This window comes from Ischnura elegans, chromosome 4 (assembly GCF_921293095.1).
Source record: "Ischnura elegans chromosome 4, ioIscEleg1.1, whole genome shotgun sequence".
Taxonomy (NCBI): domain Eukaryota; kingdom Metazoa; phylum Arthropoda; class Insecta; order Odonata; family Coenagrionidae; genus Ischnura; species Ischnura elegans.
Window position 1 is genome coordinate 96271573 of NC_060249.1, and position 72089 is coordinate 96343661.

A 72089-nucleotide genomic window follows, 5' to 3' on the forward strand; every position below is an offset into this window, starting at 1 on the left:
GTATATGTAATCTAAGGAAATCAAACATCAAAATTGTGAGACGATTGTTTGTTTCCTTCCTTCAGAGGAAACCAGGCAACCGATTGAGGAAATGCCAATGAAAAATTTGCCATCAGGGAATATGAAAGATGAAGCAAAAATTAAGTTTTCCCCACAGGTCTCTCTGTTGATTAAAATGTACTATTTTGTTTGCTATTCCTCATGGGATAATATCTGATAATGAAGGCTCGGTGGAAATCAAGTGCCCCTATTATTATATATGTGAGCGTGATGCGCCCGCTCCCAGCGGGCTTCCCCCGCTCTTTTCAATGCAGGTCCACAGAGGGATAGGCATGTTTCTAATTTAAAATGTAGTAAAAAAAAGGCAGGGTTATATGTTCAAATTCAATTCGAATGTTCATGTACAAATTTAATTGGAATATTCATGTACAAATTTAGGTCAGAGGACCTCTCAAAACACAACATTGGAAGTAATTACACTATCCTCTGTTAAATGCACATGATGACTCATACTTACGTATCAGAGGGAGACTTGAATGTGGAATCAGCCGCATTTTGATAAAAGTTATTTAAAGAAAGCGAGATATTGTTGCAAATGAACAAATGTATCAGTTTGTGCGCCGTTAACATCAGGAATATTTACCGTTTTTTTTAAGTATTTAAAAACTAATTTTAGGAAACATTAGCAATATTTAGGAAGTAAGATATGCCGTCGCATGTTCTCTGATAAATTCTGTGCATTTTGGTACCTAATTTGTAGAGTTTGGTTGCGTATAAGTTGAGAAAAATGTATCTATACAGTAGAAATAATATAGAAGATATTCCTAGGGAAGGAGTTTAAAGTATAAGTTACCTTCATGAAAGTTAAAGAAGGAAATAAGCTACGCAGAAGAAGCAGAGATATCTACGAAGTGTAGAAACAGATAGAAATATTAAATAAAAAATACATATTGTGATTTTATGTTGTGGTATCCTCTAGGTTTTTCAATTAATAGAAAGCCGAGGGAAAATCACTTTTTGTGCAATATAAATGGTGGAAAAGTTAAAGGAATTTTACGTGAACTTCATATTTCCCAAAATATGCCAGAATGCATCAGATTAAAATAAATAAATGTACCGGAGTGGATGTTTTTTAATTTGCACCTACACTTTCCTCTCAAATATTTATCCTTGTATATCGCAGAGTGGCCCACAGCAGCCTCCTGCTCCTGCCACTGATTTTTCCCCGATAATCACAAATATGGCATAGCTGTGTACTGATGGTGTAAAAATGTGTCCTACACTCTGTAGGAAACATTTTTTTCATCTCCAATTTTATAAATTAATTAAAATTGTAACAAAATTAAATATGACTTTCTCTCCATGAGCGCTTACAATATGCTATACATTGAAATAATTATTAGCAAACAGTGGTGTGAACCACATTGTTTTGCAAGTCACATGCGGGTCAAATGTTTCTAGACATGGCCATAGAAATAGGTCTCCAACAGGTTAATGAGATCGCAATATACAAAATTGCTAATACCTCCTCTAAATGCCTCTACCAATTATGAACCGAGTCGAAATTTTTCTCCTAGAAAAGATAAAATGCTGAGGCACGACTTACATTTTCTCTGGGTATCTTCAAATGAGTGAGATAAAAAAATTAGGATACCGTAACTCTTCCGCTGACTGAGATTTTAGTGCTGATGACTTCACTTCAAACTTAAGACAAATCATTGCTAAACGTCGGTGGCAAATTGAGATGTAAAAGAAACTTGTAGTACTGGAGGATAACGATCGTAAGCTAAAAGGCTGTTCTGTTGATTCTGGCAATGCTGTAGTAGCGGAGAAGGTAGCCCTATCCGTTCTATGGTATGAAATCACTGCAAAAGTCTGCACACAATCCACATGTGAGATCGAGAATCTGTTCTGCTGCCAACACACACAGAAAGCTACTAACTATTTCAATAACATAGGCAAATCCATAGACAATATACTAGCATACAACATAAAAATATAGTGGGAAATAGGCAAATGCAATTATCAAAAACTGGAAGTTGCCACCATTCTTATATTCATCACGTACAACTTAAAATAACAGAGCTCGTTATGATGGAAACAACTATTTATTCACTGATTTAAACCCTTAAATTAGCCCACACAAGTGACACAGGTGACTTTTCTCACTACTATTCGTTGAAATAATAGAATAATAATACAATAACAAACTTCACGCACAGTTTTGATCTTGATAGCTCTATCGTGAAATGTCATATTTATGGTGAACAACGGAGGATAACACGCCACTGAGGATTTTTACACTACTGTTAGACATTTATTGATAGCGTAACAGCACTTTTTACAATTCAATCACGATGGAACACTGAAAACTCTTGGCCGATATTTTTCAACCTAGTCAAACTTTGTGCATTACAACCACTGGTACTGTGCTTATTAGCAGTAGCTTAACAGGAGATGTCACGTTGAAAATAACACTATTTTGGCACAAAGATGTTCCTAGATGCCTCCAATCAGCAAGCAAAAGCTGCATTGACTGGAATTCACCTCATAATAAAAGCACAGGCAGTCCTAAACGACGAATTCTCCGGTACCAGTAATGAAATGGATGAATTTATTGTATATTATAGCATAGCAGAAATTAATAAACATCAAAATTGTTCTAATTAAATACTTATGATGAATAATATGCCATCGATAACATCAACTTACAATTAACGTATCCCCCTTCCAACGGCTGTGGCTCAGACTGCTACAACGATGCTACTTTGGTATTATAAAATATTTGGTTTCACTGCTCCACTTTTATATTTTATGTCCTTACTCAGATATTAACATTATAAAAAACACACAATATGAGGGCTTCCGAGCCTATTGTCGGATATTTATCTTTAAATAGAAAACAATCAACACGTCTCACAAACAAAGTTCTCACAATGGCAGGCAACTATTACAAACAATCACAACAATTGATTTGTGTGATGTTTAGGCACCTATGATGTCATCGAGGCTTCGTCGGAGGTGGCTTGGGGTGGGAGGAAGTTTATGGCAGGCTATGAAATTTGTTATATTTATTGCTGAATATCTCACGAAGGAGAACTGATTTACAAGCTATTTTCTTTGATGACTTCAGAAAATAATTTTCTGTCAGTCTGTGAAATAAAAAAAATTCATGTAAGTTCCTCATTCAGATATTCTCCAGGTGTCTGGATAAAAAAATAGTTTCATATTCTCAATGATAATGATTACTCAGCAGACACTTGGGAGTCGATTTAGGGATAAATTAGGGTTACCTTACTTGGGGATTATTAATACAGAAAGTCACTTAATAACATGGTATGATTATTCCTTTTCAGGCCGTGAACGATCCTACTACGGGGTTCCAGATCCATTAATCACTATTTGTGTCGGGAACATGGTTCCGTAACTTCAGTTAAGGTGGCATTCGCTGTTTTATAACTTCTACTGCGTTGGAATACCGTCCAAATCTATTACTGCTGCCAAGTGGAAGATTTCGCTTGAACTGCGGACATACAGCCGCCTGCAACTTCTGTAGTGGTGGAATCAGCTGTTTGCTTCAATTCTCCAGCAAAGAAATGCCATCCGGACCAACGCTCAAATTTACCACAGAGGAGAAGTTGAAAATTTCGCTTGGACGTCCTGCCGTGGCCTCCTGTGCCTTCCATAATGATGGCGTCAGCTGTTTGGTTCAATTCTCCATCGAGAGAATATTTTCTGAACTGCAGCTTAAAAATTTACTGCTTCCAGCATGTGGAAGATTTCATCTCAACTTCGGGCATCGCGCGGAGGCCTCAACATATTTCGGTGAGTAACGACTTTCTTTGTATTTAAGTGACTTCAGTGATCTCATTCGTGCATGTCAATGTGTGGTCAATTGCTTTGGTCAGTGCAGGTCGATAGTCAGGCTTTATACAGATGTTAGGTTGAAGTTCAGAAACAATCGATGAACATTTCTGTTGCTAGAAATTTCGTGACCTTCAGTTATGGATAAATCATGGACAACCTAATTTACAGATATTTTCCAGGTATTCCGATTAACGAATTACTTCGTATTCCCAATGATCACGAAAACATAGCAGACCCACTTAATTCAATACGAGGATACATTGGGTTTACCTCTTTTTTAAAGTTAGTTAAATGTTTTCTCTTACTCCCTTACTTGCATTTACAATGACTGCTGCTAGAAAATTAAAGTGTGCGAGGACAGGATGCTGTCCCTGGGTCGTCATGTTGCTGAGGTTGGCATTGTAAAGCAATTGTAACTGTGAAGCAATTGTAGCATTGCTATAAAACTTTTTCTCATTTGCTAATGTTTCCCTTTACTAAATTTATCGTTCCTATTGAAATAAAGAAAAGTTGACCAACAACATTGACTGCAATATTTCATGAGCATGGAGAGGGTGCTAGTGTTTGTACTGGACCTGTTTGCAGCAGCACAGTGAGGGGGTGGGGGGTTTAGGGGGATAAACCCCCCAGAGCTCAGAGAAAGTTTCTTTAACTTAATTGGATTGATGTTACTAACAGGATAGTGTAAGGATTAATTAAATATCCCTCGGAAAGCAGTAAAACTCACCATTTTGAACCGTTCCTCTTAAAATTCCATAATTTATTAATCTTGCACCTACTGCTTATCCTGGGGGGTATTCCATACCCCCACACACCTCGGAATTATTTATATGTAAACCTTCCCCAGCCTTAATTCTTAGCTGCGCTCCTTGGCACTCAGTGTGACCCACTGTTGATTTTGACAGGGCAAGGGATGGGAGAAAGATTAAATGAAGCAAGTTATAAATTTCATACGAGTACACTACATAAATTCACATATAAAATTAGCATGAAACTTAAACATAAATATGGGCAAGTACTGGTAGGTCAATAATGAGAATTTCTTAAGTATGGTAATGGCAGACAGTAGATTACTCATATTTTTACGGCCATTAGAGCAAGATCCCAGGACCTGTTGAATGTGTAGCCTGGTGAAATCCATTGTGATACAGACAGCAAAGCATATCAAAAGGCATATTTTTCGTGGTGTTAAAGTGAATTGCTAAATGTTTTATCTTGTGTGTTTTGTCATCAGTCAAAATAATAGGGAAGCTGATGATATTGTCAGACATGAGCTGATTTATTGTTAAGTTGTCTTCATTCTATTCTGTATAAATCTGTGTGCAGCTGGTAAGGAAAATGTTTTCATTCGGTGCTATTTTGTTCGTGAATCGCATGGATGAAGTGGACAGCTGAAGCCCTTTTGTGCATCTGTTTTACTTTCTCCTTAATTTATCACCCTGATGGTGTTGGCTACTACAGCCTCTGGATATAATTAATAACCATCGGACGTCTGGTAGGTCAATAATGAGAATTTCTCAAGTACCACTTGTCCTTCAAAGATTGTCTTCATCAGGCCATCATGTCTCAAGATGTGGCCTATAAGGTTGTTCAATCTTAAGGTTTTCATGATGCTTCTCCTCTCTCCTACTCTTCTGAGGACTTCTTCATTACTAACTCGGTCGATCCATTTGATCTTCAACATTCTTCTGTAGCCCCACATTTCGAAGGCCTCTATCCTTGCTTTCTCCGCTTCAGTCATTGTCCATGCCTCACTTGCATATGTGAGCATACTCCAAATGTAGGTTCTTATAAATTGTTTCTTTACTTCCATATATAGGTTTCCCGCTGTAAGCAGGTCTCTCTTTTGGTGGAATGCTCTCTTCGCCTGGGATATTCTGCTGATAATTTCTTTCTTACTTCTCCCGTCACTAGTTATCTTGCTTCCCAAATAACAGAATTCATCCACTTCTATCAGTTTTTGCCTCCCTATTTTAATGTTGGTCTTGACTTCTTCTCTTCTGCTGCATACTAAGATCTAGGTTTTCTTCGTGCTTATTTTCAGTTGATATCTACTCATTACCCATGTTAACCAGAATATTTTTCAAATCCTTCTGTTTCTGCTATAACGGCTATGTCATCGGCAAATCTTAGCATGCTAATTTTTTCTCCATGGATATTCACTCCCAATTACTTTTCTTTGATTTCATTAACGGCTTTTTCAATGTAAACGTTGAAAATTATGGGTGACAATGTACAGCCTTGTCACACTCCTTTCTTAATTCTTGCTTCTTCACAGCTGGGCCCTGATTTTATCACGGCTACTTGGTTTTTGTATAAACTATGGATGATTCTTCTGTCATTATAAAGAACCCCAATTTCCTTTAGGATTCCAGGCATTGTGCTCCAATCCACGTTGTCAAATGCTTTCTCTAAGTCCACAAATGCAACGAACGTTGGCTTGTTCTTTTCCATTCTCTTCTCTATGAGCAGTCTTAGGGCCAATATTGCTTCCCTTGTGCCTTTGTTTTTTCTGAATCCAAATTGGTCCTCATCCAAGTTCTTCTCTGCTTTTCATTCTATTCTTCTATAGATGATCCTTGTCAGTATCTTTGATGCATGTGTAGTAAGGCTTATGGTCCTAAAATCTTCGCACTTCTCCGCTAGTTTCTTCTTAGGAATAGGGATTATAATGTTCCTCTCGAAATCCTTTGGTATCTAACCTGTCTTATACATTTCACTAATGATTTTGTATAGCTGGTTCAACGTCATGTTGATTCAACCTCAAGTAATTAGTCTTTGCGCACTTTCCCTTCATCCGCCATTTTCTCTCGCTTAACACTGGCGGCATGAATTCTTCTCAACGCTTTTCTCTCGACTAACAATTTTCACTCCTGGTCAGTTTGAGGTTGATAAGAATGCTGGGGCCATAACCTGTTGGCTGATTGGAAGTTTAACTTGATGTGGGCAATGAATGCACAATGTGCAGGAACGAATAACTTTTATAAGCGACACATGCACTGCACTAAGTGCGACTGCGAGACTAATACACTTGAAAAAATGAGCAGTGCCTTCTCACACCTGCCAACCTTGCTGGCTGATAGCCAACACAAGAATGAAACAGCAACATTTTCATGGTGTTGTATTTCTTCCCTTGCATCCTGAATAGTTTTTCCTGTGTGACTATTTTGCCGTTCTCTCAATGTGTCTCCTTCTGAGATTTTATTCATCAGGCCATCATAATGTGGTAATCATAGTGGTCTGTTCTTTTCCTTAGGGTTTTTTGAAGACTTCTTCTCTCGCACTCATCTTATTACTTCCTCATTACTTCTTTGGTTGATCCATTTGATCTTGATTCTTGGAGAGCACCAAATTTTTACAGCTTTCACATTTCACTTCTCAGCAGCTCTTATCGTGCTTAACCCGTTGAGTGCTAACTGATTTTCTAGGCACTATGCCTAAAGTGCCAAGGCATTTTTGCTGATTGTGCAGTAGGTTAGGGAAAAAAAACTAAGTCTCAAAAACAAGTAAATATTTATGTTCAAAAAATTTAAGAAATCTTTATTATATGTGGTTTCACCTTTTTATTATATTATTTGACAAATTTTTGGTAATAAGAGGTAATTTTTATAATTTGAAGAATATAGTTAATGTTAAAATAGAAGGAATATTGACAATTGTATGATTGGGTAATTATCAGCATCTAAGAGTGACATTGCATGAGGAGTGTGATAGTGCTCCCCGACACTACGGGTTAATGCTGTGTTGGAATATCTTGTATTCTTAGACCCTTATTCTTTAACACATCTCTATTTGCAGAGTCATATTCAGTTGTTTAGATGAAGACACTCCCATGTTATATTTTTCTGTATCACTTTCTTCTTCGATAACATTTGGGCTAAGTTTTCTTCAGTTGTAAAAGTCCTTCTGGTACTCATTCCATTTCTTCCCTTTCTTTGTTTTCAATCAAAAAAATTCCATAATTCTACTTTACACTGCTAGCTCTTGTGCACAATTCCTTGAAATGGTTTCAGACAGTTCTAATGACTGATTCTACTTTCCTTTTTTGGAGGATAAATTGCCGATCTTTTCCTTGGCATTTATTCATACTTGCTTGTTTTCCTTATTCTCTTGCGGCAAGCCTGTCCTTGGTAATTTTTTGCATCCTTCTACTTTCTAATGTATTCGATGAAGAACTGAGGTTTAGAATGCATGCGAATGTATCACTTCAACGATCCTTGGCTTTTTCATAATAAATTTTCTTCTCCTTCAAACCTATATGGCAGCCTTCTGAAACCCACTTTTGATATTATTCTATCTCATTTCCTCGATTTCTTAGTTTTAATATTATCATATCCTGCCATCTATTACTTTCTGAAAGTTAATATTTTTAGCTCTTTGTTTCTCAAATATGAGTTCTTCAGATTTCATTTATTTCTTGAATATCAGACTGCATTTATTCATCATTAGATAGTGATAACTAATGATATATGCCTCCCAGGGTAGCATTATGTCTTTCATCTGGTCCCTATACCTCTGCTTCCCTAAAATAGTTATTGTGGATTCTTTTGCTTCCTAGCATTTTCATGTGCATCTTATTTGCATGCGATTCTTAAACTGTTGGCAACCAAAGCTGTGGGATGGGTGCCTTTCTCCTCTTTGTTGGATTTCCTTTGTTCTTTTCAGAATTATTTTCCTGTTACTTTTCCATCCTGGCCTTAGCCGATGAAGAAATTCCTGTAAGGAGGATTTCTTACCTCCTTACCTGTTTGATTGCTTCAGTGATGTCTTCATTTATTAAACTTCTCTATCCTTATCTGATGTAGATACATAAATCTGTACCACTATGGAATTTATCGGTTAAGTCTCTAACTTCACCATATCTATACTTTCATTATACTGAAGGAATCTTTTCACATGCATTCCAGTGCTTTAACCCTTTCGCTGCTACAAGCGGGAATACCCGCAAAAAACATTATGGTTATTGCCTGCGACATGCGGGGATATTCCACGACTTTCAAAAAACTTTTCCTTTCAACACGACACGCGGGTAAATATCTACGTTTTCGAAAAACCCTCCCTTCGGTCGTAGGTGCTGTCATCTGCTCGAAATTCTAGCGGAACTACGTCCATTCGTGCGGTGACATTCAGCGACGTCAAATGAATGATTCAATTCATTTTTTTCTGGATAATAGGCAAAATAATGGAACCGATGAAAAATCTATTGAAGCAGCAAAAGGGTTAAGCACTTGGGCATTATTCTTCAGAGATCCTGCGTGGGTCCTTGAGCATCCACTCCTCAAGTCTCACTCCTTAGGCCAATTAAATTTGCTGATTCCTTCCCTTCCTCAGCCAATGACAGCATTCCTGTCACCTAAATAGATTATTTCTTTCCTCCTGAACTGTTTGATTACTTCAGTGATATCTTAGTGTCTTAAACTTATTTCTCAGTTAGTTGTACTGGAGGAATCTTTTCAATTATTCCAGTGCTTTTAGCAGTATCCCAACTCAAGCTCGATATTATTCTAGCTCATCATATCCCACCTTCATATTATTCTAGCTCATTACATCCCACCTTGATATTATTCTAGCTCATGTCCCACCTTGATATTATTCTAGCTCATCATCGTGATTCCTGTCCAACATAATCCTATCTTGAAGTCTACCTACTTCTGAAAGACATTGATTATTTTTAGCTCCTTATATTTCTCAAATATCAGTTCTTCACAAATTTCATTGATTTCTTCAATTTCAGATGGCATTTATTCATCACTAGATTGTGGTTACTGTTGATCTCTGCTCATCGCCCCTGGGGTAGCATTTTTACTCAATCTGGTTTAACCTCTGCATCACTAAAATACTCAAGATGGAATCTTAATCTGCTCCCTGGCATTTTTATGTGCATCTTCTTTGCATGCAATTCTTTTACTTAGTGTTGGCTACCACAGCTTCAAATTTAAAGGATTCCAGGTGCCTTTCTTCTCTTCGTTGGATTTCCTGAACCACATTTTCCTATTATTTTTAACAAATTTGCTTTAGCCGATGACATCATTAAAATCACGTAATCAATTAATTCTTTCCTCCTTTCTTATGAAATCACTGAAGTGATATCTTCAAGTCTTAGACTTCTTACTCCTGTTGCAGGCATGACACGCGTATCACTATGGAATTGTTAGGTCAACTTTACCATAGCTATCCTTTCATTGTACTGAAGGAATCTTTTCAAATTCCTTTTCTCAATGATTTCCAATGATGCATGGTTAACTGGATCACCTAATTGTTTTAAATTGAAAAAAGTCAAATTCACTGATTTGAAGAATCCTGATTCACTTTATGGTATGCAGTGGAATTAGTATCATGCTTATAGTTTCCTTCTTTTTCCTAAAAGGAACGTGTTGGCCATGCAGGAATACTGTCTAACTGATGATAGTTCCATCATCCAATAACTCCATTATGAGAAGTGCAGTCTGGTGAACAATGTAATGGTACGTAATGTTTTTATTTTCTTAAGAGATGTATAGTTATTACAACTGTAGTTCCTAAATGTTTGCCTGATCACAAAGCAAGCAGAAAAGTCATGTATTAACCCTAAACATTATTATTCACTGCTGTGAACCTGAACATATTATAAAAAATGGCTACTTCACTTAATAGATCAAAATTTCAAAATGGAGCTAATTATAATTAAGCACTTACTTAAAATAAATAATTTTAAACAAAGTGATCATAAGCCTGCAAAAAGACAATTATGTTATAAAATGACATTAATAGAAAAGATAACTTAGTGATAAAGTATTTTTCAAGCTTAGAAATGTCATACTATCTATTTCAGGTACGTATACCCCCTCAAAACAATTCAACATATACATAGAAGTTTACATCAGAAATTATTGATAGATCATCGTTCGATGAATTCTTAGGTGCTCTTCCTATGAAAAAGCAGTCGCCTGTGGGAGGTGAAATGAGGCTGCCTGGGTCACTAGATTTTAGGGTCGTAAATATAATGTATCGCTAGCAATATAGTGGCTCCTCCTGCAAAAAGGCCGTCGCCTGTGGGAGGTGAAATGAGACTGCCTGGGTCACTAATTAATACAGTCGTAAATATAATGTATCGCTAGCACAATAGTGGCTCCTCCTGCGAAAAGGCCGTCGCCTGTGGCAGGTGAAACGTGGCTGCCTGGGTCACTAGATTTTAGGGTCGTAAATATAATGTATCGCTAGCACAATAGTGGCTTCTCCTGCAAAAAGGCCGTCGCCTGTGGGAGGTGAAATGTGACAGCCTGGGTCACTAATTAATAGGCTCGTAAAAATAATGTATCGCTAGCACAATAGTGGCTCCTCCTGCGAAAAGGCCGTCGCCTGTGGGAGGTGAAATGTGACTGCCTGGGTCACTAGATTTTAGGGTCGTAAATATAAGGTATCGCTAGCAATATAGTGGCTCCTTCTGCGAAAAGGCCGTCGCCTGTGGGAGGTGAAATGTGGCTGCCTGGGTCACTAGATTTTATGGTCGTAAATATAATGTATCGCTAGCACAATAGTGGCTCCTCCTGCGAAAAGGCCGTCGCCTGTAGGAGGTGAAACGTGGCTGCTTGGGTCACTAGATTTTAGGTTCGTGTATATAATGTATCGCTAGCACAATAGTGGCTCCTCCTGCGAAAAGGCCGTCGCCTGTAGGTGAAACGTGGCTGCCTGGGTCACTAGATTTTAGGTTCGTATATATAATGTATCGCTAGCACAATAGTGGCTCCTCCTGCGAGAAGGCCGTCGCCTGTAGGTGAAACGTGGCTGCCTGGGTCACTAGATTTTAGGTTCGTATATATAATGTATCGCTAGCACAATAGTGGCTCCTCCTGCAAAAAGGCCGTCGCCTGTGGGAGGTGAAACGTGGCTGCCTGGGTCACTAGATTTTAGGGTCGTAAATATAATGTATCGCTAGCACAATAGTGGCTCCTCCTGCGAAAAGGCCGTCGCCTGTGGGAGGTGAAATGTGGCTGCCTGGGTCACTAGTTTTTAGGGTCGTAAATATAAAGTATCGCTAGAAATTTAGTGGCTCCTCCTGCAAAAAGGCAGTCGCCTGTGGGAGGTGAAATGTGGCTGCCTGGGTCGCTAGATTTTAGGGTCGTAAATATAATGTATCGCTAGCACAATAGTGGCTTCTCCTGCGAAAAGGCCGTCGCCTGTGGGAGGTGAAATGTGACTGCCCGGGTCACTAATTAATAGGGTCGTAAATATAATGTATCGCTAGCAATATAGTGGCTCCTTCTACGAAAAGGCCGTCGCCTGTGGGAGGTGAAATGTGGCTGCCTGGGTCACTAGATTTTAGGGTCGTAAATATAATGTATATTAGCACAATAGTGGCTCCTCCTGCGAAAAGGCCGTCGCCTGTAGGAGGTGAAATGTGGCTGCCTGGGTCACTAGGTTTTAGGGTCGTAAATATAATGTATCGCTAGCACAATAGTGGCTTCTCCTGCGAAAAGGCTGCTATCACGATAGTTGCTCCTCCTGCGGAAAGGCCGTCGCCTGTGGGAGGTGAAATTTGGCTGCCTGGGTCACTAGAATTTAAGTTCGTAAATATAATATATCGCTAGCACAATAGTGGCTCCTCCTGCGAAAAGGCTGCTATCACGATAGTTGCTCTTCCTGCGGAAAGGCCGTCGCCTGTGGGAGGTGAAATGTGGCTGCCTGGGTCACTAGTTAATTTTAGGAAGGAGTTTTCCTTACATATTCACTTAAACTTACACTGCCCTTGTCGCGGCTCCAGCGACATTTTCGGTTGCGAGGGAGACCTGGGATCGGGTAATCATGGCGCTGAGGAAAATAAAGGCCGGGATAGGAATGTTAAAACACCCGGGGGGGGGTGTGTTTATTGCGTTCAGAAAGTTACAGGGGGTGCCGGTAAGGTCGGGCGAGGTCCGCGGCTGCTGCTTCCGCGTGGCTGGGTCCGGCTCTGTCCGGAACTGCCTCTCTGGGGATCTGCGTGGATCCGCAACAGCTCTGGCGGAGTTCCGGCGTTGGCGGCGGGTCCAGGCGCTACGGCGGGGTCATGGGCCTCGTCCTCCGTCTGCTTCCGCGGGTGATGACCTCAGGCGGGCGGCGGTGTCCGGGGAGAGGACCCTCTGGGACAGCGTGCGCGCTCCTCGCGGAGGGTGCGAGTGCGGCGCCGGTCCACCCGCAGTTTACGGGGCATCCGGCAGAGTGCGGCGCCGGTCCACCCGCAGTTTACGGGGCATCCGGCCGATTGAGGGCCTGTGGTAGGAACTATGAGGATATGCTCGCTCTTAGTCCTAGCTTCGGCCTCCTCAACCCCGACTGCCTTCCATGGTCCGGGCAGCGTCTTTTATATCCAACCCTGGCCTCCCTCCGTCCAATGAGGGTGCTCCGCTTGGTCACGAGGTGACGCGTTCGCTGTGCAGGTGTGCGGTCGGGGTGTGAGGGCAGGTGCGCAATTAAAAGCGGGAGTGGGGAAATCACGTGGTGTGAGGGGAAGGCAGCGGGCTGGAGTGGGGAAGGTGAGGAGATGAGGGGAGCGTTCCGGTGGAGTGGGGAGGGTCACGTGGTGACGCGTTCTTCACCGGGGGCGCGTGTTTCAAGTGGGTTTTGCCCATGTTCCAATGCAGCACAACAATCCACCCCTCCCCTGATGGCGCAAAACCCGCGAGAAGAAACACTGTGGGGGCATTGTGGCCGTATGTTGTCGGTCCATAGAATATCCTTGGTTGGCACTGTGCACTTGGCATCGCTGCCGGGGAAAGGTTTCTTCCTGGGTGGATGTGGTGGGCTCTGTGGGGATCGTGGGGATGCTGCTAGGAGGTCTTCGGTATGGACCTTTGGCGTCGCCCATGGGGAATGCTCCCGTCCATGTTGAACGAGGCCTGTAGTCACTAATGGGCTGACTTTTCCTTCTGCAGTGCGTGGGTAAGGATCCATGAGGTCTTCAGCGACATCCTCCAATGACTTCTGTGGGTTGTGGACGTGGAGTGAGCTTGTAGTCCCTCGCTGTCCTCCTTTCTTGCAGGCCCGATTCAAGCAGCTCTGTACGTGTTTGCGGACGTCGGAGAGTGCTGCTCGCCAATGATACTTTTGAGTTAGGGCAGTGTAGGTCGCCTTGATTCCAGAGTGTCCTTCAAATGGCGTATCGTGGTAGCGTTGGAGAACTTCCTTTCGCAAAGCTAGCGGGACCCATAGCCTCCAAGGTCCTTTTTGGCCCGGCCGGGACCACAGATGATCGATGTCGTCCTTGTATTTCTTAAGGAATCGTTTCTGTGTTTTTGTCCTTGAGGGTGTCTGCTGGGCATTCAGTAGTTTCTCCCTGATGTCTGCGATCTCTGGATCATCTTGTTGCGCATGCTGGACTCTTTCGTATAAATCCGCGTGCTGTGTCACGACACGGATAGATGGTGGGACCATCCTGTCCATATCCGGAGTCAGAGCGTCTTTTGATTGTTGCGTCCAGGCTGCAGTGACTCGGCCCGTAGTGCCGAAGGAGATTATACCTTGTGAGTAGTCTATGACGGCGTCGGCGCCTCGAAGCCAGGGGTGTCCCAGGATGAGATCCTCCTCCATGTCCCGTATAATGTGCAACGTTACTGGTAGATGCAATTTTTGGACGGTGACTATGGTCTGCAGGTCCCCCGTTGTTAGGAACGTATCTCCCTTTACCGTTCGTAGTGTTGTGGGTTCTCCTTGGACTAGTTTCTGGAAGGCCACTGGCAGGCAACGTTCAGCTATTAGGTTCACTCCGGCTCCTGAATCGATGAGGGCGTGGAGTACTTCGCCGCCAAGTTCCACCTGGATTCGGGGGGTGTTTATAGCTGCTCCATCCGGTTGTGTGGCCCCTATTGACGGGTGGGTGGGCCGGAAGAGATTTTCTGAATTTCCGCCTGGTTTGCTGGGACAGTCTCGGTGCAGGTGGCATCCTGGACAGTGCGTGCATTTTGGTGGTCTAGAAGGTTGTATGTAGGTGACATCTTCGGCCTGGTCGGCTTCAATGGCGCTGGCTAGCCGTATGAGCTCTTCAGTGCTCTGCGGTGGGCAGGCTCGGAACATCTGCTTGATCCTTGGGAGGAGTTGTTCCGTCAAGGTGGGTAAGAAAGTTTCCTTATCTCCATCTGGGAACAGCCTCCGAAACAACTGGATCTTTCGAAGGATAAACATCTCTGCGCTTTCCTTCGGTGTCTGCATGCTTCCAAATAATTTCGCCTGTATCTGGGCCCTCCGTGCTGCTGTGTCAAATCTTCCCTTCAGCCTTTGCTTGAATTCGTGCCATGTGAAAGCGAATTCCCGGTACGGTGTCCACCACCTTTTTGCTTCCTCTTGGAGTTGTTGCTCCGCTCTGCTGACCCACCATGGTGTAGGTATCTGGTCCTCGTGGAACATTGTCTCCATGCCTCGCAGGAACGTCTCCGGATCTTCTGCTTCTCCTCCGAAGAACTCCGGGTACGGGGGATGGTAGGCTGGCTGCGGCACAGCCCGAGGTGTGCTGTTCTGCGGTTGGCGTTGACTGCATCTTCCGCATATAAACTGCAACCCTTCAATGTCCCTGGCTTCGTCCCTCCAGCCAAGGCAGAGGTGATGAAACCATCGTTGGCAGCTGGCACAGGAAATCAGGTGCTCCCCTACTCTGGTGCATGATGAAGCCTCGCATTGATCCCTTGTGCGGGTGCGAGATGGGTTGGGCGCCACCGAGTTTTGTTGAAGCTCTCTCGGAAGAGCTATGGTAGGTGTAGCGGGCGCTCCATCGATGGGTTGTACATCCATGGTGGAGGCGTTGATTTGCCAGGCGTTGTCAGTCGGAGAATCCTGTGGGTCCCGGCTGCTATCCACGCTGCCGGTCGATGTCCCCGTAAGTTGGGCGCCAATTGTCGCGGCTCCAGCGACATTTTCGGTTGCGAGGGAGACCTGGGATCGGGTAATCATGGCGCTGAGGAAAATAAAGGCCGGGATAGGAATGTTAAAACACCCGGGGGTGTGTGTTTATTGCGTTCAGAAAGTTACAGGGGGTGCCGGTAAGGTCGGGCGAGGTCCGCGGCTGCTGCTTCCGCGTGGCTGGGTCCGGCTCTGTCCGGAACTGCCTCTCTGGGGATCTGCGTGGATCCGCAACAGCTCTGGCGGAGTTCCGGCGTTGGCGGCGGGTCCAGGCGCTACGGCGGGGTCATGGGCCTCGTCCTCCGTCTGCTTCCGCGGGTGATGACCTCAGGCGGGCGGCGGTGTCCGGGGAGAGGACCCTCTGGGACAGCGTGCGCGCTCCTCGCGGAGGGTGCGAGTGCGGCGCCGGTCCACCCGCAGTTTACGGGGCATCCGGCAGAGTGCGGCGCCGGTCCACCCGCAGTTTACGGGGCATCCGGCCGATTGAGGGCCTGTGGTAGGAACTATGAGGATATGCTCGCTCTTAGTCCTAGCTTCGGCCTCCTCAACCCCGACTGCCTTCCATGGTCAGGGCAGCGTCTTTTATATCCAACCCTGGCCTCCCTCCGTCCAATGAGGGTGCTCCGCTTGGTCACGAGGTGACGCGTTCGCTGTGCAGGTGTGCGGTCGGGGTGTGAGGGCAGGTGCGCAATTAAAAGCGGGAGTGGGGAAATCACGTGGTGTGAGGGGAAGGCAGCGGGCTGGAGTGGGGAAGGTGAGGAGATGAGGGGAGCGTTCCGGTGGAGTGGGGAGGGTCACGTGGTGACGCGTTCTTCACCGGGGGCGCGTGTTTCAAGTGGGTTTTGCCCATGTTCCAATGCAGCACAACACCCTTCCCTACGTTCCTGTGACGTCTTCTGTGCTTTTCCTGATGCTGCAACAGCTTGCATGTCATCACTGAAGAATTGTGAAGTTTTGTCCGCATGGTCTATTTTGTAATGCCCCTGTGTATGTGTGTATGGTCGTGTTTTGGGGCTACTTGTGTAAAGTGATATATCGTGTGCTTCGTGGGATCGTCGATGGAAAGCAGAAGCTCCTCCGCCGTGGGACATTGCAGTGTTGTGGTAGGGAGTCTTCTCCTCTCCCTGCATGATCTAGGTGCTGGCACACTGGCAAATCTCGTAGGCCAGTGTTGCAGTCATCTTAGGGTCCTTAAGTTGGAATCAAGGGGGAAAGTAGGAATTTTTAAGGTGGCAAATGGTGTTCTGGTGTGGTTGTGCACTGAATCTCATGTGTTAGGCATTCATTTTAAGGTTAGGTCAAATTTGGGAGTTGGTGCATGCTTCTCCATTACGCCACTGTCAATCTGTCCCATTCCACTTGCTTTTGGCTTTAGTGGGCGATAGAGAAATTGTACTTAAAGGAACATCTGTTTTATGGAGGGAGAATGATATGTTGCAATACTTTGGCACCTTCCCAAGGTTACCCAAAATCTATCCTTAATAACATAAACTTTAACTTTGATGTCCCCATGTTCAATAGTGTGGTAGGTTGAATGAGCTTGGATCTTGTGTAGAGATCCTGATTATGATTACCAATATATCATCAAGGAATTCCTTTTCTTCGGTGTCCAGTGGGAATTGAAAGAGTCCTTACACACTTAAAAATGGGCTTTAGGTAGGGCTTTGGGACTCCTCTTTTCGTGCTGGCTCTGAAGTTTAGGTTCCTAATATAAATTCCCTTAGGGCAAATAGGCATTTAGTGTACCCACTGCGGTCATTAACTCTCTGAATAAAACTGTTTCATTTGATGTGTTGCTTCTACAATTTGACTTATTATAAACTTTAATTTAGCTCTTAAAGGACTATAAGTTAGTTGTAAAATTTTTTGGTGATTTACATAATGACATTTCATTGCCTGCTGCTAATAATATTACTTTTCAGGCCCTCGTTTCCCTTAATTTTTTTAATCTCTCACAAAATTCTGTTTAAATTTTTTGATTATGAATAAATTTTGTAGAAATGAATTGCTTCTCTTAAATTTGCTCTTCTTCCAAGAGAAACATAAGATTTTTCTTTCTTTTTGGTCATTATTGGAATTTTCTTTGCAGTTTTAATAAATATAAGTAAATTTTTCTTGTAAAGAAATGATGTAAATATAGTTATAACAATTTTATCATTATTTTCACATAAAATTGTTACTAAAATTAAATGTCATTTTGTTCTTTAAAATGAGGCAATTCTTAATAAATCCCCATTTGCTTGATTTGTGTTGCACAATTTGAGTAAAGATTACTAATACAGTTTCTTTTCTCTTGCTTTCATCCTTTGGAGTGATATTGGCCCATAACCTTGCATGGTTTTGTGGTCCCATCGTGGGAAAGTTGCGTCATCACTCTGTATCCGAGGTTGTCATCACTGGAAATATTGTGCCTTACTTCAGTTGATTTTAAAATATGGACTTTCTCATATATTTCTTAAGTAGTTTTTTTGTGCCTATAACTGTTCTATTTCCATGTCAATAAGTCTTTATAAGAATAACCAGATTCATTTTAAAAGAATTATACTAATTCCGACTAAGACTCCTGGTCAATGTTCACACAGCACTGTGATATTTAGTTTCAGGAAGTGCATTTCTGCCAGACTGCTTGGTGTGTACCTTAGGTTGTGATTTATTAATCTTTGGATGGTCATACATTTATAACTTTGAAAACTGCAATGATGTAATTGATTTATATGTCCTATCTTGTCTCAAAATTATTCAGTCCATATGAAGGAAATATTGTGTAAATTTTGATGTAGTCAGTTATTGTTTTGTGCCCTCTTTAAGGGTTATAATGCCCTCAGCATTCCTAGAAATCACTCCAATGTTGTAGATGCCTGCTATTTAATATCATTTTTCTGTTTGCTTTTTCTTAGGCACGGGTAAATGAGCCATATACATTTCAAGCTAACAATTGTATTTTGTTTGGACTCTTCTTAGGGTATAGATCTTATTGAAATACATTCGTGTTACTTGTTTATTTTTTGTTATTTTTTTACAATTGTTTGCAATTATTGCTCTGGATGCTCCAACTTAAAAATAAATGTTCATAGTTATGTGAAAATAAATGCTATTTCTCCCTCTTGAAAATTGTATTTCTTGTGCAAAATAAATTATTCTCTGAATAGTATTATTTAGTTTTCATTTTAGATGTAAGTAAATGTACCTGGCTGAACATTGAAGGGGTTAACTCTGGTTCCTGCAATAAGTAAGGTCATATATTCATGAATGCATGCATGCTGTGCCCCTCCCCCTAAAAGTGAGGTAAACACAAAAAGTAAAGTACTATTTACGTCTGGAATACGTCAGTGACACGTTTAAAAGTGGCAATGGGTTACTTTGTGGTAACTGTAAGAATTTTTAATTTCACCAAGATGTATAATTGTTTATATCCACTTATTTACTTGTTTCTGTCTTCCATTTTGCAACAGGAATAAGATTAACATGTGCCACTGCTTCGGTTTTGTGGTTAAACAATTGAAGTAGAGCTGCAATTATTTGTGGTCGAACTTTTACAATGACAGATAGCTGCTCTGACTTACCTGCAGTATATGTCCACATTCTCCCCTATGGTCATATGCTGGAAAAGTGCCTAATCTGAGCATCACTAAAGAAGTGGTCAATATTGACCTGGCAAACTCTAAATGGGCATTCATCATGCAAATTGTCCCTAACCGAATACACAGCCTTTAAAATTGTAAATTTATTACTTCTCTGATAATCAACTTGGTCAGGTCTTATGTTTACAACATTTTAATGGAAATCTCTGCCATTGTGCATGGGGTGTTAACGGCAGATCAGATTGTCATCAATGGTTATGTTACAGATGTATTTCAGCAGTTCTAGTAAACAATGGTCATCGTAACCAACCAGTTTAGATTTCAATACTCAAGGAGCAAATTTTGTGTTGGTATGAGGTTGTTTGTGGAAGCAGAAACTTGCATATACATTGAATTAAGAACTTTGAGAAGACAGTATTTTTTGCGAATTGCTAAATGGTCTAATCCCAATCTAAAAGTGTATTTTTCAGTCTAAGTAGCAATCATTTATAATTTTGCTTATATTTTTGTGAATCACTATCTTCCTCATTTTCTCCTTTATTTTATACTTCTACTTTATTTCACATATTCCATCAAAAATAAACTTAACCTACATTTGATTACTGAAAAATTAGAAAAATTACAAAAGAAGGAAAGACTAATGGAAGAGAATCTTGACAAGGGAGAATGCATGTTGAGAGTTGATGAATAATATAATTGTAAATATCTGTTAACAATGTGTTGTCCTGACCCAGGACTTTAATAATTGACCAGTTGAGAGATGAAATGCTTTTCTGTGGGGAGTTAATAAGCAGAAAGATATGGATTTTAATTAATTTGGGAAGGTTCAGCAGAAGACGGTTCTAAAGTGAGATGAAATCGAAAATATATGGCCAAAAATCACTAGTCTAGAGTAATGATAAATTAATGAGAATCTTTGAGATTAGTGTATTTTAAAGATGAAATGAAACTCATTTAGCATAATGCCGTCCACAATATTGTTTAGGAGGCCAATAACAATTGAAAATTGGGAAAAGTATCGCGGGAAGCATAGTTCCCAGGAACAAGTTTAAATTTACGGAAAGATACGGAAACATCTGGGTTTAGGGAGAATTTCTTGTCGTTAACAACATTAAAGCTGTCAAATTGATGCGTATAAGGTGAGTGATGATTAAAAATTATTAACAGGTCTTTAAACTTGAAATTTTGGTCATTGAAGCGTAATGATAGAAAAAATACCATTGACAAATATTTTAAATGCTTGCCACTATGATTCCTACTTGAATCAGAAAATGAAGACGACTCCTAGTTCAAGTTCCTAGCTCCTCCTAGGTGAAAAATCTTTCACCAGAAGATTTTTCACCTCGTCTGGTTATCTTTTTAATTTAAGAGGAACCTCCACAGAACAAGAAATAGAAGGATCTGATGTAAGCAGAAGTCTATTTGAAAAGGTCATGGAGTGTAGCATAGAGTAAGTATATTGTTTCTTATACTTACTGTATTGTTGTGGCAATCTAGACACTTTTCTTGGTATGTTTTCCTCGATATCTTATTTCCTAGTGGGAGGCTTCCAATGCCTCTTTGGAAAGCTGTCCAATAGGAAGAATGACATGTTTCACTATTCCTGCTCCATGCAGTAAAACTTTGAGAACAGTTAGTGGCATGTGGTACCATGGAAAAAGGTTAACATTTATTTTAGCTGTTTTTAGGCAATAATTTGAGAAAATCGAAACATTAACTTGAAGTCCTATGGATACAGCTCTCAAAATTCCTGAGAAGCGGGTAATTAATTAGGTCTTCCAGAATTCCTTGAAAAGGATTTTACACCCTATTAGGATTGCCAATAATAATTATTTTACCAACTTGAAGACATTTGAGAGATTTTTTTTAACACGCAGAAAGCTTAATTGGCTGTTTAAACTAAATTTTATTCAACATAAATCTACTAATCACTCTGGATCACTCATTTCACTGAAAATGTTGGTTAAAAAACATTTTTGAATCAAGGCCGCAAGCAAAGTTTTTAATTTCTCGTCTCTTTCAAAAATACGTTTCTTGTGTAAAAAGTCTATTACGAATGATTTCATCTGCTTCATTCTACCCCTATATTTGGCAAGAACATATTATGTAAACCTTGGTGAGTCAGATTCGTTGTATCTATAACTTGGCAATAGGGTAGTTTCCTTCATCAAAGAAAACGAAAGGCATTGATTGCGATTCGTTACCCACCATTAGTGTATTCATAATATACAAATTATTTCGTTTTAGAAATACCGGTTTAGACGAAAGGCAATGGTCCATTTTTATCCTTATTTGAAAAGGGCCAGATTGGCGCCCATGCGATGCCACTCTACGTGACGTCACAGGGACCTAGTTTCTATACGAGAAGATAGGAGTTAAACATCGTCTGAGGTTACCATTGCATGCATGAGGCGCAGAGCTCAGGGAAACATGTCTTAATAATCACTTATTAAAACTGGCTAAGGTACTTATTAAAACTGGCGTACTCCAGGAGTAATACTCTTTCGATGTAGGCAATTAAAAATTATAGGAAACCACCCTGCTACACTGTGAATTTCCTTCAGCACAAACAGGCGCGCCGACTTACAAAAAGTATTGGGGGGGCCCTAACCGGGGATCTTGCCCTGGGAAATTTTATAAGTTGTGAGTTTTAAGTTTTTTAAGCATTTTAGAAGAGTCATATGATCAACATTAGAACACTGATAACTCGAATCTCGATATCTGAACACTCCGGGGAAAATCCGGGGACACATTATTTCCTCACACCCATAACGAATTTTTGAGGGGGCTCGGGCCCCTTCAGGCCCCATGGAGTCGGCGCCACTGTATAATATAACTTAATTAATTTCTTGAATTATTGGGGGGGCTCCGCCCCCCCAAACGAATTATTGAGGGGGCTCGAGCCCCCTCAGGCCCCATGGAGTCGGCGCCTATGAGCACAAACTTCGGCGAGGAACACTGAAGGGAGACTGGTGATGAGAATTCGGCTGGGAATGAGCGAGCCAATCGCTAAGACGGCATATTTTGGGAAAAACATATTTGTGAAATGGAAAAATTTTCACATGTTCAAACTAAAAGAACAAATCTGGGTGCATAAAGGGGTAGCCTCTGAGGACAAAGGGCTTTGGGTGGGGGGGGGGGGACTTGCGCAACACCAAAGCTCCCTTACAAAGCAAATAGGGTAGTTTCCTTCATCGAAGAAAACGAAAGGCATTGATTGCGATTCGTTACCCACCATTAGTGTATTCATAATATACAAATTATTTGGTTTTAGAAATCCCAGTGCAGACGAATGGCAATGGTCAATTTTAACCGCATTTGAAAAAAGCTAGATTGGCGCCCATGCGATGCCACTCCACGTGACGTCACGGGGACCTAGTTTCTATTCGAGTAAATAGGAGTTTTACATCGTCTGAGATGACCAATGCACGCATGAGACACAGAGCTCAGGGAAACATCTGGTAATAATCGCCCATTAAAACTGCCTAAGGTCGGAAAGTTTCCTTCGTTTGATAGGGTAATAATAATCCTTATTTAAGCCAAGCGCTACCCGCTAGCAGGGTACTCTGATACCTACTAGCAGCCTGAATCGAAGCGGCGCATATAACCTCGCCCCAAGGTCACCTCACACGGCGACAGCGGGAACCAGAATGACGTTACGCGGGCTTTTCCCAGCATTCACACTTAGCCGTAGCGTATTCGCTCGCTTAAAAATTTTCACTTTTCATTTAATCGCTAAAAATAGATATCGTCATTTAAAAATCTAAAAGCGTGAAATACGTACTCCAGGAGTTATAATCTTTCGATTAAGGCAATAAAAATATAAAAGGAAACCACCCTATTTTGGACTACGTGCTTGCGTCTAACTATAGTATCTGCTGCGCCTATCATTGGTCTCCTACGGCGTCAGTAACCCGGCAACAATCGGTTAACGTTGTGACTACGTTGGTTTCCGCGGTGTTCAGGTTCCAATTTCTCCATGTTTCCGGTGCAACGGCGTGGGTTTGTTGGTGATGACAACAGTTTCGCTGGCCCTACTGCCAGCGTCTTCAGGTCGAAGATGATGCCGGTCCACGACTGTCACTAATTGTCCGCGCCGATGGCGCGTTAATTCTGCTGTATCGGTGAGAACAAACTCACCACAACCAGCCAGTTGACAAAATAAATTAATAAATTGGCGCATTTGTATCGTTATGAGTGTAAATGTTTGTACTGTGAAAACGGAAAGAATAAAAACAATGCAAAGTTTTGATTTATGGAATTATTCTCATTTTTTTAAGCTTTCTTTTGCAACAAGACAGCAGAAGAATTTACATTTTTATTTCAATTGAATTATTGTTTTTCTCTTTTTTTCCATTTGTTTTCAATTGAGTATTAATTTAATTCTATAAAATATTGCATTCCTGTGCAGGGACCATAAATTAAATTAAACCTGCGATTGGAAGGAGGTAAGACATAGAAAAGGCACATAGACGTGATAATTTTAAGGCAGTGTGAATTGTAATTTTTGGATAGATGTCTGTAAAGTTTTAATTTAGCCTTGTAGCCTGGACAAATTATTGGGAATGGATGATTAGCAGTTGAGTAAGTAAAAATATTTTTTCTCGGCTATTGTATTTAACGATGACAAGTGTGAATTTATTCCTAAGAACCATGAAAGGAGATCTTGGTTATCGGAAGTTGAAGGAGTAGAGGAATTATTTTGGGTAGGCAGGGAAGGAAAGGATTCTGGGTTAATGGCTTGGGCAAATGATTTTGTAAGGGGGGAGGGTTGGTAGGATTTTGAAAAACTGCTGCACGTCTTGCGGTCATTGCTGCTTTAGCCTCCTTATGCTTAATGCAGCCTCGGTAATTTGCAGGATGGGCTTCTTTACACAAAGCACATTTAGCCGGTAGTTCTTTCGGTTTGACACACTCGTTACTGAGATGGTCCTCACCGCAGCGAACGCATCTCGGAAGAAGAGAGCAGTGGTTTTTGGTATGTCCAATACCTTGACAGCGGTGGCATTGGACCGGGACCGCAGGTTTTACAAAATTTGTTATTGTTACTTTTAGACCGAGAACTGATTTGATGTTGAAAAATGCAGGAATGTCTATTTCAGAATTAGTAGTAATATGACAGACTTTTGTGGGATATTGTGGAACAGAATTAATACCGGAATCGCGTTGACTGGCTGAAAGCCTAGTGGAAAAGATGCGTTTGACGGAAAGAACCGGAAAACCTTGGGACTGAAGGTCCGCTAGAATTGCTGAATCTGTCATTGAGGTAACGGTCCCGCGAAGCGCAAAGTCGCGTCGGCGGTTTTCCGGGAGTTGATACGTGGTATATGGAATTTTTGATTAAGCTAGCTCGGATTTAGTCTTAATGAAATCATCGACAGATTGACGTTTTAAAATTGCTGATGAAACACTAGTTGCATGAGGCACTGGCGGAGAGGAACAGGCTTTAACAAGTCGCTGATGAATTAAAGGCCACTTTGTGGTGTCGGCCAGGCGTATTGGCGGGATTTTTGGCTTTTTTACCTGGACGTTAGATGACGGAACTGAATTTTCATTAGAATTAGTAACAGTAGGAGAATGAGTTGTGTCTGAAGGACCAAGAGAAATATTCTGATTGGTAGAAAGAATTGAGTACTGATTATTTAGTGGAATTAACACGGGCGCAAGGGGTTTAGGTTTATTTGCCTTACGGCGGGGTGACACCACAGTAAATTTGTCCAGGCTATCACAATCGCCATGCGCACTCAAACACTGGATGGATGTGGGGGTTGCACTCATCGAAATGGATGGCTGGACAGCGGAAGGGCAGGAGGCGGCAGCAGGCGGCTGCTCGCAGTCCGCAGGGTTGGACCCTGGGATGGAACAGGCATCGGAGGAAGGCAGCTGCTGGCTGGCTGGATAACTGGTCTTTTAGGGTCCGTTGGAGGCGCTGGGCTGGGCAGGTTGGCGGCTACTGAAGGCGGCTAAGCCTGGGATGAGAGTCCAGTGGCCCGGGATGGCGTAAGGAGCTCCTCAGATGCCTCAGGTGACAGCTTGTCAAGGTCCCTAACACTGAACCAACCCCAGGCACATCTAACATGCAATACAACCACCATAAACATCACGTACTAATAGCCTGCGATTCCCGCTTCCAGGCGCTAATGAAAGAGAGAGGCGACGAACTTACAGCGTTCGTTCTTGAATACAGCCTTATAAGCCCTGACGCAGAAAAACCTGCACCTGAACAAAAATGGACCAATGTTCCTGCCAAACGACTTGCAGTTCGCCCACCAAGCCCTCCACAACCCGCGACGCCAGTGGTTCGCAACAGGTTTACTGCAATCTACCCAACGGAGACAGAACACATTACAACGGCAGAAATGCAAACTGACGAGATCGAAGATAACGAACAGGAACCCAAAACCCGCATCCCGTCCATCTTCCTCACGGAAACATCTAACTGGCCACAAAAACAACGCCAAATCAAAGCCGTGTGCGATTTTCCCCCAATCTGCACGCTCGTCAAGAAGGACATTCGAATAAAATGTCAAAACATTGCTGACTTCCGGGCTGTCACACGTCTATTAAAAGAGAAGTCATGGGCCCACTACATCTATCAACTGAAGACAGACAAGCAGATACACTATGTCATACGTGGAATCCCCTATGACACGTCAATTGCGGAAATAGCTGAAGCTCTGGAAGACGTTGGCTTTAGCACCGAAAACATCACACGACTACGAACCATAAGGCTGAACGAAGAGGAAAAATCCATTCGACAGCAAGCCAAGGAATCCGATCCACCAATCGAACTTCCAACGGTCACACCCAAACCACTCCCCATCAACCAAGTAAAACAGCAGAACCCTGGTTTAGGTGAAGAGTTCCTCAAGTTAAACAGCCTATTTGATCTTGGTGTTAAAATTGAGGAATACAGACCATCGCCTGGACCACCGCAGTGTACCTCCTGCCAAAAATTTGGGCACACCTTCAGAACATGTGGGCTTAAACCTAGATGTCACATATGCGCCGGTGACCACCACTATTCAAAATACCCCAAGCCAAAAGATACGCCAGCAAAGTGCGTCAACTGTTCCGGCAACCATCCGGCTAACTATAGAGGATGTCTCGCCTATAAAGAATTACAACAATCAATGAACGAAAAAAGGCAGCGCCTTCTTAATCCAACACTAGCCCCACCAGTAGTTCCCAACCACTCTCAATTCCCCCAACTACGTAACCCATGGAACCGTAACCAAACTCACGCAGCTTCTCCTAAAGCCCAACCAACTGCCAACCCACACCAACCTCCTATAAATTTGTTAAATCAACAAATTCCGTCAACTTTCAACTCTCACCAACCTCTTGTAATTCCGCCCAAACAACAAATTCCTTCCAATTCCGCCAGCAACGTACAAATCCCCCCACAACCTTCCTCAGCCCCCTTCGGCTGGAAATCCGCCATCAAAACCTGGTTCCTGGGTCTAATTAAAAAAGTTCTAGCCCCCCCAGAGGGTAAGTCCAAACTGGACATACTCCTTGAGGAGCTTATATCAGGCGCTCTCATCCTCAATGGCCTCTAAAGCCAGACATCAAATAACCGTCCTGCAATGGAACGCCGATTCCATCAGCAATAAAAAGATCGAACTACAACGACTAGTTGACGCACATCACCCCGAAATAGTGCTAATACAGGAAACCTGGCTAAAACCCAACAAGACAATTTACATACCTAACTACCGCTGCATTCGCCGCGACCGAGAGACACTGGGCGGCGGAGTCCTTATGGTAATCAAAAAATCTATTAAATTTGAATAGCTGAAAGATCCCTCCTCACCTAACATTGAACTATTGGGAGCTGCAATACATACTTCACTGGGCCCCCTCGAAGTGTGGTCGGCATATAGCAAGCCAAACTGTAAGTGGGAAGCCGCTGACACCCAGACAATTCTCCAAATAGCCCAAAAGCCCTGCATCATCGGCGGGGACCTGAACAGTAAGCACACGGACTGGGGCTGCCGTTCCACCAACCTTCATGGAAAACACATCAAGAAAATAGCATCCTCCCACGCAGTTCAAGTTTCTGCTCCTGATTCTCCAACCCATTTCCCACCATTCCCAATGCTTCCAGACATTCTAGACCTAGTCCTCTCCGCCAACCTCCCTACCAACATCACCCCGAGCACCATCGACAACGCAGCATCAGATCATTGCCCACTGAAGTTCACCATACCACTAACTCATCAGTCTCAGCCTCCGCCAAATCCACGGATCAACTGGACCAAGTTTACTGAGCTTACGGCCAGCATCTCACTCCCGGATCCTCGCAACATGAAAACCGCAGCACAACTGGATCAGTTGGTGGAAGACTTTTCCTGCTTTCTCCAGAACTCCCTCAAATTAGCCTCCATACCGCCAAAATTGGATACTCTAGCAGGGTAGATACTCCTTACGGGACCAATACAAGACATCATCCGGAGACGAAACGCTGCCAGAAGACTTTGGAAACGCACATACCTTCCAGCAGATCATAACCTGTACAGAGCGCTCAAAAACCGCGCCACTTTCTTGCTCCGTGAATATAATTCCAAAAAATGGGATTCCATGATAGAGTCCTTGTCCCACAAGGACCACTCCGTATGGCAACTAACACGGAATCTGAGAGGGAAGCGCTCGCAATCAAAACCACTCACTCACCAAGGAATCACCGCTGTGTCAGATGCCTCCAAAGCGAACCTTTTCGCAGAACATCTAGCCACAACTTTCCAAAAACATCTACCATCCAATTTGGAAAACGAAGCTACTGCAACGATCACATCCCTGCAAAAAATTCCAACACCACCATTCCTTGTTATAACCCCAGCTGAAATCCAAGGAATAGTCTCCAAACTAAAACTGCGCTCTGCAGCGGGACCAGATTCAATCTCAAACCGGGCCATCAAGAATCTTCATAGCAATACAAGAACATATCTACGCCACCTAATGAATGCCTTCTTCCTACTCTCACACTTCCCCATGCCTTGGCGCAGTGCAAAAATCATCCTTCTTCCAAAACCCCGCAAACCTCATCATGACCTCAACAACTACCGCCCTATAAGTCTTCTCAACTGTCTCGGAAAAATTCTGGAACGTTGTATTCTGAACCGGCTTTCCGCGGAGATCGGTGAAGGAAACCTGCTTCGTCCAGAGCAAGCAGGCTTCAGAGCCCAACATGCTACAATCCACCAAATTACGAGAATTGTAGAGTTCATCACTTTCGGCTTCAACATAAATAAGCAATCCCACGGGGTGTTCTTGGACCTACACAAAGCTTTCGATAGAGTCTGGCATGCCGGCCTAATTCTCAAAATCTCCAACCTTCCCATTTCAACGTACATAGAAAAAATATTAATTTCCTTCCTTTCAAACCGATCCTTATGCGTTTCCGTCAACTCTGCTTCCTCACCTTCCAAACCGATCACCTCCGGAGTACCCCAAGTTATCTCTCCAATACTATTTAATCTATTCATCAACGACCTGCCCTGTAACCCCAAAACCGAAATCTTCTTCTATGCTGATGATACGGCAATCATATCCCGCTCCTTCAACCCTAACATAGCTACCAGAAATGTCCAAGAACACCTCAACTCCGTCAAAACGTGGATGGATACTTGGAAACTTTCCATAAATGCCAGTAAGTGCAATGCCATCACATTTACCAGGAGATCTAAATACAAGAACACCACCCCATCCCATCATGGCCAGGAGATCATTCCGGATGCCAAGGAAGTGAAATTTCTTGGAGTCATGCTCGACTCCTAATTGTCCTGGAACGCCCACATCAAATATGCTACCAAGAAGACACAAGCTGCAATATCGGCACTCAAACCGCTGCTTAACAGAAGAAGCAAGTTACACATCAGAACCAAAAGAACGCTGTACCTCTCAATGATAAGGCCTCTAATAACGTACGGTTACCCTGCCTGGGCATATACAGATTACACCAATCTAAAGAAACTATGCTCCACACAAAACAAACTAATACGACGTATGATCAATGCTCCATGGTTCGTAAGAAATGAAATAATCCAACAGGACCTAAAACTCCCTCCACTAGAACAACACCTCACAAACATTAAAGACAAATTTGAAAAATTACTCACAAACATCAACAATACACTACCTCACGACATCTGGAATTATGAAACCAACCCACACTTCAAATATCGCAGACCAAAACACCCGATTCGCCTGGCCCCACTAACACACAATGAAGGACACAGAACCTAAGCGAAGAAGAACACTTTTACACCCAGACACTAAACACATAGCTAAACAAACCAAAGCAATAATACGTCCTATCTAAAATCCCGCTAAGAAGACACATTCAAGACCAACATGCGTTTAGCAGCCACGGCTGAATATCGCAGCATATGCGCACCAGCGCAGTTCAAACGTCCTGCGTCCTGGACCGGCATCATCTTCGACCTGAAGACGCTGGCAGCAGTGCCAGCGAAACTATTGTCATCACCAACAAACTTACGCGGTTGCACCGGAAACATGGAGAAATTGGATTAGGGTGAGGTTTGAAAGGAACATGGTGAAAGTAAGCGAAAAAGTAACTAAACCGTCTGTATGTCAACACATGTCATTGTCAGAATGGAAAGAGGGAATTAATGTGAGGACATGACTGCCATTTTAATCTACTTCCAATCTTTTCTCTCCACGCATGAAATCTCACCTTTCATTCGGCAGGTTATGAAACGTAATCCTACTCAGAGACCCTTAGTTTTTAGGTCCGGTGACTGTTGAAATCTACGGAGTAGCCAAAATAAATCCGAAGCTAAGAGTTAGAAATTATGCTCTTCTCTCAATTTTATCCCCAATATCTTTTTTTCATCTGTCTATCTGTCTCCCAGTGGAAGAAAACAGTTAGTGTATTCGTTTCCTGATGTTTTCAGAATAATTCTCACTTTGTGGATCTGTGACTTTTGGGCGAGACTTAGTTTTTAAACATTTTTCATGTACAATATATTGAGGTATAATATTGTAGCCGTTCCAAATTGAACGGGCTACAAAATTCACCTGAATGAGGGGCAAGATAAGCATTATGTGTGAATCAGCCAAGGACTTTGGTTATGATCGTTATGACCACGTGTGAGAGTGCTTTCCCAACCATTTCCTCTATTTCCCTCCCCCCTTAAATCTCCCACAGTTTAGACGTGTCTCCCCATCCCCCGCGGTGACACTGAAGGCCGATATACACGGTGAATGATCATGCTGAATGATCATTCGAATGGAGTCATTTGCACTGGTTTCATTCACGGGATCATGCAAGCAAAAATAGAGCATATTCTAATTTTCAATGAATGATCATGCGCATGACGGTTCATTCACGAATTTTTCCGTTGCACACGGCGAATGAATGATTTCATTCTCATGATCGTCGAAGAAACCCGGTGATGTACTACCCACCCGACTCCTTCACAACCGTCCTCCAGTGAAGGTTTCGCCGGGATCAAATAGGGCTTATCCCAATTGCATTCCACAATCCCCCTCCCCCAATCGCCCACGTGCTCCGAGGTAGGCGCTGTCACGATCCCCGAGAATTGGCTTGATAGACAGCCGTCCGTCGACATGTCGCACAGGAGAGAGGAGGAAATAGTTGCGACCCAGTGGAAGTCCCGAATTTCGCATCCCCACGGTCGGCAAGCTAGCGGCAGAAGTGGAGGACGCGATGCACGGAGGAGACTACATAATGCTGTGTCAACCCACCTTCCTGGCCATCATCTCAAGCTGCCGTCATCGACATCACTGACATCGCCACCATTCTTCAAGTAACGTAAAGCACTGTCCAAGTTCTTCCGGCGAAATTCCCAAGCCCCAATCCCGGAAGAAATTCCCCGAGGGGTTGCCAGTTAAGTCTCACCATCACCGAAATCGCCCCATCAGTACAGAGTGCAATGGCGCAAAGTTGCCGGTCGTCTCCGCCAAAGACCTCCTTCTCTGGGAAGATACATATCACGAGAAACAAGCTCTCTGTTCAATAATCACCTTTTGCACTTCTGGCGCTTACTAACAACAAGCGGAGGGAACACTTGATGGGCGTACGTAGAAATTGGTTAAAATGTATTCACAACGAAACTGTTTGAGTTGCCGTTTCATTCAATGTATCATTTATAATTATAATTTAAACGGCAAAAAACCAAAGTCTTAATATCTCGGCATTGATTTAGAGACAACATTTAGATGCACGTCCATCTTGAAATTATTTCATATTTTAAGAGTTTACCAGTACAACGAATGAAATTTTATAATATTTATGCTATTTTTATAAATTAAAAGGAGCTGTAAGCTTAAAAAATTTTAACTTCGCACAAATGATTGTTATAACTAATGAAGAGTATAAGCTTCATTTAAACTAATTTAATAATTATTGTCTGTATTTTCAAATTTATTTAACCAATCACTCTGACATGAGAACAAAACTTGAAAATTGCATTAGTATTTTCAATGCATTGAAAGGAATACACAATAAGTTCTGAATTATTATCAGTAACTTCAGTTGTTTCTATACAAAACCTTTCCATAGGGAAGTGCACTAATTTTTTTTAATTGCTGAATTTGAAAGTTTAGCCTAAAAAAGAAACATTAGTATAGTCACTTTTATTTTCTGCTTCTGGGGTATGCACTTTAAAACGTTTTGAAAGTCGGAAAATTTCATGTTGCGCTGAAACACAGTGCCTCCATCTTGATTGAGATGTGACGTCACAAGGCAGTAGTCACCAGTGGAGTATCGCTGTATTCCGTCGCCTTCTTTAGCGCGGCGAGAGTTTCCGGGAATCGGTGGAGTTTGCTTCCTAAAAATGTCGTCTAGTACCGAAAACATGAATTCAAAATAGAATTATAAATGATTTTTTGTTCCAAATTTCATCTCGACGTCGAAACAAAAGCCTGGAGAAGATATTCATTCCCGTGCCTTAAGCACAAGCTATACGGAATAAATGGTTCAAGGCTGCTCCTGACTCTTACCTATTGATGATATTCTGTTTTGAAGATCATTTGAAGGTATTGTAAGATCAAATTGATATTTATATTATAATAATTTACTTAATAGGTACCTCAGTCACATCAGAAAGTGTGTTGAGTCAAAATATAGCATCTTCCGCGTAGACCTACGTAATTTATTAACTGAAAGTAGTTTGGTTAAAGAATTATGGCGCCACTGTTATTTTACACGACCGGGCAAAATGCGTACTTTGCCCATGATATGTGCATATATGATAACAAACGATTTTTGTTAAAGTTAATCTTTATTTGTTGAAATTAGTACATTTATAGGTGATACAGATATAAAGGTACACGGCAGGTCGCGCGGCGTAATTTGTACTCCACTGGTGACGGGTTCATCTTGCTGATCCAAAAAATTAGCTACAATACCTCGAACTTTGAAAACTCGCAATATAGGCAGTCAAAGTACATTGTAAGAATACATGAGACCATTATAGCCCAGAATGTACGTACAATGTCGAAATCCTTTGTTTTCAAAGATTGACGTATTTTATACGCCAGCGCGCCCGGTCCAGGGTTATCAACTTTTATTTCATCCTATTTGTTAGTTGAAATTATATTTCAGAATGGTTCTTTTAGCACTGCTACTGAGGTAAACTGGTAGGTACTGAGTACAAGGTACTGAGGTATGCACTGAGTAAGTAAACTCCCTTTGGAGTGATGTGAATTACAAGTGTTCGAGATATATGGCATTTCATATTCGCTTTGTGTTCTTATTAATTATGCCTGTACGCATATTGTTGCTTGCCGCGAGCCTTTAATGGTATGTGCTCTTGCAAGAGTGGTTTTCATTTTTAATGTGGAAGTTGGTCAGTATAAGCAAAGAAAAAATTAACATTTTAGCGCATACCAACCCTTGTAGTCATCGTATCTCTGCGTTTGTAATGACACTGCTAAAATACCTAAACGCCATAATGATGATAAAAAAATTGTCTCATGTCAATGATTGCTGCAATTATAATTAATGATAAACTTGATGCCGTATGATCACAATGAAGACAACAAAAAATAATGCCATGACCCAGTCCACGGTCCTTCGGGTGAGATCTATCCTTTGAATCGTGCACTCTACCACTACCCCAACCGACCCAATGATAACATTTTGGATTTATATATATAACTTGTAAAAAGTAACGCATGAAAATTAATTAATTACAGCCTAACTAACGCCCTAATTGAGAAAGATGCAGCAAGGTACGCGGTCTCCCCTTGTAAGCCCTAACGCCTCGCATTTCTATGGAACGTTGAACCTGTCCTCCTTATTCAGTAACCATAAATACATCAAAGTTTGGTATACCATTTATAAATCGTTGGAATTTTCCTTCTCCCAACCAAGATTATCTTTTCTTGAACCCATCCTGGACAGCGAACCATTGCAACACCCAGCCAGCTCGGGTATAAGGCTAACATCCCATGATTCTAGTTGCGAAGGACGAACGTTCCGGCCGGCGTGAATACATACGCAACAAATAAGTCTTGCAGTAAACCTCTGAAATAGGTTTATTAGCTTGACTCGGTTCTTACAAAAAAAGTTTTGGCATGATAAACGGCATTGTGTCAAAATATACCCAGCGAAAAATAAATGCCATCATGCATTTATTAAAGATTCAATGTGCTATTCGTACCACTCTTTCCAAACTTGAAGTTGACACGTAAATGAATATTAATATATTACGCAATGATGAAGTCATTTACTCAAAAGAGAAGCAGCCACATATATATCCTGAAGATATTTTATGACAGCAAAAAACGGGTACCCTCAAATTCTGTAATGTTTCTATGCAATAATAGTGGTAGAACTAAAAGGTGTAGAAGCTGCCTTCTGCTACTGCCTTGTGACGTCACGGCCAATATTCAACATGGACACCCGTTTTCGCGGCCTTTGAATTTTTCCATATTTCAGACGGTCATCTCGAATGAAGTATTCACTATTAGGATTTAAACTGTGGTTTTACGACATTATGTTATTCTGAACTCTAATTTAAAAAATGTGTTTGGTGCATTTGAAACACTAGTGCACTTCCCTATTATGGAAAATAAAAGAATCACATTTTACTCGCGAATAAAACTTCCAGTGTTATTCTTTCCTGTCGTAGTTCTGATATTTATCTTCTGAATCTACTAATGCGGGCTAATGACACCGCTTAGTAGCATGCTATGTGGCCACTAGAGCTTTCCCTAAGGAGATACTAGAGAGAAGGAGAGATTGAGAAAGAGCAAGGGGATGTAACGTAATTAGTCGAATGCCCAGAGTGAAAGTAATGACATATCTTCCTCACGTGGTTGTCACCTAGGGATACAGTTTCCATTCATTGGCTCCACCCTCGGTGATCCTGGACCAGGAGCTCTTTTGTACCCACACTCTTTGTATCTATGTTCATGCTCTCTTAACTCGTCATTGCGCTCATATTTTTCACCTATGCTTCTGAATATCCACTCAGGGAAAATAAGATTTCATTGAAAGGCCACATATCCCTTTTGGTTCGGAATAATACCCACGGACCAGGGGATAGACGTGTTGTTCTCTGGTGAATACGATTGTTTCGAGGAGTTTTAATTGGGGTGCGACTGAAATGAATGCTCGATGCAAGTCTAGACGGGCGTGGACGCAAGGGAATTCTTCTATAAAGCATCTCATTTTCATCCGTTGAGTGTACCTGAAAAATGGATATATATCAGGTGTGTGGGATCATGAAATAATTGTTGATAAAGTTGTTGTCTTTTGTAAGTATAGCGCGTGTTAGTGTTGGAGAATCGGATAAAAATGTTATGCTCACAATTTTCACCAGTCATGAACTAGCATCCCAGACAAGGAATAAAATATCACCCCCGACTTCGAAGTAAGTTTCTTTTTTTTCTGTGGGCGTTAAAATGTGTGTTAGCTCATGCCGTCCATGGTGCTTTACTCACAGAGCCCTTGAACTCACTTTCATAGAGCTCATCAGAAATTCTTATTCCTAATTTATAGGTTAAGTAACTCTAATAGCTTTATTTCTGTGAGGAAAGGAAAAAGGAAACAGAAGGGAAGCTGTAAGAGTTACTTCTTTGGTAGGATGGAACGCGCGGATCAGTTTGTCTTATATTCGATGATCATAAACAAATCATAATCATTTTGAATTTGATTTGTTATGCGAATGGATTCAGTGTAAGAGAAAAAACTCGTACAATATCTAACTCCTAAAATCTTGTTGGTATTCGTGACAAGTAGAGCAATCCTGAAAATTATAAGAAAGCGAAATATTGATGTTGTTATCTGGAATCGGGAAATTCAAACGCATTTAAATGAAAATGAAACCTATAATTAACTCTTCTCAAGTTCCTAGAATTCTAGTTTTCCATTTAGACCAATTTAAACAAACTGATAACAGTTTTATCCGGTCATGAAGGTATGTGTTTTATTGCGCAATACATTTCATCATATAATAAGAATTAGGCATGATGTGGTTTTTTCCAATGGTGGAATGATAATGTAAAAACTAATATGTGGTATTATACTTTTACCGCATGAGATTATTGCTCGATGTATCTTTTTTTATGGCTGCTAATCTGCACTCAAATTCACACGAAATATCCAAATGCTGGTTAATTCTATATAGTTTTTATATAGGTTTTATTATAGATATTCCGGAAAGAGCAAATTAAATGCTCGGCTATTATGTACCATTCATTCTTTTCTTAGAATATTTGCCTCTGATTTAAAAGTATTGAATTACATTTGTAAAGGAAAGTTCTTGGAATTTCCATAAACGAAATTTAAAAAACGTAATAAAATTCAGTGACCGTCAGTATGAAATCTTTACCATTTTCCATTAATGTAAGTCCTTATATTTTGATTGCGTTTATTTTTATTAACATGCAAATCTGAAAAATCATCACGCAATTAAAGCTTTTGATAGGTAACTTATTCTGTTAAATTACTGTGGTAGGCTCCTTGCTCGCGCACCGATTTTTGACGGCCTGTAAAATATCAGCCGTTCACATTCCAGTAATGAACAATGGGAGGGCTTGCACACTGACCTACCACGCACCGGCACCGGTAAAATGCCAGTTAGCTGCCGGCCATTTGCCACCGGCGCCGCCGCAACAACCAAGCAACTTATCGTTTGACTGATAAAAATCCGGCGTGTGTGCAAGCAGCGCTTCACCGGTAAAATATCGGCCGTCCAAAATCGGGGTGTGTGCAAGGGGCCGTAGACTTGGGAGATAATTTTGAGTCAGTGAAGAAAAAAAAACAGGGCTAAAACAATTACGTGACCTCAAATGTAATTCAGACACGGGGAAAATAATGTCATATTTTTACTCCACCAGCTGTGATAATATTAGAAACAATTTAAATCAGTGAAGTTATTTTCTATGCGTTTGTTTCGAGAACCATTGAACAAATGTTCATATTTGTTAATCCTCTTGTACCTTTATTCATTCCCGAAAAAAAACGAAGTCAAGCATAGTCTTTTCTTGGAAAATAATAGCCGTTAACTTTACTTATCGGTCGTAACAACTTCCAATATTCTCCCGCACCATTTGTTAGAAGATCCGAAGATTCATGATCATTTTTAGTCTAAACTGGCTGGTGTTATCAAAATAGGTCTAGGCTGATACAACCGTAGTTACTCCATAAAATTTCGTCCTCTAATTGTGCATATGTGTCTAATGTTATATGAGAGGTTTTTCCATATAATAATCACTCGATTTTTTTATATCAAAGAAAAATTTCTTAAGGCTTTGGGTAACAAAAATTTTCCCTTGTTACGCATTCACTCCTATGTATTATTGTTGTATGAAAATTTATTACAACGATAGAAATAAATAAGTTGAAAAACTTCCAGTTTACCCCTGAACTTTATGCTCAGAAATTCTAAAATTATCTAAAATGCTCTACGGTTACATTCTCACGAACTGGAGGAAAATAATTTATAATGTCAATTCTTGTTTAAGTCTTCAGTTAAGAAAATCAAGGTTAAGTTTTGTTGTGTATTTAGATCTACATGATATCACCTTCTTGGAGGATGAGACTTGCTGGGGTAAGTCTCCTCCAAAAGCGCGTGGCGGAAGGTGTTAGGATACCATCCATTAACCTATTAGAGTAAGCAAAATAAAATTAGGTAACGTTTTGTGATAGTCGCTGTGCCATGCATTCGGATTGCGGCCTAAAAAGTGTAAAGTTGCTCCTCATTTTCCATTTTTCATCCAAGAACTTTGCCTTAACACGCTTTATGAGTCCCACCTTCTTTAGAGTTCTGTCACAAATATTTATTTTATGCTTTCTTCACGATAGGTTTGAAGTGGTCGCAAATCCCAGATATTTGACTACATCTGAGGCTTTCATATTTATTCTATTCATAATATGTATATACATCAAATAGTTGGACGTCCAGAGCAAGGAGTGTGCTGCCGTGAATTTTATGAATTTTAGTCCGAATCCTTACTGTTGGCTCCACGCACGAACGTTGTGTAGGTCTTAACGATATTCCAATTGAAGTTAGTTTAAGTCAGAGTTCTCAGCCATTCCGCGATAGAAAAAGTCGATAGAAATAGTCTTTAGAAAATTTTAATCATATTTAGTAATTTAACTGATGAATTCAGGCTTAACTTTGTGAAACCTTCCCATTATGGAAAATAAAAAAATAAATTTGTTTGGTTCACTGATATATTTGAAATAGCACGGATTTCATAACATGGTTACGTCGTCAGGTTGTATCGAATACCTGACGATATAACACGAAACTCGTGCTTTTTCAAATATAACTTACAAAGTTTATTTTTCCATTTTCCATATTTAATAAATATACAGTTATTATTATCGTCGAATTTTGAAGAACTGTAATGGTTAGCGCTAAAAGAATTGAGAATTATCTCATAAGGTCAAACTCCGCAAAAAATGGATCCTTTCATTGATGGAATCCACCCCGACGGCTACCTGTGTCCTGGCTTTAACGGCCGTGACACCGAATTATACCAATGGCCGGCGCGGTCTGGGTGAAGTTACAGACGGACGGCAAACTTTCGAGAGATAACTTTCGGACGGATGGGGTACATTAAAACGGGCTTTTGTGTCCACTCGTCGGAGGAGTTCTACAAGGTCGTCTATTTATTGCAAATGGGGCGGAGACAATGCAGGAATCCACTGAGAGCAGTGGCGTAGCGAGGGAGGTTTTGGGGGATAAACCCCCCCCCCCATATCTCAGAGAAATTTTTTAGTTAAATCCAATTTACTTAATTGGATTAATGTAAATTAGACATGTGTAAGGATTAATAAAATATCCCTCAGAAAGCCGTAAAAATCACCATTTTGAACCATTTATCTTAAAACTTTTCTAGGGGAGTGCGCCCGCACCTCCCTCTTAACCTGGCGGGTATTCCATACCCCCCAGACCCTCCAGGATTAGTTGCGCTTAAAACCCCACCTACCCTTAATTCCTAGCTGCGTCCCTGTCTGAGAGAAGGTAGAGTAGAGAATAGAGAGAAATGGCATGTGAAGAAGTAGGAATACAATGGAAGGGCGGGCGAGAATCTAACATGCTTATGGTCATCCTATTTCGGAGCCAGATTTTCATGGGAATCACAAGCCATTGAACTTATACTTGCATTCATTGATTGAACAGTTTATGAGAGGCCTACTTTTACAATTGGATTTGAAGACGGAAGCTGTAATCTCTATAAGATTTTCTTGTAATACATAAAAGTATTCATTTAAGTTTCAATAGCCGAAAGAAAATGTTTTAACTCGTTTAATTTTCGTTTTGAATATGTTATTGGACTTATCTTAACCCAAATTTAAATTATGATCACTACATTCCTACAATATTCAGGATAGTCTAATTTGCTAATGACTAACGACAGAATTTTGAGTAGATTTGGTCGGTAATACAAAATATTATGAGCTAACATAAAAACCCCTCAACCTTTCTTTTGATGTGGGTGTGATATAAAATCCCTATTGTTTTAGACAACGTAAAAAAATACTGTTAGACTTATACCGTGTTTGCAGTCACTTTGAAATATTTAAGGTATATTTTAGTTTTGATACGAAATGAATTGCAGGCGATTGAGAAGTGAAGAAAGCTACGGTAATAATTATGTTGATGTGTTTTCAAGTGGCCCAGTATTATGAGGAAGCGAGTAATCGCAAGAAGTTCCTCACAAAGGCTGCGATATATGAAGACGGAAGTGGAAACAAAGACGTTCACGCTTACGGCATATTCAAGAGCGCTATTTTTTGCGAGACTTTCTTCTAGTGACGCGCTCCTTTGCTCGTGACACGCGCGTATTCTCCCCGCGTGTGGTCGGGTAGAGAGAGAGAGAGGCACGTTCAACGCAGAGGCGGGACGCCCTTGCCAGACGTCGCGACGCCTGCTCTACTCCTTTTCATTATTGCACCGCTGAGTTTGAAGCGTCGCCGTCTGCTTTGTTGCTTCTCGTGCCGTCCCTCTTGAGACGTTTAGACGAGGGAGGATGGAAGTGCACTGTCGTCTTCACAATTGAGCGACAATCCGCCGCGGATGGGGTTGTTTGTGAGTGCGGTATTAATGGTGTCTGACAAACGACGCGTCCGATCAAGGGAAGACCCGACGGGTACTCATCCGATGTTAGTCTTCGCGTCAAAAAGCCAATTATCATTCCTCTTTGTTAGTTTAGAGAGTGTAACGCCATCTTTTTTATCCCTATGGTTTGGAAATGAATATGTTGACGATACAAACCAAGCCTAAGTGAGCGTTTATATATTATTCACTCCAGTGTCAAAGATTAAAAAGTTAGATAAACCATAGCATAAAAATGTTTAAATGTCAATGCTCATCTACGGAAAAATCTGTAGAATATTTTTGAATAGTCAATTCGTTCATTTCTCTAGAAACGTTAAAACGCCATTTATCATTCCTCTTCCTTTGTTTTGAGTGTGTAGCGTCATCTTTTTTGTCTCTTTGCATTGGAAATGAATAGGTATCTTCCCGGTGCAAGCCAAGTTTAAATGAGAATTTATTTATCATTCACAACAATGTCAAAAATAAAATACGTAGTAATAGCTAGATGTATCGTTATATAAAAATGTTTAAATGTAAATAAAGAAACTTTTGTTAATAATAATAGGATTTGTACTGTTAGTACAAATCCTATTATTATTACAAATCCTATATTTGTACTGTTAGTACAAATCCTATTATAATTGGAAATACTTAAGCTGATGTGAAATTTGCTTTCGTGCGAGGAAAATGATCATAATAAATTTGTGGTAACGATCAAAATAAATATTTATATATGTACCACTGGCAGAACAAATTAAATTCCAAAGGGTTTAAAGAGGTGTGGGTTGTGGGATGGGTTAATTTATATTCATACCCACATAACCATTGGTGACTGAATTGAAACATATTTTTCCATAAATGCATTTCATTCCCCCGTTGTATACCTATATTAAATTTTCCTTTTTTAGTAGTTCACATATTCATTGTTCTTATCACTTCCCTTTTACTTTTTCATTTGAAAATACTTTAGTCTAGGAGTTTCTTGTTGAGTTCCTTCAATTACTCATCGAGAGTGAAAAATTTGCTTCCAACATGAAAAAAATGATCCTTTCATTTCTTTTTAATTCAATAACTTTCCTCGTAATTTTCATGCAACGTCCTTCAATTTTACCTTTGATCACATGGTACGAATGTCATTGTACTCTCGCTGAAATTGTGAGTGCAAAATGGTTATGAAAACGTGATACAGGTGAAATTATATTTTATTTGAGTAACCAATTTAGATTGAATAATTTCAGTGCTGTACACAAAGAACAATTGTCTCAACATTTCTTCAACGTACTCCATTCCGAGCCCAGGGGGCCGCTTATCTGTCGCCTTGTTATCCCATGTTTAACGTGCCGACTTGCCTTACGATCCCATCCGGTTCCGGTGTGGCCTATTCCATATACTTCCATGGTCAGAATAGGGCCTTGAATCTCTTCTGGCCCCGTCCATCCTCATTCACTCCACAGTTTACTGGCTCAGGTACCACTCGCGAAAGATGTCCTCCTCGTAGAAGTCACCGCTAGCCAGCAAGCTTCGTTCAAAGGATTCGTAACCGCCGTCAAATAGTGGCTGAAGGTGGGACTCCGAACCCTTTCCGCTGCCATCCTGGAAGACGGGTATAGGCTCTTCATCGTCTCCTCCATCGTTTTCTACGTCCGTCAGGTAGCCTCCCTCCGAGAGTCCGCTGGACGTGTCCAACCAAATCTCCTCCTCTCCCTCCAAAACTCCCTCCATCACTGTCTCTGCCAGAATTGTCTAATCCTCTGTCTCTTCCTCCTCCTGGCATCAGTAGCAGTTAACGCAGCCCGTATCTCACTGTTAGTAATGATGTAATAACAACACGTCCAGTGCTAAGCAGTTAGAAAGGCCAAATGAAGAAACCTATGCAGTGGTCCCCACGGTGTGTCCATTTTCTCCATTTCCAGTGTCTAGAATGCCATAAATGTATGGATTAAAATGAGATCAACGTATGAGATAACGAGCCCCACAGGATTATCTTAATTTACATAGGTACCATACAAAATGCAGGAGAAATATTAGCTAATAAACGTTGCTAAAACATAATTTAAAATGTTGCAATACCTCTTATATCAATGGAAAAGGTACTTGGTAACCTATCTGTCTGGAAATTGTAAAACTTTCAAAGTTTTATCGACAATTTTGGGGAATCCTTCCATTTCACCTTGGACTTCGACTCATTTTGAGTATAAAAAATGGGAAATAGTATTCCTCAATGTGATATTTTAGTGAGTTAATAATTAGATTTAAAAAGAAATAACTCTAATCAATTCACTCACTTGATTAGTGTTCAAGGAGGGAAGCTGCTGATCATAGCGCATGAAAAATCTATGAATGAGTCCATCGACGAATGATATATATATATATATATATATTCTATTATTCAACCAGTTTACTGAATGTTTAACGAAAAATATTACGCATAGCTATTTATCGCTCACATTAATATTAAATGATATTATGGACTGACAGAAATGGTATCTTTTGTGGGTAATTACGCGCGATTTGAAAGAAGAAAGAGAGAAAATATAAATTATCAAATATGTTAATATAGCAAAAATGTATGACAAAATTAATTAAAAATATATCAAATGCACTTACGAATTACTATTTCCATGTCAACGCACGTAAGATGAAGCTAATTCCGCCTTCTGAAACATTCACTTCCAAAAATAGTCTATGAACGTATAACCTTTGGAAAGTAGAATGAGGAAATAAAGTTATACATACCGTACATATATTATTTTATCGTTATTAACCAAATAAACTAAATAATTAGCTAATTTATCTACGAACTACTAAATTTATACTTACTAATTAAGTGATAAAGCCCTATCACTTTTTGAAGCTTTCAGAATAGTCCGAATAGTCCATACATCGGATGCATCCAGTTTACAAAACGAAAACAAATTTACATAGCAACGCGAGATAAGTTGTATCGCAACTCGTTCCCCATGTTAAATGAATGGGAAACCTTTTCCACCCTTTTTCGCCCTTCTTTTGGTTCTTTTCAATCGATTCGGGATCGGGTTTCCCCTTCCTGTACGAGAAGGCTCACCCCCAAACTCGGAGCTAGCCAAGGGCAACTGCAGGCAGGGGTGGGCTTTATCGTCCATTATGATGGCGATATGCGAAATCCTCATAGTGAATGGAAATTGCAACTTTTCTTTATATGTTTGTATACATATTCAGGCTGTCACATCAATATATTTACGATTATATAATCTGGTCTGTGATACCCATGCTAGGAGGTTAAGGGGGCCATCATCACTAGCAAACAGAACTGTAATTGTTTCAATTATGTCAGTCATAATGAATCCTGCTAATCTTTCCACTTAAGCTTCCAAGTTGAATCACTTGACCATTTTTTCATCCTAAATAAGGAGTAGCACCAACAATATCTCGAGTGAATGTTAATAAATGACTGTTGGAGGTAAGCTTTTCAGGAAACACCTCCATCGATAGCGATGTCTACTGCTCTTCCATCTTTGGATATAAGCCTATTCCCGTGAAAACTTAATTTAACTAATTAGAATCTAAAATTCTCAGAGGGCAATTTAAAAACCCGGTTCGGCTGTCAATGGAACGATTCTAGTAAATATTAAGAGAAAGCGAACATTATGGGAGAAGGGGAGGCGAAAATGAGTGCTTTATCCAGAGAATGATCTAATGAGCCATAATTTCGAAGATTTATGAAAAGATTTTGCTAGAGATATCCCTCAGAATGATAGAAAAATAACTGCGTGGAGGACCTTTGCCTTTCATAAGGCGCAATTTCAAAGAGTTTAATGTGCCAGTCTGGAAGGTAGTCCGCCCAACTAACACGAATGAGTTGATGGTATCGTGTTGCACAGGAATTTTCAAGCGATGGCCGAGTGACAGAGGTATTTCCGATAAATAACTTCATAGAAAAAGGAAAAGGTAAAACGGAATAATGTCAATTTAATCAATTAGATTCATCTGTGTGTAGTTTTGAAGCCACATGCTGACAAATCTGTAAAATTAGCTACACCTCTTCGTTACTGCAGCCAAAATTTCCCGTCCTTCCTTTTCACAATGGCTTTGGGATAAAAATGAAAATTAATTAATCAAGAATGGTGAAGTTCCTTGTGACAGTAGTAGTGTTTTTAATTGCGAATTTTAGTAGTATTCTACACCATTTCATCCTAATTTAGCGCTCATAAGTAGAACGGGTAATTTGACAAATGATGATCAGATAAACGTTTTACTCACATTTTCGTTGAGAATAGTGAAGAAAATATATTATCTTACAATAAATACCACATTAATTGGTTTCTCAAAGGTTTAATTTAATTAAAGTTCATTTAGCTTCTCCTTCGGCTAAATTTTTCATAAGCTGTATTAGCAATGTACTCTTAATACACCGCACTATATCTCCGTTATTCCCTCACCTCTTTTAAGAAATATTAATTAAAATTATTAATATGCTGCTGGTTACCTTAATCCCACTAGGAATTCTCAGATACGTCGGTGGAGTTATAAATATTCCCCAAGGTTATATTTCTCCCGACGTGACGATGCCCCGGAAAATGTTTACAATATTCCGTAACGTAGTATTCTGTGAACATTCTAACAAGAATGTCAACAAAATGCAACAATAGCGCTGCTCCTGCTCAGATAACCGAGATATCGCCACGTATGGGAAACTTTTATTTTCTTAATTTATTATGAATTGTATTTCACTGATAAATAATTCCCGTATAAATTGAATGATCGCTTTATTGCATAGCAAAATACCTATCAGGTTTTTTTGTTTCTCTCTCCTGAAATGCTGGGGTAAAAGTTTTACGCGAACAAAAATGCTGACAACGATGTACTCTTTCTACTTTGAAATTTCATCTTTCTACCTTGAAATTTTATGTTAACAGCGTAATTTTTGAGCAAGTCATCGAAAAATGAACTATCTAGGGAGAGTGATACGTCCTCTTAAATATTTGATATCGATTTTCGACTCATCCCTGGAAATGACGGCGACAATCCATGCGAACAACAATTTATAGGAGGCCCTTAGCCTTCAATCACAAAATATGGTCGGCCTTCACACGGGGACCTACGAGAAATAGAAGATCCAATGCAAGCAACTGTATTCAACTAATAATTCCGAAAGGCTCCACTGGCGTAGACCGATAAGAGGGTGGGCGCTACCGTATTTTGCGACCTCTTGCCGGCCGCCACTCCTCACGCCGTGGCCTTGACAACCCTACAAACACAAAAAGGATCAAATCTGTATTTTAGGGAGATTTCATAATACATCAAATCTATATTTCCAAATCCTTTTTAAATACGGATTAAATCTGTTTCCGAAGTTTCTGCGCCACTAGCGGCGCTAGCGTCGGTGACGTAATTTTGCGTGTCGTGTCGTTTGTGAGTGTCGTCATGTTTGTTGATTTCAATGCCTTTGTTTTTATTGATCTGCTTTCTCCCTGAACTAGTACTTTAAAAAATTATTTTATATTGACTGCAAAGCCTTTCACTTTATCCACCTGCCACTTTTCTATGTAGTATATTGTGTTTATCTTTCCTCCCTTTCTGGCTGCGGCAGGCCAGTGCAAGGGACAGGAGGAGGAAAATGATGCTCAACATCAATTAGATTCATAGTAATTTGGAATTCATGTATAATGATAATAAAAAATAACTGTGATTTTTTAATAAAGCATCAATTACTCTATCTCATGTTTTTTAATCCATATTATTAGCCTTTTTCCTCAAGTCAGTGTATTATTGCGAAGTGGTTACTTAATGTATTTTTCCACCTAAAAATCTATGACATTGATAAGGGCACATTAAAAGCTAGTTGAATTAATAAATTATTAATATCATTGTAATTTTAAATGCTTGGAATTTGTTTGTGATATAAATAGATATTTGTACCTTTTTAATAGAATATCAATTATTTTGAGTCATGTTTTCTCATTCCAAATAAACAATCTTTTTCCTTCAAGTCAGTTTATTATTGCATTGTGGTTAGTTAATTTTTAAAGATTTTGCTTATTGGGTGCTTGATAATATAATTCTTGTTAGAGTTAAGGGGTGAATAGGTAGAGATCTTATTGTGGTGGTCAGAGGGTTTTCCCATCAGGGAAGCTTTCTTAATATATTTCATTAATTGTAACGCAAAGGTTCCTTGATAAAAGTTCAAATGAAAAGCAGTACTATAATGTATCCCTGGAAAATCTAGATACTGAAATCTGTATTTAATCCCTGAAAAATCTGTAGCGTGGGGCGAGATATTTCATGTATTAAATCTAGATATAATATGAGAAAAAGAGGACATAGCAACACCTTTGCAACAGATTAAATCTAGATATTATTGAGATTTCGTGGATTTCAAAATACGAGTTTTATTCAGATTTAATCCTTTCTGTGTTTGTAGGGAAGCGTCTTGAAATCGCGGGTACTTTCCCCGTTATACTACTACCATGGTTTCTCTCCATGGGCGGCATGCCATCTAACGTGATTTTCCCGCGATGCACGCTGATGATGCACCCAGTTGGACGTATATTATCTCTTCCACTCCCTTTTGTAATGCCTTCAGTTCATATCCAAGTATTTTCTGGGGCGAAGTGTATGAGCTTCACACATCAATCCGTCAGTTGTGTTTCTATTTACTTGCATAGGATATCGACCGGAGGAGGCCTCTAATTATCCGCTGGTCCTCGACTATCTGGGAGAGTGGGAAACGCTGTGGTGATGTAAAATCAAGGTAAGCTTTTCTGCAATAGGGAACTTGCATATATTTCAGATATAATCAATAGCCCCAAAATTATATAAAAATATATGTTTGCATACCTCGGTGAAAGTTTTTTTATTATTTTATGACGTGGTTTGCGATATTTAATGCATCAAAGTTCACGAAAATTTTCAAATTCAAGTGAGAAGCGAAAACGCCCGATGATTGGCTGGTAGAAAAGTGACGTCATAGTTCAGTACGAGGCACGGCGGCACGGCCATAGTATAGGTTGCATAATTGAATACATGCGACGGCGTGGTTATGATTCATTTATTGAAGTGCAGACGTATCGGAGTTGTTCATTGTGACTTCAGGGCTATTATTTGATCTATTTCTCCTCCATTGAAAGCAATAGATTGCGTAAAGATGAAGGAATATGGTTATTCTGAGGCTGATCCTAGCAAGCTTCCTGTTACTGATTCCATCATGATAACAGGGTATTTTAGTGAAACTGTAGACTTCGTCGGCTCGGAAAGTCGATGCCGAGAAATGGAAAGGTAGCTGATGTGCATCTGTAATGTTTTATAGTTCATAATAAAGTGAGACTTGCGTATAATATTGGCGAAAGCGTATACTCATGTGAAATGTGAATTCTTTTGGCAGTCCGGTAGAGTCTTATGGTGAACTTAGGCGGATCCAGGGGGGGGGGCACGGGGGCACGTGCCCCCCCCCAGACCCTTAAAAATATGATAGATTTTTAATACGGTCCCATTATAATTTCGTTCGTTTTGTATAACAAGGTATCCTTGTGCCCCCCCCTGAACAAAATCCTGGATACGGCCTTGCTTGTGCCCCTCCCAGAAAGAAATCCTGGATCCGCCCCTGAACTTATTTCCACCTCGAAGCTGTCGATGATACTTTCAACTTAAAAATACCTTGCCTGGAGGGCGACAGGAAGCTCTGAGGAAGCCAGACTATCAATGTTTCAATTAAGTAGCGATAATATAGACGAACTTCCAACACAATCTACCATCTTGTGACTAAAAACCCCGAAGCCACTTCCTATTCTGCAGAAAGAATCGGTCAATCGCACTTCGATCAATATAATAAACACAACGTCTTCAGGTGTTAATAAGTTACTTTTGAAATGAAATACTTCCTAAATTAGCATTAAAATGTGCATGTTTTCCAAACAGAGTCTTTAATACATTTTGGGAGCTTTTCTCACGATATATCTGAAACCTACTCTGAAGGCGAGCTCATCGTCATTGCGATCGGTTGTCACTTAAAAATTCCGTATCGGAAATCCTAGAGGGATGACTTTCGACGATGACCGTGATCACCTGCACTCTCACTATCACTGGAACCCGTGGTGAAAATATCATCCCAATCCAATTTCTATTTGGTTTTAACTGGGGAAAGAGCAACATAAAACTGCGCATTCTTTGGGCAACTTTGGGTTTGACTTTCCCTCAAACACACCATTTCCCCTGTGGTGCACATCAGTCCTATCTTTATACGATGGCCTGACAACCTTTAAATGGATCCTTGGTTTATCGTGACAACCAACTAAATGGAAATTGCTGATCCACACATGTCCATTCTTATCTCCATAGTTTCCAAATCAAAGGCAGCGGAACATTCCTCTTGTGACTCAACTTTTTTTTTGAAAAGCAAGCAACGGCGTAGAATAAAATCAAAGAATGCTGCGATTCATTTTTTGTGACCACCTCTGGATTCCATTCTTTTTCCATCTACAACTTCCTTTATCTTTCGGGGTAAACCATGGGACAAGATAATGTTAAAATATTTTCATTAATTTATAACAAAATATAAGTTCGAAAAATACCCAAAAGCCATTTTATTAATCCGCACTGATGAGTGTAAATAAATGTGGAAGATGAATGCTGTAAACGTAGTAGTTTTCCTTAGGTTGAGTTGCAAAGTTCATGAAGTTGACAAAACGGCTAATTTTTCGGTGCGCGGAGTCATTTATTGCACTGACCGTGTCTACATTTTTCAATTTTTTTGTAATAAAATAAATCAGAATTTAGGATAAAATTTCCTTTAAAATGACGTATAGTTCATTATTATAGCATGTAGTGAAGCCAGGATATAAATTTGCAAAGTACAGCGGCACATCATTTTGACGCCGACAGTAGAAGAAAACGCTGTCTTCTTGGCTGGCACTCGAATGCATGAGGATCAACGTTGCTCTATATTTTCATATTTCCTCCCTTGATTTTAAACATCATGGAATTTTCTATGTCCTTCCGTAACTGAAATTTGACAAGTGCCTTAATAATTTGAGTCCATCGTAACGATCGTAACCATCGAGAAACACCTATCTCGATTTTTGTTCGGAAGTTGAGTTTTTATTCTACGGCGGCCGAATTATCGAATAATCTATGTTTCAAGTTATTCAGTCAATGAAATATGGAAATATTATTAATATTAAAGTTATCTTCGCTCAAATAGCACACGGGTTTATCATTCCGTTTATCATACTCTTATTTTTCCGAAACGCTCATCCCGACAGACGGCATGCATCGAGGCTTTTCTTCTAATTTCCTCCGTGGGAATGCAGACGAAATTATTTTCTGGGGTGTTATTGCACAGAGGAACAATGCACCACTTGTATGTTTTCCTTATTTCACCCATGTTCTCCTTTAAACGCAACGTGGCTCTTCCAAACCTGCAGTTACTGGGCTTGGATCTTGGACTCGTACTGAACTATGACGTCACAGCCAAAGATTAGTGGGGGCGGTATTTTTTAGCCCGCGAAACTCGGGCGACTTTTGGGAGTCATTTTCTAGGGTATAAACTGAATTTTAAGCGGAAAAAAGTATATTGCTGTACTAAGTGTTTACTGTAGTATATCAGCATACTGTTTATAAAAAGTATGCAATTTCCCTATAGTGAAATAACTTACAGTTATTAGTGGGTGAGGTTTCATTGCTTCCGCAAATATTTGAGGCAGAGGTCTGTTTTCCGAGCTCATTAGAATTTTGTTCAGTTTCATGTGTTCATATTACCTTTTTTTATTACCATAAATAAGCTGCAATCTATGGGCGTTTTCGAATTTATTTTAACATTTTCCTTTCTTCTTTTGTGCACTAAATTATTTACCCATTTGAAACTCGACCTGCAAATTTGTTAGTTCACTCTTGTTTTACGGTGGGTTACCTGGAGTTTTATGTTGTGCCTCAGCCTTTTCATTATTTGTTTTCTATTCCATGCTCTAGAGGTCGTCTAACTTTCCCGTGACGGCAGCAAATTTTCTACAAATTTTATCATGTCCATTCTGTAATTACATAGTTTCAAACCTATTTTCCTCCAGCATAAAACTCAGTATTAATATTTAGGTCTCAGTATTGTTTATTAACGTCAGGTAATATTGCACAATCTTTTTCTTAATCTTATCTGGATTTCAGCTTGACAATGTTTATCACTCTTGGAAAATTTTTTTGCTTTTATATAGATCGTATATACATCTTTAATCTCGAGAGTGGATTCGAGTTTTCCCGGAACCTCAAACTTTTTCTCTTAAACGCTATTGAAAGATTTACTTTAAATTCTTGGATAAAATGAACGTTTATCTTTTCTGAACTTATTTCAAACGATCAATCTAATGGAAAATATAATCTTCTCTTACCTCTGCTGGTTTTGAATCGAACTTGGACATCTTTTGAGCGTTGCCATAGCTCTTATTTTAATTCAGCATACGGTAATGTTTGTCATTATTTTTGCTGCGTGTGAAGCTAAATGATGTCGATAGGAGAAACTCATTGAGTAGCTGACCACCGTACCCGTGAAATGCTGCATTTTCTGCTGTCTGCCTATCACACATCGTATTAATAATCGGTAGACGTTGCCTCTCGGGCTCTGGGTAGCTCAAGGCAACCGGAACTGTTCAAGACATGGTTGGAGAGGGACAGAGGAGCGTCAAAACTCCCGACGATGCTGTGGTTTCGAGTAGGAGTTAATGGGAACTCTTCCCTCGCATTACACTCCGGAGTCCACTTTGTCGGGTAGGGCAGATGCCTAGTGGTCGGTGGACTGATTACCACAAGCAGCTGGACGCACAAATAGGATGAAAACCTTGGAATTTCTCAGAGGGCTGGACATGTTGTTTGGTCTCCTCCGCCCTCCGTTTTAAGCCAAATCTTGCCATTCCTGCCGGTTGTGTTTTAAACGGGGATGTAATTGAGTTTGCCAGGGTGTGAGACTGGACGGTGACGTTGAATAATGGGCTGGCTGGAACGGACTGTGGGCAATGATTTGTTATTCGTGAGAAGACTTCTCCTATGTCTCCTGTCGAAAATACACTGTTATTTTTGGTCTACATAAATACGTATAATGTGGTACCACTACCGCCTCATAATGGGGGTTCGTTGTGTAATCAAATAATGCCACATATATAAGAACGTTTCAAATTTATTTTTTAAATTTTGAATTAGTTTTCCACGTCTCTTGTTGTGATTTTAATAATTACAGTATTACTCATTAAGCTCAATGCCATGGTTTCATTAAATAAAATTATATAGGGGCTAAATGTTTTCATTTTACTTGAAGCGCTAAACTCGTATTTTTTCACCAAAAATTTAATCGAAGCTTATTATCAGATGTGTTAGTTGCGCTCACGATCCATTAAAAGATTCATCACCTATGATAATTGTTCGCGAACATTATAAAATATAATCTAAGGGAGGCGAAGGAAGTAAGAATTGTCTAGAGAGCACAGAATCTTAATTCAAGAAGCTACTTTCAAAATGATGAATTGTTCGCAAACTTAAAAAAAAGTTGATAAACTCCAACAAATAAGGTAGGCCTTAGCTTCATTATTCTGAAATAAGAATCTCAAATCCCGCACGAGTCGCGTAGATCATAAATTATAATCAACGGTTAGAATTGTTGAGAACATTTGATATCAATCATTGTGAATCTTTGCTCCTATCAATACGCTTGGAAAATCCGTAATCTCGCGTCTTTCTTGATAATTATTGTGATTTAGATAATTTTTTCCATCATTTACGTTAATCGTTGCAGTTAATATCATGATAAGGTTACGCGGAATTTGCAATTTTCAAGTATTTTATTTTAAGTTAATACTTTTTCAAGCTCATTAGGCTGTTTTAACGCCATTTTTACGTAACCTACATAATTTAACTTCAATTACAGCATTAATTTGTTTTATAATTCGAAAAATATCCCGATGAAAACCCTTAAATTATTAATATATTTCTTATGGTAAAATTAACATCGTTGGTTTTCTCCAAATGACGTATGTATTATTGCAGCCATCTTTATTTTTCCTTTGCTTTTACATAAAACGCTCAAGGAAAATCAAAATACTGGCTTTTTTTTTACAAAAAAGAGCCTGTATTTTGATTTTCAGAAGTAATTTTCAGGTATTATAGAATGTAAAACCTATCAACCTTTGGGCAGCAGTCTATTAAGTTCAGTGAGAAGAGTATATTCTGACCTTGCCATGAAAATGACGTTTGGTTCGTTTCTCGCAGCTACTTCCGCAAAGGGACGACGCCCGTGAGGAAATATGTGCGTGCCCCGGACCCAGCTTCTCCTCCCTTGCCTCTTTTGTCCGATTGGTCGTTTTTCTCCTGTCCTCGTCCCGTGCGGTATCTCCAGCTCTTTTGCGAGAGGCGCTATCTTTCGGCGTCAAGCCAAGCGTGAGATTCACTGCTGCTCGTGACGAACATTAGCAAATTAAGCAGGCGTCAATGTAGGGGGAGATGGGGAACTTTTGTGACGGCCACTTTGCTTTTGGCCGACGCTGCGTAGGTGCTCAGAAAAAAATCTCTCTGGACGGTTTCGTCGCATCGTTGAAATCTCGCTTTGAAGTCGCCACCAGGTACCGCCTAGCGCCTCTCAGGAGAGCAGGATGCGTCGAGCGCATTCTCGCCAGCTTAATTTCACGCCATTTTGGAGTGAAAAGAACATTATTACATTTTCCGGGACATGTTTTGTTGTTGCAATGGATTTTATGTGAGTTCTACTCACAAGTCCCTCAAAGGACCTTAATGCGTTCTTCATAACTACGCATGACTTAATTTTTACTTAACCTATGTACCGGGTGATGTAACCAAATGATAATAAGTCCTTGTAGCATTTGTTTTGTTTGAAACTTCCGATAGTATAGAAAAATGCTAATTCATGTTTCACCCTGTTGGGATATTCATATTTGAAAGGACATCGTAGCCTTTACCGTCAGGCGTGATAAGAATTTGCAAAAGACTTCTTTTTCTACAATCGTTCCAAATTTTCAAAAATTTGGTAGTAGTAGTACCTCTTAGTACGTGTACTAGCTTACCCTTTTCCGTGCTACAATTAATTTCAACGTGTATCTTTTTTCTAACTTTTGCTTAACATTTCTTCATTTCTGTCTTTGACCATCCATTCCATTATTTGCGTTTCTCTCCGCAGCTGCTTTTCACTGCTAAGTATAAGATCAACAGACTGACATCTGTATCTTGATTTATTGGATGTGTTATGGAAAATTTTATCTATACCCCTAATTCATATAATTCTCCCGGCCTTGGTTTGATATTGAATAAAATCTGAGGCGTGCAGATTATGCCCATGCTCCGCGAAAATTTATTGTTCAAATGTGCGACTCCACGACCCTAGACGTTGAAGCTCTCTCGGATTCCTTTACTTTTACTTAATAATTATTTATGATTATTTTAAACGAATTATCGTTAGTGCATGCATTTAAGGCAGACATATTCAAATGGGAAAAGAGATATTCAGGTTTCGGGTGTGAGTATAATAGTCACTTAATAGTTTTCTTGATTTTCCCCTAATTTTATTAATTATTGCATATTATAATGTTAAAATAATTTGGAATTTTACTTTTCTGTTCTCAGAAGAGGTGGTTGATCGATTTTATTTGTGTATTTTCTAGTTCCTTGCACTTGAAATAATTTTCTTTGTTGCAAGAAAATTTATTTCTCTTCAAAGGCACTTAAGAGAGAGAAAAATGTAACTCCTGTCGTAATTTTCCACGCACGTTCAAAAAGAAAATCAAATAATATATAAACGAAAATATAAAAAGAGATTATAAATGTTCTTAAATGAGCTTCATATTTGCAATTGGTCAAAGCTAACTCACTTGTAAAAAATTCAGGGCCACCAGAAAACTAAGTACAATTTGGCGTATCCATTGGCTTGTCGGACTATAAGGATTTATATTGCTCCAATTACAGAAAGGTTTATTCTGTCGTTGTATCTTATAATCCCTTTTTTCTGTATCTCGATTGACTCCCCGTGACTGCTTGTTAGCCTCGATTGCTCCTTTTAACTCATGCTCCACCGTTTCCTTCCCAAGAAACCCTAGCTCCTCGAAGCACTTACCCTGATGAGCAGAGAACCATCTCGAGATGAATGCCCTGGGGCGTGTTGACGAAGCTAATAATAATTATGGTATCAATTCCGCGCGCTCCTTCCCTCCTCGGCAAGTGCACCCGAGGCAAGGTCAAGCGGGCGATTGGGTCGATGTCCGAGGCAAAGATTTCAGGCGACTCAGCGCAGAGGAGGAATGTTTCTGCAAATACATATATCTCGATATCGGCTCTAGAGAGCATGCAAGGGTCCGAGCATGAGAGGGGTCGTGAAAAGGTTTTGATTTACATTCAGGAAGTGACACGATCCCGCAGTCTGTAAAGATTAATCTATAAAAATTAGCTTTCTGAATTGATATTAGAATTAATAATGGTATTGAGGAAAAATAAGTTGATGAAAATAGAGTACGGATGATAAATAGGTAAAATTGATTTTACATCAAAGCTTAATGATGATATGTCATGGGCTGCGACTCTTGTTTAAAAAATTCTCCTAGAACGAAGAAAAGATTACTCCTCAAATTCTCATCGTCTTGAAAACGCAGTAAGGTAAATGATGACCTCATATGTGCAAAATCAAGAGATAATACTGAAGATATCTCCGTAAAATTAATTCATGAGAATAAAGTAAATCAAACTGTAGAATCTGGTCCTTGCTGGCTCGTATCTTGGCTGGTCCACAATGCTCGAAAAAATATAAGCGCGATACCTCTTGCTGCAGCCTTTATGCTAGAAAATAGTGTTGTATGCGAACGGTAGATTCCTTAGTCTTCCACACCTCAGCAGTTATTTTTTCCCTGAAGTTATCCTTTGGGTTCTCTGAGCTGTCATGCCACAAACTCTTGATCTGAAACGTAAAAAATATGAAAATATGGCTTCGAAGGACTTAGCAATACGCGATACGCATTGGGTGAGAGTGTTTTAAAATCCTTGTGATATGAGCTTCCTGATAACAGAGGATAAAACTCTTTTATCGAAGAAGGTTAATACTATGTATTTATGCAAGCTCGGAACATGTTTAGTTAAGTATTTCAGGCAATAACCTTTTTAACTATGATCCCTGATATGTATTTTCTTCGCCATTGTCGGTGGCGCGACGACACGGTTCAACAAACGTAGTATTCATATTCATAACATTAGAACACTATTTGTTAAATTAAAATTGTTTTGTAGGGAGAAATGAGACTTAAAAGAAGGAAAAACGCATCAATTATTTGAATGAAATAATTCAACGTTGTACAATTTAGACGGTGTAAAGATCATTTTAACATAATTCAGAATGCTAATGGTTTGACTTCTCCTGCTCGGGTGGAGTCGAAAATTTAATGTTTTTATTCTTTCATAAGGGGAGGTAATTGCTTTTGCTTAGAGGGAGTTTGTGAGTTGGAGCTGATTGTTGGATCGTTAGGTAAGTTTGATGTGGAGTGTTGCGCTTTACTTTGCAGAAAAATGCCCGCTGAGGAAGGAGTAGGAAAAGAAACTAGAAGGGTTGAACTAGAAACTATAAAGGAGGCAGAGGTTCTGGATGGAGCGACTACGAAGCAGGGGTGTTGAAATATATGCTAGAGAAAAGAATTTTAGATCAGCGAGGAAAAAAGATGAAGGGGATAGTATTTATTGAAAGAAAAAAGGGAATAGATCTTATCAGGATGAAGATAAGGAAGTTGAATTTGGGGAGTTTGGACAAGCGGTTAGAATGCTCAAACTAGCCCCAACTGGTAGAATTCTTCAATTACACTGGAGGAAAGCTATTTAATTGTCTTTGGCCTTTAGACTAGAAAATAACCTCGGTTTTTATCTATCACGTCAACTTTTTTAGGTACAGGATACCCTCTTTTCGTCTATCATTGTCATACAAAATTTTCGTATAAAGGGATTTAAAAGGAAATCTTACCTTTTATACCATCCCTACAGAATATTTTTTTAATATATACAAAGGTTATACCCAAAATATATAGCTGCTTTGATAAAAGGTACTGTATGTCAATGTGTGAAAACTGACAACAAAATCAAGCAACCCGCATATCACCTGAGTACTCCCTCTATAGTATTTTCTGCGCAACTATACCTCTATGCACCTGTCACTGGTCTTATACGGTAGCAATCACCCGGCGTCAGTCGGAGAATTTCAATGCTAGCCAATTGGAGAGCAATAATGCCTCCTGTGATCCGCACTCAATCTAGCTGAGTAGTCACAATCATATAAGGTGTAGAGATAAAACTTGACGTGGTAGAAGAAAACTTACTACAGGTTTGAAATCAGCACGCTTAATTTACCCTAAAGAAGCTCGAAAATAGTAGTCAGTGGCGTAGCCAGGGCTTTCGTTCGAAGCGGGGGTGGGGGGGGGGTCCAAAACCAGAGGGGACAATTTTTGAAAAACAGGGTACTGGGTTTTAAGCTATTTTTCCCCTTTTCATAATCGAAAAAACTTCATTTGTTAAAGAAACATTTTGTAAATTCATGGTACTTCAATATTTTGTTTTCTTTTATGAAGGAAAATAATTGTGTTTTTATACTTCGTGGGGCGGGGTCCGGACTCCCTGGACCCCTCCCCCAGGCTACGTCACTGTTAACGGAAAATATGTAAAAAAGATTGTTCCCCAGCGTTATAACCGTATTCGTGATAATGGCCGCGAAATCGGTAGTTACGACTCGATTTGTCCAGAAGGAATGGGGATGTGGCACTACACATGCTATCCCTCGCCCATCCATGGGTATTCTCGTCACGTGCATCTGCTTCAGCCGCAGATTACCCGCCCGGGTCTCGAAGCACGGACTTCGCGGCCCAGCACACGCATCACTCTCAATGTGTCCCTAATGATCTCCTTTCGCACCCCTCAATGAGATCCCTTCATGGTCGCCCTGCTGGGAACAACCCCATCAATGGTCGGGGTGCCTCTCGTCGGATGGTGAGTGGCAGATGTTGATTTATCCCTGCGCTGTCAAGGGGAAGCAGTCATCAAAACGCTAGACAATGCAATTCCTGCAGTGCTTCAGGCATACTGATGTGCACTATTGTCAAATATGGTGGAGTTATGATAATGATGATATAGTTATAACTGCACTAATTGTAAGAACCTGGGGCCTTATGTCCTCTTGGTTCTAAGTGGCGATGCAAAATAATGGCAATGCATAATTAAATTGGCAATTTTATAAATGAGACCTTGAGGAGGCCCTTATAAATATGCAAAACAGTGATGAGGGGAGTAAAAATTTACTCAAACTTATATTACATTACATGTTACTTAAGCATAATTCATCATGGCGCATGATACGTGTCAAAATACCAAATCCAGAATAGCACACATGAGTTTATGAAATACGCTGCAATGATGGACTGAAATAGATAACGAATATCATCCATTTGAGTGTAATAAGTTAAGAAGATGTGGCGGTCGGAACAAATCGGTAGGTGGTGCATAATTAATATGTTGAGGAAGGGATATCCATAATTTGAATGTAAATACTTACACAGAGTGCCGCTGAATCAGCGATTACAATTTCGAATCGACCTGAATCTCGTGACAACTAACAATTTCGATTTTTACAAAGAGCAAAAGAATATAATTTGGAACTTGATCACCTATTGGGACATAAGAACAGTGAATCAGCCCTTCGTTGTATGCCCTTATCAAGGAGTTCCTCTTCTTCTGAAGCATTTTCAATTCGTGTACCATTTCTTCGTACTCTTGGAGATCGGAAGCCATAGCTGATGTACTTCTCCGCTGTCTTCCTCGCAGCTGAATATCTCCAGCTACCATTCCTCCCAGATATACAGTTCTGCGTTGGCACTGGTTTCATTCCTCCATTGATCAACGACAATGGTGTGGGAATGATGTCTTCTTTCTCCACCTTCCCATGCATTGCCGTAATCCATGCGATTCGTCTGTGAAAAAAAGAAAACATACTGTTATGGATAATGTTTAGCTGATCTCTACTACTAAGAGAATTAAATTTTGAATGTTGTCGTTCACACAGAAAGTAGCAACTCATTGAAAGAATTTTTTATAGAAACTTTAAATAAGCTTCGACCAAAAACATCCTTCCCATGTATTTTTTTCTCCTTTAAGTTCAATGTAAGAAAACACGAAATTTTTCACCTAGCTTCCACGAGTTGGTGACTTCATTGTATTTTCTTGTCCATTTATTCGTTTTTAGGAGAATCATATATTAAGGGGAGTTATCGTTATTAGTGGCGGATCCAGGATAGGGACAAGGTGGCTAGATGCGCTCCTGGAGGTCACTTCCCAGCACTAGGGGGGTCGGAGAGGCAACGAAAATGCTGAGGATTTCGAAGTTTGTAACAACACATTAACGTTGTCCAATTACTAATTTATCCAAGAATTAACTTTTTTAAACAAACATTTATGTGATTTTTTAGTAATTTGCGTTTTTGTGGCTATTCTCCTGTATATATTCGACAATATTACAATATTACATTTAATTAAGTCCATATTTTATACTCCCTCTCTGGATCTGCCACTGATAGCTAGCGAGAATGCAAATTTACCGAGACAAATGCAAAAGATCAAGGAGTCTGAGGATAGCTGAGAAGCGGCGACAAGCTTGGATTGTGCTGTTAACCTCATCAACTTTTGTGCGAGAGCGTGATGACCATAAAATTTTCGTCGCGAAGAACTCGAGAAGTGGGTGACGCAATAAAAACAGGAAAAATTGAGATCCCTTCATATTTAAAAAGTTATCACAATAAATGTAAAAATAATGGTAAACGAGCTATTTGTGAAAATGTCAAATTTTCGTTAATTTTGTAACTTTTATCGTCTTGAAAAGATATACCGTGAGAATCAGTAACGATAAAGCATATTACCATTTATTAGGATTCACATATGATTAGCAATGTCCTTTTACTCACCGGAAGTGGAGAGAATGTTAAGACTAATAATTTATTGTGCGATTAAGTCGTTTAAGTGAGCGTGTGAAATTGTTTGCATTATTTCACCATCAAGGATTTTAGCAGTTCATCTCTTTTTTTCAATTTTTGGCTCGGCTATGAATTATTCTCATACATTCCCACCTGTATCTTACTTCATCTACGGTATTGATTGAAATATTTGCATTACTCTTCCTTCGTGATTACTCACTTAAATGCTAATTCCAGTCGAAAGAAATAACATGCAAACAACGCTATCGTACTAAACACCCTATCAGGTACACCGCGGAATCTGGGTTTTCGCCTTTTCAAAGCTGGTCTCACGCAAGGAAATCGATGCCCGCTCTTGTACATATTTTGTATGTTCCTAAGAGAAAGGAAACCCTCTACCTTCGGCAAAAGTATTGTAATTCAATTTGAATTATGTACTTACATTTTCGGATGAATGTCTTCGGTAGATAGCGGATCTCAGATAGACTGGTGCTGGTGGATCAGTTGCAAACCCGTCTACCTTCCCGTTCTTCCCATTCTTCTGTGGGCTCATGTTGGCGTGGATGCCCAAAGTCATATTCAGCTTGGAAGCGAGCATTCATTGCGTCCATTCCATGGGTACAGAATACCATATGGTCAGCTGGCTTATAAGGATGGTGGAAGGCACTAGGTTGTTGTGATGGAAGGTAGTTTTCGTTTTTAACATCACCTTTGGTATGATGGTATGGGTTCTCGCGGTCCATTCTATTGTCCCATTCCTGTCTATCGTCTTCAGCCAACATATAAGGATAGTTGTTGGCGTCAACACGTTCTGATGGGATATAAATTGGATTTGAAAATTCTCCTTCATCAGGGCAGTGAGCATCGTTGCATCCAATTAGTTTGTTACGGTTCACTATTTTCTCCTCTTGCGAATGCTGAGATGGTATGTTGCTTGTGTTCATATCGTCAACTTCGGTATCAAGATGAGGGCTATCGCAGTCCATTGTACTATCCAATTCCTGTGTCTCGTCTACAGCCAACGTATCATGATGATTGTAGGCATCAGCACATTCTATTGGTATATACATGGGATTTGATAAATCTCCTTCACCACGGCCGAAAGTATCATTGCATCCCATTTCTATGTTATGGCACATTTTTTTCTTCTTAGGCGGTATATCAGAATTCTCCAAATAATAAACTTGCTCTGGAGAGAAGGGGCGTGCATTAATAAAGTTATCGTTCTCACGAAAGGGAGGACTCTCGCCACCAATTGCATTTTTCTTTTAATTCCTTTACTCTCGGATGGAAGAACTCGATAGTTGCCGGAATAAATGCGTTCATTTGCGACGTCGACGTCGATAGGGTATACGACATTTCCTTCGCCATGGAAGTGTATATACATGCATCCCATTCTGACATTTTCTCCAGCTATTCTCTTCCCATCTTACCTTTTAAAGCCATCAGCTTGTTTTGATTCAATATGGCGTGCCTTTATTGCGAAACGTTTGGCGTTGAGGTTCCCATTTTTGTAACTCTTTTCCTCATCCAAGCTTTCTGCCTTCCGTTTAGCTGGCACGCAAGAACGATATGAAGCGCCAGGATTTTTTGGTGGGGAAAGCTGAGAATTTACCACCACAAATTCAACACTGACACGAGTATTAGTGTAATCTGTTTCCTTGCGTCTGCCTTTTGCCTTTATCAAATTATCTTTTGCTTTGAGGTTAGTACTTTTGCGACCAATTCCCTCGTTTATGCCTTCTGTATTCTGTTCAGTTAGTAGGACAGACTGATTGAATGTGCCATGGTTCACAGGTTTGAAATGGATTGAATTTATCACCTCACCTTCGGCATCTGGACGAACGTCGGTGTTACCCCTTCCATGGTCGTGTCTTTCTCTTTTCCTTTCAATCGGCATGGAAGGACGGTTTGTGTCACCAGGCGAGATGTCACTAGCGATGACAGGAGTTTATGTCGCTGGATGCTCTTGAACACGCCCTCTTTTGGCCGAATTTGCACCATCACCTTCCTCTCCGTTGAGTTCTGAGCACAAAGCGTCTTCTTCAATGACCTCCGCGCAGTACATTCTTGGACGCGGAGGCATTGGTTCCCCTCGCTTTGGGTGATTCGCGTTCTTGTGTATACCCGTGAGAGTTCCGGATTCCATGGCATTGAGGAGAACGAACAGGTGGATGTTTCGCCTCTCCTTTTCTTCCAGGCTTTTGGTAGTCACTCCGACCAGGTAAATCAACCATTTTTCTGCCTGATTGAGAAGCTCGTTGGGCATTCCATTCAAGTTCGGTTGAATGTGCTCAATGTGGGCAATATACTCGTAATCCAGCCTCTCCTCCAGGCTGTTGCCCAGCACACTTCCAGAGATGCTCGATGCAACTCTGTTTAAAATCCGTTCCATGATGTTCGTGGCGGAAAATATAGATGGCGAGATCTGCTCTTTGGTATCAACTCCAAATCCACTGAATGGAATCGATTATGAGATTCAGTAGCAGGATATAAATGCAATATCTTATTTTCAGGAGTTATTTTCGAACTCTGCTGGTCGAAGTTGGAACTCCGCCGGCTGTAGCACACTGCAAATCCTTGCGAGATGACTATTTTCTTCCTCTGCTACTCAAGTGATTGATGTATTATTCACTGTAGCTGTTTTATACTGTAACCAGTGCGTTTAAACTTCGTTTATAACACCACAATATGCTATCGCATCCGCCCTCTATCACTTGGAATATGCCCTCTGAGTATCGGTAGTATGGCCTTTCGCCCTATGCTAAATTCCATTGTTTTGAGTTGAACTCAGTTCAATTTAGGATAGGATGGATGGAAAAAATATGCGTTTTAAAGATTATCATGTTCTCTTAGTGGTAAAAACCATTCGCATCCTCCATCCTTTTACGCCGGATACTGATTTTGAAGCATGTTGCGTAATGTTCAATGTTGTTTTTATTTTGATGATGGGGGAATGAATGAGCTAAAATGATTTTCTATCACTACGAGTCGGCGAAAAATCGCTCTTGATGACAATACTAATAATAAAAACAATAAATCACTCACCGTGTATTAATGTTAAATAATAGTAGCGGGCGTAACTTGGTGGAAATCCATAATCGCAGGAATAGAAGCAGTTGTTGGTCCTTCTATTATCGAGTTATATATTAAATTTCACTTCTTGCCGGAAGATGGTTTAGTAAATATTGCATTTAGTGGCGTAGAGAGGTGGATTCAGGTGGGCCGGATCCACCTCCCCCGAAATATTGAGACATAAAAAAATAAATTTACCATGGAGCAGGGGAAAGTCGCAAGTGATAAATTATTATACCATTATAAATAAATATTGCCCTTTTGTTTCATCATTAAAACTAGATAAATCAAATAATAAAGGATATAATATTGAAAAATCATGAACTTACAGAATATTTCTTTGACAAATTAAAATTTTCGATCATGAAAAATGTTAAAATTAGTTAAACCCCTTCACTCGGTACCCTGTTCTTGAAAATTTATCCTCCGGACCACCTTGTTTTTGGATTTCCCCCCCCGAAACAAAATTCCTGGCTGCGACAGTGATTCCATATATTCAAATATTTTCATGTGAGAGTTAGTGGGAAATGCTTCACTAGAATGATATTGTTTTCTTCTTTGGTATTTCTCAAATGTCAATTTATGAAATATTCTTTTCTCGAATTGTGTCTCATAGTGCTTCAGAAACCATTACCCTTTTGGTTCAAAAGCCCCGTGATTCTTTTAAAGGTTCTTGATGAATGAGAGCGAAAATACATTCATATGGCGGGAGATGTTAGCGGTTATGAAATAATGGAAATAATGCGGGGGCGAAATTCTTTCTCTCCGTACCAAAAGTATAGAGAATTCAGTTTGAACGCTTATAAAAACCATACCCTTTAATATTTTCATATGATTTTGGTATCATTACTTTTCTTGTTTTTTTTTCTCGCGTTCATTTTTAATTTTACTTCGAATAGTAGAATGTGCGCAAAGAAATTCATGGCTAAACCCTAGAATGAAGGAGCCACAATTTGGAACAATGTGGGTTCCTATTTCAAAAGGTCACCATAAAGGTAGTTGCCTAAAAGATAGAAGTCCTAAGGAATGCAGAACGAAAAAAAAAACATGGGAGAAAAGCGCGAATGTGTGAATTATGAAGAGTTTTAAGTAATTTAGATTATATGCTACAAAATCAATCGAATTATAGTACCCGAGTCTTCATCATTCACACATTAGGACACAGACAGGAGTAGAAGTAGCTACATCGCAGCTGCGATAATAATCACAACTCTTCATCATTCACACATTCGTACGTTTGTACCGAGTGAATTAATAGTTAAGTGTATTAAGTAAGTGTGTTTAGTGTGTGTGAACTTGATTTTATATTTTATAGACTGACTTTTGGTTGAATATTTTCCACGCTTATGCCATAGCTGGGCGAATTACACTGAATGTGCCCATTACATTGTATTAATTGCTTTTTTTCCTGCACTACCGCTCCTTTGTTAATTTGAGGTTAAAAGTTTTGTAATGCGGATAGCTCGGAGGCTACTTTTAGTTAAATAATTTCGGTCGTTTAAAAAATTCAGTATTAATTTTTTCTTGAGTCATCAGCATGTTGATGTTCAGGATGTCTCCTTTTAAAAATTGAAAAAATAGTATTATGATATCAATTTCCAACCCACCGTCAACTTCACCGCAACTACTGCGCAAAGTATAGACCTACTCGGCCACGGAGCGACGTATTAGTAAGTGATAAATGGTGAGTCCAAGTATGAATCTTAAGATCGGAAAAACCTCGCCACGGATCCCGAAAGAAAACACTCCGACGGCCCAACGTGAGCGTGGACGTGAGTTGGCCCAGTACATTTCATCCGCTAATCTTAATTCTGATTGGGCTCATGCTCCTGGAGTTTGACTCCAGCTTCGGTGGCTAGGCCGCGTCCACCTCCGCCCCATCCTCGACGGCTCTTGGTGGCATACGAGTGAGGGATGCAGGTCGCTTTATGTGCGAACCTCACAAGTTTTCACCTATCCGGTTCCATCAGTTAAGTGGGACTCCTGGGTGTCTACATACTTTTGAAACCGATAGTACATTTATCATGTCCTTGGGATGAGTAAATGTTTGTGATTCGTGATGGGTTATCGTGATTAAGGAAAGAAAAAGATTAGGTGAAAGGTCATAGGTACATAGGATAGTTGAAATTTTACGTAACCGCACCTTTGCTCTCATGTCCGCCAAAGATATAGATTAAATTGAGCTTTCGGAAATCTTTAAATTCAACCCTCTTTCTTGAGACCCAATTTGACTCTTTGGTATGGGTGAGAACGTGCCTTGGACTGAATAATCAAGTTCTCCTTTCCGTCGCTGGTGACTCGTGAAAAGATGGATGACGTAAGGAAGGAGAAGTAGGGTGTGAATTAGCGGGTCAGTGAGATAGGCAAATGATATCCACGTTGAGGGAGGTCATGGTGGGACTGGGGAGTCGTGAAAGGAACGGACCTGATCCGACTACATTTTGAGGTGGCTCGAAATCTCCTTTGCTCTTAGGAAATCTTTGGAGCAAGTGTTCCCTTCAGCAATGTCTGAGGAACTAAAAGCATGCTAAGTGTGTCAAAGGGTAAGTCGGCATTATCTTCAGCCTACAGAGGAGTAAATTATCTAGATTTCTTTTTGTAGCATTTCCGTCATATATCTCTCACGAGACTACAATAACTATATTACCGAGGGCAAGATGAACCATGATTCGTAGAAGTTCTCCTTTATTCGTTTATCGTGAATATGACATTTGTTATGAAAATACATATCACTCGAATGACTACATACAGCAGTATGGAGGAAACCATTGACTTATGTATGCCTCACATAATTAATAATTATTTTTCGTGCTATTCGGCCGTTATTGCCGAAAAAAACTTTTATCGATATAATGAAATGCACTGAACCAAAATTTTTGGCAGAGAAAAATGTTAACATTTTTTCCCCAAGATCCAGTAATGTTCTCAAATCATTTTTAATGTTTATTATATCCGCATTGTATTCCTGATATGTATGGATTACGTATGTTTTCGCACGACAGCCAAGAGATCTAAACGGAGTGAGCAGCGAATAGCGTGAATTTATTTTGCTATTTAGGATAAAATATTTAACTAGAATCCAAATCTAAAAGTTCTTCAACTTAGCATTATTTTACAGTTCTTGAGATTTATCTTTAGTCTTTCCAAATATAAGGTGAGCATTGAAAATTACTTTCGAACTCCCAAAAACCTTTGAAATTGGAAATTTTTACGCCAAAGCCCAACCCAAGTAATGGAACTGAAGAGAGAACAATGCTCATAGCGTAATAAGCATCTTTCCGCACCTCGGAGTAAATGGTCCGTGCGCTTTTGAAGTGAGAGTGAGTAACGAGGGGAACTCAAGAGTGGGATTGAGAGAGAATAGTACAGTCTCCCCTCGTGCAAGTCCTTTCATCTGCATCGGAAACGAGATTATTAAGGAAAAGTAGCTATATATATAGGACCCTTTAGGGTATAGAAACGAGATAAAAAGATTTTTGAATGGAACGTGGGAGAGAGAGGAGGGAATTGAAGCGTAGAGCTTTAAGAAGGTAACCACTTCCAGGGGGATAAGGTGCAAGAGGAAAATGCCTGTAGCGGAAAAGAGGGGAGGGAAATATTGGAGGTAGGGGGGGGACGTGAAGACTCTGTGAAGGAGTGGAATGGGTCGTAGGCGTCTTGATAGGGGAGGCGAAAATAGGACGAAAGCGATGGTGGGGGGTTGCACGCCTTTTTCCTGCCTACCTTCGAGTGAGAGACGCCCGAACGTCGCGGAAGTAATCTACCGATGCCTTTCTTTTTCTTCCGCGTGGAACAGGAGAGAAATATTTTTTTGCACCTCGACCACCCCCATCGGGAACAGGTACTTACCGGAAGCTTCTCCCTTTCTGAAAGAATTCTTAAGGGCCTTCCCATACTCACAGGATCGTAACCTCCTTACTAGAGTACAACAAGAGAAGTTGGTAATAATGATCCCCACTATTGTCTCCGATTTTCTCGACGTCAAGGTATTGTTGGGCTGCCACGGAATAAAGTGGAACGTGATGGGGCACATTACGAAGTCATAAAGCAAAATTACTTCCTCAAATTAAAAGTAATTAATGGTTCACACTTTGTAAGGAAAAAGGCAATCTGATTCCATTGTCGGAGCAAGTAGAAAGATCCTTTTACAATATCAAAGGATGTCTTGCAGTTACAGGATCCGATTCATCTTTATGCCATTCTCTTGAATCTACACGAGCACAAAATGTGTGCGCATAGATTCTTTGACATGCAACCCTAAATATTTCTTCCGATACCTCAAAAATGTATGGCTGTAGATTATCCCTTTGAGATGCTTTCCGAGGACTTGTTCCTGTAGTTTTTACCATGTTTCCCATATATACAGATGTATGGTAACATTCGAGGAACTAATATAATTCGGATCAAAAAGGAAATTATTATATTATAAATGAAAATATTTTATCCGTAGTAAGATCATGGGTGAGAATGTAAACTGATTTACATAACTTTGTAACCAGGTTTAAGGCGATTAGAGGATGAATTTTGTGAGTTTACATTTTTAAAAGTACTCTGAGATGGTCAAGTAATTATTAATAAATATAAAAGATATGAAAACACATGATTGAGCGAGATGAGGAATATCTCTAGGTTATAAATATGACTTGAGGTTGAGGTGTAATCGAAATGGAAACATCTCATAGAGAATCAATTGAAAAAGTAAAAATTAAAAATAAAAGTCTAAATATTCATTTTTGATGTCAATCACACGTTTTTGGGTACTTAAAATATCTCAGTGAATTTATGCGAGATAAATCAAATTATTTGATCCGTAGTAAGAACATGGTTGAGAAGTTTGACTGATTTACATAGCTTTCTAACCAGGTTTAAGGTGATTTGAGGAAGAATTTTGACAGTTAATTTTTTATTTGCTCTCTAAGATGGTAAAGTAATTATTAATAAATAAGTAAAAAGGATTAAATTAAAAATCTTCATAAACTAGGGCAATGTTAAAGATATCTTGAGATAGATCGGTGAATATAACCCAAAAAATTATTAGGTGTAAAGAGGATTATTGATTCCAGTAAAAAACAGGGTTATTATTAGAATGCTTCTTTGTAATGAATAATAATTTCTAGTTTGTAAAAATTATAGAAACAATAAAATGAATAATTTGTTGATGGATATTCTTTTTATGTAATCAGTTATTTTTTAACAAGTAAGCTGTGCTTTAATTATTTTGACTAAGCGGAAAAAATGGGTATAGTGAAAAACATAATATAAGAAATTATTAATTATAGTTAGTAGTTAAGATGGGTTACTGTGCATTCACACAGTAGAGTTAACTCTACTGTGTGAATGGAAATTAACCGGATGTGTCTATTGAAAATATAAAATTAAATTTTAGAAAAGGCAAAAATAGACGCTGAAACATCATCACACAACTGTAAACATCCCCTCTCGTGTTTAGGTTATATCCGTAATGTAAAAAAATGGAGGAGTGCTTTGCAAATTTTGTGGCTGGGCGATGATTCCAATTGTCTACAGTCGAGTTGATTTATTTCGCTCGTGAAGGGATTTTCGTGGTTGCATCCACAAGGGATTGATGGAATTAATATTTCAGCTGGAATCATAAATCACCGATACTTTTTTGTGTCTTTATTTTCCATCCAATTCATTGAATAGAGCTACATTTTCACAACTGTACCGTGAAGGATGTTATTACCGTCATATCGCATCAATAATTCCGCTGAAATAGTATTTTTTGAGTCTGTAACATGCTAATACAGTAATAGTACATGTTGTTGTTTAGAGAGGATGAAAATTGTGATTCAAACCCAATAACTGCAGTGACTCTTTTATTGTGAATTAATTTGCTGTCGTTTACTTAACGCATGTAACTAGAGACGTTTAATATTAATTTAACTTGTGATTAGGTAAACATTTCTGGAAGTATACCTCTGTTGTCCATAACAATAAGAGTTGATTAAATTATTCATATTTTAATGCAAACAACTACATTATCCATGACATTCGCACAAATGTTTGAGATGTAGCTACGAAAATTACACCTGACATTATGTAAACGGCACCGGAAATCCGAAGTCGTTATTACATCTATATACATCACGAATGCGTACCATAAGAATATTTTGTCTCATGCTCGGTATAGCTGGAGATGGAGTTTTAAAGCCAGGAGATCAATCAACCTTGAGTCTCGGAGTTCTTTTTCGAGTTGGAAATCCACTCGTCCTCCTTGGCGTCATAGGTCCATTGTGCTTTCCTGTCTGTCTCTCAAGAGGCTTGGGAAGAAGAAAATGGGATTCGAGGGGGGTTCTTTTTCTGAGGAATAGGATTTTTGTTGTTGGCGAGGGTTGTAGAAAAGATCAACTCGCTGGGAGCCATGGTTTTCATGATACCGTGGCGTTGGCGCATAGGAAGAGAGTCATTTAAGAGTTCCTCAATTTCAGCGCTGTTGGAGATAAATGCCATTCTTTCTTAAAATTTTGTGAATAATGGAGTCACTCTTCGTAATGTAAAACATGGTAAATGGTGCATTATCTGCGAAGATATACCCAGTAATTCTTACCAAAGAGCAAGGCAGAACTACACTGGCCTATCAAGGTAATTAATTATTTCGGAATTTTTCATTTCTTACACGCACTCATGTGTCTTTAAACATGCCATGTTCACGCTAAGGAACACTATTATATGCCTACGTCAACAGCAACGGGTAGTATCGGGGAGTTAACGAAAAGGAGATGGAAGGAGGGAAATTATATATTTTAAGCTGTTTGGATAACTGTGGGCTAACCACACTGCCAGAAAAAATACCTGGTTTAAAAACACGCTGCATTCTGTTGTAATATTTTACAGTTCTTGAGGAGAATGATTATTTGATCCTCACAGTTATAGTATCTTTTCCTAATTTGGGATCATTATACGGTCTACAATACTATGATGATTTTTTTATTTCTTTGTCACTCTTGTATAATTATCCCCTTTGCAACTTATTTGCGAGATTATTTAACAATAATTAAATGACAAGCAGAGAACGGTGTCCACTCAATTTGCTACAATTGTTATTACTAAAAGTGCAGAAGAAATTAGGTGAGAATATTTGTTACTTTGTATCTCACGAGTAAATTATTAAATGGTTCCCAATCATTCAATATAAGTTGAATCTTTTTAGAGAATGCAATGAAAACTAACATTGCTATACTTCCTGTGTTAGTCTTTAACGATTGCGTGTAAGTATTTACTGTATCTCCTTTTGAACGTTGATCAAATGTTGTATAGCTAATTGCCGTAAATATATTTTTTTATAATTACCATTATATATTCAATTATTGCACCTCTGTTCCTTTTTCATACGTTTCCTTTACATGTAAATCGCTGCATTATATAGGCGGTGAAGGGCAGCGCAGGGAATTGGAATGGGTTTTATGGTGGTTTCTGGGATTTCTTATAACGATCTCTTGAGTTTTATTCGTAAGCGTCTCATTGAATTTTTTTTTCGGAGACCATCGTCGATGTCTAGACATTCCGGATGTTAAGGGGTTTGTTACAAATCTATCACTGTGAGATATCACTCCTTTTGCGAGATTTTGGATGCGGAGAATGTCTCGCATTCCAAGAATATAATCAGGCGTGCATATTGCTGCTTTTCCCCAAGCTGTGCGGTAAGTGTTTGCGTATACACACATATTATCACTCGTAATCCATCGTCATCAATTGCAGCGTAGACTCCTGGAGTAGGAATCAGAATTGAAAAAATCCCAAAGCAATTACGTTCATGAATTACGCATTCGCCTTTATCATCTGCAGCATTGTTGCATTTTCCGTTCCCTACTTTTAATACTGATATCACTCATCATCGTTAACTCTGTTTTAGTCCGATCACGCAGAAAACTTGCTATGCCTCAATTATTAATATTATTATTACCTCATTGAAATCATCCATTCTCTTTAAATTTAAATTGATTGGGGAATTAAGTGTTTTTTCCTGGTATTCGTAATACTAGTAATAAGTGGGCAGCATATATTCATAGAAATTAAAATCCATCATCTGTGTGAGATAATAATTACCTGCATATAATACCTTTGGGACGCAACAAAGCTGGCGCGAGGGAACTGAGTTGCCTCACAACCCTGATCGGATGAGCCAAACCTGTTACTTGGTTTTTTATTTGAGATCAGAATTTTATGCAATTAAGTCGCCTTTTGAGCGCTTTTGGGTTATATAGCTCCTTTTGCTCCCAATACCTTTCTGTATATAAATATCAGATTTCCCATTTCTCTGCTCCTTGTATCCATCATCAGGGTGTTTTCATCCCTTCGGTATTGATGGATAAGACATCGAGACTTTCCATTCAACAAGCTACTGCTCGGTAACTTTGTATTTCATTGATTAGTTACTTATTTTATTCATGACTGCTCCCAATATCCACGGATGGAATATTATCAACAGACTTTATCGCGAGAAAAATAGATCGTGAAGCGTAAAAGAACTTTTTGATTTTTTAGTGTGATAGGAATGATTTGTTTTGAGCTTGAATAGCTTCCATGCTCTATTGGTGAAAAATGTGAAATTCCTTTTTATAACATTCTGGTAGTGTTTGAAATTCTCTGTAATGCATTCAACGAAGAGACGAGTAATTTGCCTTTTTTAAAAATGTTTTATCAGTAAAATATGTTTTATTCACGAGATAAAATGCGTCCATCGATGCTTTTATCTCTCTCATTCACACTTTATCGATACTTTTTCCTCCCTCGTTAATTTCCCACTTACCCTCAACAACCCCGTCACCGTGGGTATGCTTGGAAAATAACTAAGAGAACTTATGGAATTGGTTTTGTTTTCGCACGGCTAATGATCCCTTTTAATATGATTCCTCTAAAAAAATCAACGGAAAGGGACGAAGAGGTAATATTTTTCCATCGGGAAAACATGTATATTAGGAAGAAGAACGATGTGACGCATTGAGATCAATGAAATAGCGTGACATGAGTGTGGGAATGGAGGGAGTTTGGCGCTGTAAGCCGTTAAAATCAACGTGGCGAGTTCGACGAGGATAAGGCCAGCGAGGAGATGGACCGACGACCGTTGTGGGGTTTAATGGGACAGCGCGTGTGTAGAGGTGAGAGGCCGGATGCGCTCGGTGATGCTCTTGAATCATTAGCGTCGAGTTTGGATAAAATGGAAGCGCAGCAGGCGTCGGCGGGGTTTCCTACTTGGCAAATCTACTCGAAGTTTTGACGCTCCCACGACTCCACCCTTAATGGCGGAAAGTGAGTGTAAATGCCCTGCTGGGAAAATAACAAACAGACCGCCGAATCATCCATTCTAAAATTAATAAAACTATCAAGATAATACTGTACAAAACCATTGCTGGGAAAGACTCACAAAGGAGTGAGAAATTACAAAAGAATCAGAAATTACAACTATTGTTAAATTCTGTGATTAGATTATATATGATGTATATATATGATATAGATGATATATATATATATATATGATATAAATATCCGGGAGAGTGTCACTCCTTACTACACAAAGTTGCAGTGGTTGAAACCCCAACAGAAAACTAAATTCCTGCTATTTGTGTTTGTATATAAAATCTTTTCATCCTTAACACCTTATTATCTTTATAAAATGATTATATGTCACCAGAGTGAAACTTGTAGAATACAGCTAGAACTACGGTGTACCAATGGTCAACCTTAAACTCTGCCATAAGAATATGGAATGAAATACCGGACGACATTGTTAACTGTATCACTGTGAATAAACTCAAAATGAAAATGTTTGCTTATTTACTTGAAAAATATAATTGTAATTAAAATACTGTAATGCTATACATATATCATTAATACTGTACAATTGTATTTTCACTTTTGCTTTTGTAGTTCACTGCTGAGACTTATTTGTAAATTGTGATACATTCCATAGGACAAGGTCCCAGAACAATAAATTTATTATTATTATTAAAAAAGGAAGCCATCGAGATAAGGTTGGAAAAATAATATCAACCAATGCAACAGCTATAAATTGAAGGAGGAGGAGGAGGCCGATTTTTAGGTTGATCTATGAGCACTAATATTGAAAAAGAGTATCCTCAATACGGCCTCTAAATGTGCTGTCACCAACCACGCATTTAAATGAGCTTACAAAAGTCGCCACTCGTGCCACTGACGGACAAATTGATCCGAGTTTCACGGGTAAATAAGGTATAATTAGGGATGTTAACAGA

At 39.8% G+C, this 72089-nt stretch overlaps 1 protein-coding gene and 2 long non-coding RNA genes across 3 annotated transcripts; 2 read left to right on the forward strand and 1 right to left on the reverse strand.

Moving 5' to 3' along the window:
- Positions 1-3231: 3231 nt before the first annotated feature.
- On the forward strand, positions 3232-12656 carry LOC124156900. Its single transcript, XR_006864423.1, has 3 exons — positions 3232-3825; positions 10235-10331; positions 10679-12656. It is a non-coding gene; the product is annotated as an uncharacterized LOC124156900 (long non-coding RNA).
- Positions 12657-25369: 12713 nt separating this feature from the next.
- On the forward strand, positions 25370-26854 carry LOC124158199. Its single transcript, XM_046533387.1, has one exon. The coding sequence runs from the start codon at positions 25370-25372 to the stop codon at positions 26852-26854; it is 1485 nt and encodes a 494-aa protein (XP_046389343.1).
- A 14185-nt stretch (positions 26855-41039) lies between these two features.
- On the reverse strand, positions 41040-42727 carry LOC124156901. The gene is made up of 3 exons (XR_006864424.1): positions 42662-42727; positions 42449-42539; positions 41040-41757 (listed from the first exon to the last, which is right to left on the reverse strand). It is a non-coding gene; the product is annotated as an uncharacterized LOC124156901 (long non-coding RNA).
- Between the last annotated feature and the right edge of the window lie 29362 nt (positions 42728-72089).

What these genes read in the sequence shown, in the direction of transcription:
- LOC124158199 (XM_046533387.1), top strand. Translation starts at nt 25,370, where the DNA reads ATGCAATACAACCACCATAAACATCACGTACTAATAGCCTGCGATTCC.